Genomic DNA, 71,694 nt, shown 5'->3' on the forward strand with positions numbered 1-71,694 from the left:
ACCTAATGCAAGATAAGCCACCTTTACTATCATGCTACCTTCAAGCTCTCATTTTAAATATGGCTTGTCCTTGATTTTTTATGATGGTATCAAATTCCATCCACGTTACATTCTTATACCTTGTCTACAGTTTATGGTTTCCATTATAAAACTTTATCTAGGAATCACCGTGTACCTTGTCTCCATACCAGACCAAGTGGCTTTAATGAAGCTTTGCTGAGTTGGTGTTAGCTGAAGTCTCTCTCTCTCTCTCTCTCTCTCTCTCTCTCTCTCTCTCTCTCTCTCTCTCTCTCTCTCTCTCCCCCTCTCTCTCTCTCTCACACACACACACAGACACACACACTCTCTCTCTCTCTCTCTCTCTCTCTCTCTCTCTCTCTCTCTTTTAACACAGTCAATGAATTGAATAGCAGTCATTGTAGCAGGGCAAAAAAAATATGTATTTCTAAGACTAAGGGTGCAGCTCATTGGTAGAGCACTAGGAGAGTGTGGCCAGGGCTCTGGTTCAATCCTCACTGCTGTATGTTAGAGAGAGAGAGAGAGAGAGAGAGAGAGAGAGAGAGAGAGAGAGAGAATGAAATTTTATTTTTTGAAGGAGACCCTAAAGCTACAGTTTTCAGATTTCCAAGAAAATCTAAAATAAATTCAATATCTTTGGGTTTCTAAAACTAATTTCAGTTAATTAAGCCTTAAAATATTCTTCAATGTACATGTGATGAAAATCTCATTCTTGAGCTAGCTCATGGTTCCCAGCACTTTAAAAGGCTTTATTGAGGAGTGATTTTTAGAAAAAAAAAAAAAAGTGGGATATGCATGGCTAAAATCAACAACTAAGGTTTTCAGAAGCCAGGAAGAAACAATTTGGAAGAATATAACTTTGCTTAAAGGTAGCACCACTTATATATGTTTAAAAAAAAAAAAAAAGCTATGCTACAGTTTGGAAGTGGTTAATTCTATGTAGTGCAAAAGCTTCTGCTTAGAAACACTATACAAATGTGTTTGTATGCGTAATCAGGAGAACTTACTTTCTTAACATTTGCTGCTTAAAATGGAGATGTTTCAAAGGCAGAGAAAGGCCTGAGTTTGGTGACATAATTGAAGTAAACGTAGGAGACAGTCACTAGGATATTTTTACAAAGGCCCAGAACTGGCGTGATCGTCCCCAGGGCAATGATTAAACTGAGTCTAAGAAAAACAAAGGGCAAATCCTGCAGCAGGACCCCCATGGAATTGAGAAGAGGATTCTTAGGCGTGAAGACCATTCGCAGGAGAGAGATGTAACTGAATATGTAGACCGGGTACAGCCAACCCGAACTGTACACGGCGTGGTGCCCAGCCACACGCAACATCTCTATAGTGTCTGACCACGTGAGGAAGCTTCGCAGGAACAGCTCGGCTCGGACATCTCTGTGAGACATTGTCCTCAGGATTCCAGAGTGAAATGAGGGCTCCTGCGGCCCCACCAGCACTGTCATGTGGTGATGGGGCTGGGACATCACAGCGGGCTTGGCCGCCTGGGCAGGTGCAGGATTTTCATCACCATGTACCACTTGTTCTGTCACAGTTTTTATCTGGTGCAAAGAGGTTATATGGATGTCATTGTCTTCGTGACCTGAAAAACACGGATTAATTTACATTTTAAGCATTTCTTTAATCTAAAAATGTTTACTTTAATTGTTACTAAACTGAGTTTGATGGCGATCCTAATATACCAGTATGGAAGGAGGACCTGGAGGCCGAAGGATGGCAAAATGTAGGCTAATCTAGAGTGCATAGAAAGACCCTGTCTCAAGAACAGACAATGTAGCAGATAGATAGATGATAGATGATTAATAGATAGATGGATGATAGATAGATATTTAGATAAATAGATAGATAGGTAGGTAGATAGATAGATAGATAGATAGATAGATAGATAGATAGATAGATAGATGATAGATGGATGGATGATAGATAGATTGATGATAGATAGATATTTAGGTAGTTAGAGAGACAGATAGATAGATAGATAGATAGATAGATAGATAGATAGATAGATAGATAGATAGATAGATAGAGGTAAGATTGATCAGTTGGTAAAAACTCTTGTTAGGCAAGACTGATGACATGAGTTCATTTCCCAGAACTACCAAAAGTTCTCTGACCTCCAAATGCCCATCTTGGCAAATGCAGGACAGTACAGCAGTGATGATTCAAACTGTTCTGCCAGAAGGTCCAGATACCTGAGTTTAGTTCCCAGCACCTTGTCAGGTGCTTCACTGTATCGGCAACTCCAGCTCAAGGGAAACTCGGTCCTCTGCTCTCAGTGTGCACCTGCACTCACATATGCACATACCTCTCCATAGACACAGACCCGGAACGCAACAAAGCTTTCAAATTGTAATTCTTAAAATGAAAGTCTAAATTTTTGACATGTGAAAAACAATGACTGAGTGACTTATTGATTATTTATTGGATATTTGGAGCAAATGAAGACATGATTACCAGTCCATTTTACAGTTTTAGAAACTGAAGCCCATGAGGTTAAATGATGCTCAAATTCAGACTCAGTGGCAGAGCTGTAGCCCTCTGCCTGGCTTGCTCAACTCCAAGTGACAAACTTTTAACATCATGGCTGCTATTGTCTGCATAGAAGCAAGACAGTATGTGCTAATTATAAAAGACATGGGTATCGAAACCAAGTGAATTGACAAGCTTACCAGTCCAGGACTGTCCCCCTGTAAGAAGAAACGGGACTGATTCTACCTTAGTTCCCTAGCAGGGGAGTTTAGTGCTCAGAAGGAAACTGTTTGACCCACAGAGAATCATGAGAACAGTTCAGCTGTTCTTCCCCAGGGGCTTTAGAAACAGTCAACAAGACTGGTCAGCTGACCTATCATGTTTAGGTCATGGGTCAGGAGGCTGTATGTTAATCAATATATCTGTCAGATGAATGGGAAGATATCTGATCCTTGTTACTCTGTGTGTGTGTGTGTGTGTGTGTGTGTGTGTGTGTGTGTGTGTGTGTGTGTGTGTACATGTTTGTGTGTGTGCAGATGAATGTGTGTGTACAAGATTGCCTGCATGTGGATGATAGCTGCTAACTTTGGATGTTGTTCCTCCAGTGATGTCCACCTTGTTTTTTAATACTGGATCTCTCACTGAGAACAGGGTTGGACTGGGTAGTCAGAAATAGCCAGAAAATCTGTCTCCACCTCCCCAGTGTTAAGCTTACAAGTACCTGCCACAATATCCAATATTTTTACATTTCTCTGAGATTTATTTTATTTTATTTGTATGGGTATTTTGCCTACGTGTGTCTCTCTACACATGTGTATCTGGTGCCTACAGAGGCCAGAAGAGGGCACTGGATCCCTTGGAACTGGAGTTAGAGGTGGTTGTTAGCCACTACGTAGGTGCTAAAATCAAACCCCTGTCCTCTGGAAGAGCAGCTAGTGCTCTTACCTGCTGAGCCATCTCTCCAGCCCCTGTCCAGACTGTATGTGGGTTCAGGGGGTTGACCTCGGATGCTCATGCATGCCTGCAAGCCCTTTACAGACTGGGCTGTCTCCTGGGCCCTAGAGAGTATCATTTGTCCCCCACCTATCCACTTAAACACCTTTTTTTGTGTTGCTAAGATTTTATCAGCCTGGCAAAGTTTACCAATGTTCTGAGAGGTCCTGTTACCTGAGAAGACAGAAGGTAAAGGAGTGTTAGGTGGGAAGGCTTGAAAGGCAACAATGTCAGTAAAAACTTGTTGGACTGAAAGTGAAAACCCTGGGAGAGGAGTGAATTTTGATTCATGACTAAGCTACTTAGTGACTAAGTTAAGAGTATTTATTAAGTATTCAACAAAGCTCGATGATTTTTCGTATAGTTAATTATTTAAAACTTTAAAGGTTGAACTGAGTATTTTTTAAAATACAAAGATTAAGTGTTTTTCTCTTTTGTTTATATATGTATATGCATATACACACTGGGTGTGGTGTGTGTGTGTGTGTGTGTGTGTGTGTGTGTGTGTGTGTGCAAATGTAGAAGCCAGAGGTCAACTTTAGGGGCCTTCCTCAATTGTTGTTCATTTTCTTCCTTTTTTTAAAAATAAAATGTGATTATTCTTTTTTTCTCTTATTGAAAATAGATTTTTTTTTACATAATATATCCTTATTACAATTTCTTTTCCTTCTGTTCTTCCCAGTTCCTCTCCATTTCTCCTCCCATTCAGATCTATTCCCTTTCTGTGTCTCGTTAGAAAAACAAACAGGATTTTTAGGGATAATAATAAAATATAATATAATGAGATAAAACAAAAACTAATGCATTGGAGTTGGACAAGACAAATAAAAAGAAGGCAAAGAGCCCAAGAGAAGACAAAAGAATCAGAGACCCACTCATTCACACACTCAGGAATTCCATAAAAACACTAAACTGGGAGCCGTAACCTATACACAGAGGACCTGGTGCAGACCTGTGCAGGCCCTGTGCTTGCTGTTCAGCCTCTGTGAGTTCACATGAGCTCTGCTCAGTTGATTTAGAGGGCCTTCATCTCCTGGAGTCCTCTATCCTCTCTGACTCTTATACTTTTTCAGCCTTGTCTTCTGTGGGGTTCCCCAATCCCTGAGGGGAGGGGTTTAGTGGAGACGTCCCATTTAGGGCTGAGTGGTCCAAGGTCTCTCACTCTCTGAATAATATCTGGATGTGGGTCTTTGTATTTGTTCTCATCTGCTGCAGGAAGAAACTTCTCTAATTGTGGCTGAGCAACTATTTTAGTGACTAAGACAGATACTAGATAGCCCAGTAACCTAGGGTAAAACCAAATACTACTGTTCGGCGGGGGGAGGGGGGGTAGTAATAAAATGACTCCTAAAGACATTCTGTTATGCTGTGGGATGTCATTCTGTATGCTGTGAATATGTATTGCTCTGATTGGCTGATAAATAAAATACTGATTGGCTAGTAGCTAGGCAGGAAATATAGGTGGGCAAACAGATGAGGAGAATTCTGGGAAGAGGAAAGAAGGAGTGGGGTGTCGCCAGCCAGACACAGAGGAAGCAAGATAACAAAGCAGAATTAAGAAAAGGTGCCAAGCCACATATCTAAACATAAATAAGAATTATGGGTTAATTTAAGTGTAAGAGCTAGTCAGTAGTAAGCCTGAGCTAATGGCCAAGCAGTTATAATTAATATAAGCTTCTGAGTGGTTATTTTAGAAGCAGCTGTGGGACCTCAGGTCTGAGTGGACTGGAGAAACTTTCAGCTACACTGCTACACTCATAGATCAGTGCCTTCCACATTCTTTTATTAAGGAAAAGTCTCTTACTGAATCTGGAACTCACTGGTTTGCTGAGGCTGGCTGATTATGAGCTTCAGATCTGTCCTTCTCCATAACCCTCCCAGCACCTACCTCAGCACCTCAGTTCCTGGCATCCTGCTTGGGTGTTAAGGATCCATAAGAAATATTCTAGGACTTGTAACCCCTAGGTACCTCTTAACCTATGTTAGAAGCCACAATGGCCTTAATGGGTATCATTTCACAAACAATACTAAGAGATAGTGATATTCTATAATGTATTATTTCTGTAACATCCTCTCTTTAAACTCGGGTGCTCTACATTTCTACATTTCACTTAACTTTAAAGAATTCAATAGAGTGCTGGAGAGATATCTCAGTTGGTAAAGTCCTTGCTGTGAAAGCATGCTAACCTGGATTGGTCCCAGAACTCATATTTTTAAAAAATTCTGGATGTGGAGAGGTGGAGACAGGCAGCAAGGATTCACTGGCTATCCAGCCTAGCATAGTTATCAAGTTCGAAACCAGTGGGGCATCTTGTTTCAAAAACAGACTGATGGTCTCTGAAAAATGACGTGCAAGGTTGACCTCTGGCCTCTATATGTACAATGCTGTTGTGTAACAGTTTCCCCCAACATTGAAACAGTCCATCCTGTAGGGGAGCTTTTAAGCAGGAAGGCAAAGAAAATAGCTTCAGGAAGTCCCTGAAGCTGACCAGATTCACTAGGCTCCTCCCTGGCAGAGTAAACAATGAAAGCTGAGAGTCCCACTCATGTTAAGGAAGCTGAGCCACAGTAAAGACTCTGCAGCCAGACCAGGTACCTGGAAGAGGTTTAGACCAACTGAGGCACCCAGAAAAGAGCCTCTCCAACCTGTTGAGCAGCCTGCAGGCTGTGTGGTGTGCTCCCAGTTTCCCAGCTTTTGTGAGCTGTCACCCATGCTGGGTTGGGCTATCGTGATGCAGCTGTCTTTGAGTCATTTCTGCTTCTGTAAGTGACCCCTCATGCATACTCTTGTTAAGTAAACCCAGTTAAATTCATTGGTTCACCAAGTTGGACTTCGGTGGTATCCATACTTTGGTCTCTTGTGGGCTCTCTATCTGGGGTGAATAGACCTGTGTGCTGTGTCTCCCCAGAAAAAAAAAAGTTTTTTTTTCCCACATAACACATGCACGTATATATACACACTTGAAAGAATTCAAGAGAAAATCCATTTCTTTGAGTCGCCATGGCATAGAGAATCCCCTTTGTCCCACTTAACACACAATGTTGTTTGTAAGAAAAACCAAATCTTGAAAGCTGTAAAAAGACAGGGAAGTGCAAAACAAAATAATAATGGGAGATGTAGCACATGAAAGCAGAAGGGGGGTCCCTATTTGAGAGGATGAAGGGGACCAGCAAGAGAGGGGGAGGGAAGACAGAGAAGGCCAAGGGGATGTGTATGCTGTGACTAGAGTGAAGCAGGTCAATACAAAAGAAAAAAAGGAAAAACTAAAATCCCCTTGCCAGCATTAAGAACAGCATGCACAATACCAGCTTGATGACTGATTGCAGACTCAGCTTTGTTTCACGGCCAGGAAGTGGCCCTGCAAGAAGTGCCACATGAACACGCGCTCAGTGCTCACTGAGAGTTGCACTGTCTCAGAGGAGCTGTTGGTCAGAACACTGAGTTCCTAGCGAGTGTTTGGCTTTGAAAGACCCCAGGAGTCTGTGTATATTTGGTGAAGTTGGATCTGGAAACATCACGTGTCATGCCAGCTCAATGGAGACTTGTTTAGATTTGGGGGTGTCATCTTGATTTCCAGGGTAGAACTAAAGCCGAGTTCTCCGCCTCCCAGTGGGGTAAAAGAGAGCTGAAGAGGCCAAGAAACACGTGGGCCATTGGAGTAGACCAGCAGAGGACTACCAAGAACAGAAACACTGCTCGTTCAACAGCTAGCCCCAGGACTAACATCTTCTCCAAGTTAACACTGCTTACATTTCTTCCTACAGCTAGCGTTCGTTTTCTTGCTGTTAGTTATTTGGGCAAAGCTATATGTGTATGAGCAAAATGAACAAAAGATGTAAGCTTAGAGAGTATAATACACTCACTTCCTGAGAGGCTCAAAGTGCCCTGAACAAAATGAAAACCACAGCAAATTTGTGTCAGTGGCTGAAAGAGATTCCTGTCTTTACTGTACTAAATGAACAATTAAAAGGCATTATTTTGATAATGGAGCATTTCAGTAGGTAATCTTTCCCTACTTTACTTCACCATTGGCTTGTATTGATTTATTTCTACTTCTCACTTACTCCCCCAATGTCTGTCCAGAGAAAATTGGTAGTGAGACATTTTTAAGTGATATGTATTCCTCTTGCAAAGAAAGGAGGGCAATAAATTATGTAAATAGAATGAAGAATGGTAATAGGGAGGAATCATGGGGAAGGGGACTTGAAACGCCAGGAATGAAGCTAAATGTCACAATGAGACACCCAACTGCCTCTTCTGATCAAACAAATATCAGAGCACCACATAGCAGCTGGGCATGGTGTGCACACTTACACTCCCAGCACTTTGGAGGCTGAGGCAGGAGGATCACCATGAATTCAAGAGCAGTCTGCAAAGCAAAGGCTACATAGCAAGATATTTGTCTCAAACAGTAAAAAGGTAACCAAATAAAAAAATCACTGCAGCAGGCCTAAGCTAGACTTTAGAAAATTATAAAGCAAACAGCATGAAAATAGACCTCACTGTAATGACTCTGAGTCTCCTGTGATCAAAACAAGAAGGATAAAATAATACACGATAGTGAAAATAAAAAGGAAAGTACAGTCATCCCATTGGATCAGTTCCTAGGATGTTCATGGGATGCTCTAGCTCATGCCAAAAAATGATGCAACATTTACGAATAAGCTGTCTATATCCTCCTGTAGAGTTTGGATCTTCTCTGTACTGCCTTTGAATATGATACAGCAAGAACGTTCTATAGTTGTTATGATCTATATATTTGTAGGGAATGAGGAAAAGGAGTCAGTACATGGTCAGTGCAGATGTAATTTTTCTTATCATTTACTTTTTGATATGTGTTCCTGTGTGTGTGTGTGTGTGTGTGTGTGTGTGTGTGTGTGTGTGCACTAGCATGTCCACATGTGTGAAGGTCACTTGACCTTGGATGTCCTGCTCATGTGCTCTCTATGTTATCTTTTCAGGCAGACTATTTGACTGAACCTAGAGTTAATAGATTCAGCTAGACTGGATGGCCAGCAAATCCTACAGATTCTCTTGTCTCTACTTTCCCAGCTCTGGGATTACAAGGCTTTTTTTTTTTTTAATATTGGGATTCCAGGGGTTTAAACTTGGGTTCCCATGCCTGAATAGCAAACACATTACCCACGGAGCCATCACCCCAGACCTTTCAAACAGTTTTGATGTAATGTTGGTGAATCGGTAGATGCAGAAACCACAGATGGTGGGGGAGACAGGGCAACTGTCAATTCTGTGATGAAATAAAATCATCGGGGCGGGAGCTCCAAATAACCACATGAGTCAAGGGGAGCCCATCTGAGAAGTGACAGAAGAAAAGGGAATTTGACAGGAAGCAGAAATATCCTTCAGTTATCAGAAATGAAAAGAGTTGCTGAGAAACTTGGGAAGCAGAATGGAGATGTGGTGGGGAGCTAATGTTCACTGTTCTATGTACCAAGAACAATTCTAAGCTCTTTCTTTACAAAAAAAATCCCAGCCATATGAACAGCATTATTTTCTCCTTACAAATGATGAGTAAACTGAGGTACAGAGAGATTAAGGACTGTTTCCAGTGCCACAGAATTCACAGGTAGAAAAAGCAGAACTTGAATCCCAATCCTACAAACACTATACAACACTCTCTGTGGTAGAGACAGATGAAATAAAACCTTTGGGCCCAAGATTAATGTTTCAGACTTTATTCTAAGTTCAGTAGTAGAAACTTTAAAAAAAAAAAAAAAAGATATGAGCAAGAGGAAGACTCACGTAAAGGAGAAAAGAAGGCACTGGCCAAAGAGGACCAGTGACATCAGCAAAGGGACAACCGACAATAAGATGTCAATTCTCCGGACACAAAGAGTTACTCAGAAAAAAAAGTAACATTAGCCTCTTAACAGTAATTAAACTATTTTCTCTGAGAGTAACATGTTCTAAAGAAAAGTAGTCTATGATGACTCAGACAGAACATTGTGGGGAAACGCAGAAAATTAATTGTTATTTTAATATTTCTTTTAAAAAAAAACAGGCAGTCACAAAGCGTGTGTGAGCACAGAACTTTTAGAGAAGACAAGGGGGAAAGAAGGCAACACATTGAAGTGCATGCCGAGGAAAATGACAGGCATCGTGACTTTAGCACTATAGACTCCTTGAGGGAGGAAAGACAGACCACACTCCGAACTGACAAGTGATGAGGTGTGCCTCCTACTTCACAAGGCCCCTATAAAGTAGAATGAGTCCATGTCCATGAACACTGACTAGTGTGTAACCCCCACAATAGTCATGGATGTGTTCACAAACAAAAGGCAGAAATGGCTTGACAATGCACTGCTCTCAGTTGATTGGAGAAGAACAGAAAACCAGGAAGGTGAAGCAAACAGTGTGATTGTGGGCAGCCCATGGTGAAAGTCCAAGTTTGAGAAATCAGGTTACACTACTGTCTTAACAAAATCATGAGATGATTCCTCGTATTTGCCCATCCTCACCACCAAGAAGAATGCTACCCCAGATCCCCAGATACAGTACTGGAGTAGAGACAGCTTATACCCTCCAACAAGCGTTCACAGTGTGCACCTCTTCCCAATTCTGTGATCAGTAGTCTGGGATTCATCTTGGCTGTGTTCATTGGTCTTTGTAGGAATGTTTACATCACAGAAACTGGCATGTTCTATGAATCAGGGGCCGGGAGATGGCTCTTAGCTAAAGTGTTTGTCATACAGGCAGAGGGACCTGAGTTTAGATCCTAAGCACCATATGAAAGGTAGACATAGTGATTCTCATCTGTAATCCCAGTGCTGCGGAGGCAGAGACAGGAAAACCTAGAGGGGTCACTGGCCAGTCAGTCTAGCCAAATTGGCAAATTCTACGTTTAGTAAGAGACCCTGTCTCAAAAAAACTAGGTGTATGACCAAGGTAGACATCCTGGCATCGATTTCTGCTCTCCACATATATACTACACATGTGCCTATGTACCATCACACATATGAACATGTACACACACACACACACACACACACACAATTAGAAGTCATCTTCCTTATTCAGAGTTCTACCCTGGAGAGCAGCTGGTTAAACATTGACCAACATAATATTAGCGGTTCCCAAAACCATGTGAAATTTCGCCAAAAATGATGAGGGGAAGGAGGGAGAACAGAAGGAGGACAAAGAGAGAGAGAGAGAGAGGAAGTAGAAGGCATGAGGGGATGCCGGGCGTTGGTGGCGCACGCCTTTAATCCCAGCACTCGGGAGGCAGAGCCAGGCGGATCGCTGTGAGTTCGAGGCCAGCCTGGGCTACCAAGTGAGCTCCAGGAAAGGCGCAAAGCTACACAGAGAAACCCTGTCTCGGAAAAAAAAAAAAAAAAAAAAAAAAAAAAAAAAAAAAAAAAAAAAAAAAGAAGGCATGAGGGGTGATGGCAATAAGGAAAAGGAGTAGTTAACTCAAGACAATCAGCCCACCATCACTTTGGGAAGGACGTCTGAACACACATTCCTAACTGTAAAATAGCTGCACCAATTCCATATAAAAGATGATGCATTGTTATTTGGAAAATGTGGAAATTCCAGTGTCCACTTTCAGTTCCCTGTTAAGCATTGCATGAATCTGCTAATTAAAGCATATGTCATCTCTGGGTTTTAAGCAGTGGAAGCTTTGAAGGAACCCTTATCTAAGGATACAACTGAAAGGCTGGAGCTTTGGAGACTGTTTCCTCCACTGCCATTACTTCCCAGATGGATCTAACACTGACCAAGAATTGTCAAAAAACCTGGCACAATGGCGTTTGGAGTAATTGACTCCATTTTTGAATGTTGAGAATGCTTCCTGATCAGAACTTCCTAGCCCCCAGCTTCTCATGCAGGCTGTTCTGGCCTTCCTCCACAGTTAAAATAAGGTTGGAAAATAGAGTTGCCTTACTGTGTATGTAAATAGAAAAATCACAATATTGTACATTATAGCACATGTATTTCTAATTATATAAAATGTAAACTAACATGCCAAGTTTTTTAAGCTCATACCTAGGCACAATTAATTCTAAACTTTGAAGGTTAAGCACTTTTAGTATTTCCTGTATTGTTGCACATAATTGAGGGATTCAAGCGTCTAGATACAGACTAGAGTGAGAAATGCTGATATAAGCCCAAGCTGCGTGACCAGTGGTGACACACAGGAAAACAAGCAGATTCACTGTCTTCAGGGCACTCATCTCAGCTTTATTTATACACACTCCACGGCACAGCTGGTTGACATCTTCTCAAGTCCCCTAGACCATGAGCTGCACAGACAAAGCCTCCATCTGTTTTACTCTTGTGCTCCAGCAGCTAGTAGAATACCCAGCTGCCTAGCAAGGGAACAACAGGTTTGCTAAGTCAAGGATGGGAGGAATGTCCACCCTGGAGTCTGTTAGCACAGGGGAGCAATGAGCATTCTGGGAAACAACCTACAGTAAGGCACCAAGAAAAGGCATGAAAGCATGGTCCAAAAGCAATGCCCCTGACTCAACAGACAAAAGCACTCTGGAGTCCTGCATAGGCTCCATCACTCGGATTGGACCCTGGCCCTGTCCTTACATAGGCTGTAAGACTGAGTCCCTTCAAAAGCCCTTGAGGACATCAGGAGAAGCTGGCCCTGTGGGCTATGTAGCTCTGTGGTAAGAGAATCTGTGGCATGGCTTTGGACCCAGGGAAGAATGACAGCCTAGTGCAGCGTTTGCACAGCCCACAGGACTCACCCCCAACAGCTGTCATTCACTAGATTTTAGAGGCCTCTCAGATATGAGGGTCATGGAGCTAGGGAATAAAAGCACTGATGTAGTGGGTAGCCATTCCAGCTTGGATCTGGAAGTTCCAACCCCCACTGAGACTCTGGCAACTGTCACGCCTATGAGGCGGGGCTAGGGGAGGCGCCTGGAGACCCGAGATCTGGATGGGTGAGCGCTGTCTCGGTGCTGGGACCCTGAACGATGGAGGTGGACCGGGCAGAGCTCCAGAGAACACTGCTGGATTGCGATACACCTTCCCCGGACCCTGCGACCTATCTTTCCCTTTTTGTAAGTTGCCCACTAAATAAATCTTCCTTTTAACTAAGTGGAGTGGCCTTAATAATCTCACCAATACACTGATGTATTTATTATTCAGAGAAGACTGTAAGCTCATAGAAAGCAGCTTTTACTCACACCCCCAATAACCAACCCATGCACACTCATTGAAAGAGGGGCTTGGTGGAAGCAGAGCATATCAATGCAATGTTCCCAGAGACAGGATCCCACTGTCAATGTGCACACAGTGTGAACAGAGAGTGATGGAGAATGTGCTCATTGTGCAAACAGCCCCCCCCCCCCGCCTTGTCTAAGGTAGGAACATATAGACATGGAGACTCAATAACCCAGGCCAGTAATTTTGATCTTGTCTTGGCTAATATAGCTTGGAAAATGGGGATTGGTATTTATTGTAAAGAAATACATGTTGAATTCTTTATATCTCTTTACTCTTATCAGTCTCTCTGGAAATCTTAATATCTGTTACCAAAATATCATGCAACTTTCAGTTGTCTTCTTTTGCATATTAAAATTGTTCATGGTTCTTTGCCCACTGAAGAAAAAGTCACCATTTTGTAATGCACTATTAAAAGCATCTGTGAAGCCTTAAAGATGGTTCAGGTGGCACAGCACTTGTTTGCAAGCATTAGGACCTCAATTTGACCAACACCAACATATAAATCTGGGAAAGGGTTGGTGTATGCTAATCTTCATAGTGGGGAGGCAGAGGCACACATGCATGTGCACACAGAGAGCTGACCTAATCAAATGGGGCCTGAACTCAAGGCTATTTACCACTGATGCCCTGTGTCTGCTGGTATGAAGCTTATACTCAGAGTGTTTGGGGACCTGTCCATACTGTCTAATCCTGACAGCCGATGCTTCATTAGGAGATAAAATCAGAAATTTCACTCTACTCTCACCCACAGTCTGGGAAATGGTCACTTATTTCTTCAGAAAAGGGGAAAAAAATCCTCGAACTCTAGTGTTCTGAAACTTCCTTCTCTGTAGCAGAGGGCAGTAAGGAAGGAAGCAGGCTCATTCTTGGCATAGGCCTGGACACAGTGTTCCTCAGACTCAGCCTCGAGCACATTGCAAAACCACACATTATGGAAACCCAGCGCACACTGTATGTGCCCATATTGTTTAATAAGCTATTCCTTAAGAAGAAACAAAGAGGAAGTCAAAATGCCATTTTATTCAGAAAAATATATCCTGTGCCCTCTTCCTTTTTGTGGGGGTTTCATACATATATACAATCTACTGCGACTATATTCACCCTGTTGCCCTCTGGTATCCCCACTTCTTTCCCTCTGACACCATTCTTCTCTCCTGGACCCCTCTTGGCTTGACTAGTTCAAAAAAATGGCATCCCTCCTCTCTTTGTTTCTTTCAACCTCGATATAAAACCACTTACTTTATATTCAATTTGGTGAAGGTGGGATGGGCTCCATAATTAAGTCCTTTGGAAATCTGGATCTGGTCTCTCTGAGTTAAACTGGCATTTGCCACAGTTCCTAATGCTTCCTGTCTCAAGGCAGTCTTATCAGTGGTTTAGGGAGCCTTACAAAGGTTACAGGTGGCAGAGTATGTCTTCCTATGCTTGGGTCAGTGAGTACATATGTACTCTCATTTTTTAAATTTACTTTTTCATACATTACATCTTGATTATATTCTTTCTCCTCCCCCAGGTCCTCCGAGTTCCTCTCCACTCGACTTCATGTTCTTTCTTTCTCTCAACCCCCTCCCCCGCAAAAACAAAAATTAAAAGTAAATAAACAACAAAAAAACCAATAAGACAAACTAATATAAAACAAAAAGTGCATTAAAAAAAACCACCATGGAGTCTGTTTTGTGTTAGTCAGCTGCTCCTGGGCACAGGACCTGCCCTCAGGTGTAGGTGACACACCCAATGACATTCCATTAGAGGGAACACTCTGCTTTGGGTAGAGGGTACCGATTGTACATAGCTCCTTGTTTAGGAGTGGGACTTTGTGTCCACTTCCCCTTCTCTGTTCTGGTTTGAACCTGTGCAGGTCTGGAGCATTGCTGTCACGGTCTCTGTGAGTTCCTAGGTGCATCGGCCCGGATGTGTCTGGAAGAGCCCGTCTCCTTGGAGTCATCCACTATCTCTGCCTCTTACAATCTTTCTGCCTCCTCTTTGGCATAGATCCCTGAGCCCTGAGAGAAGAGGGCTGACAAACACCACTTACAGCAGTTGTTTTTTATTATTATTATTATTATTATTATTATTATTATTATTTTCTTGTCTTACTATATGGCCCATGCTGGCTGTCTTCCGGCTGCACTACCCAAGTGGTGGGAGTGTAGCATGCAGCATGCACACCAAGTTTGAAGAGACTCTCTTGGTGGTTTGACTTTTAAGGCCACCCTCATACATGTGAAAAGGTGGTTTCTGGTTCATCAAAAATAACTTAAAAGTCCCACATATATTACCATTGCTATTCCTTTAAGAAATCATGTCTGGGGGCTGGGAATCTGGTTTGATGGTAGAACACATGGTTAGTATATACAAGGACATGGGTTCACACTGAAGCACAGAAAGAGGAAGAGGAGAGTAAGAAGGAGGAGAGTGAGGAGGAAGGGGGAAGAGAATAATTACATTTTGATAAAACACTATCAGGAAGACATGGCCCAGAGGAATGGTTCCTGTTCTTCCTTCCCTCCCTTCTCTACAAGCTGCTGAAGCTAGATCAGTTCTACCGATCCACCTTTTCTACAGCCGATGTGCAGATTTCTCAGTATTGTTGAACAAAGTCACGCACTGTTGATTAGAAGCAGAAGGAATTCTTTCCACGATGTTCTCAACAAGTCGCTCGTGAACCTGTTTACCCTCTCCCTTGCCTGCATCATCCCTGTCGCCCCCAACCTGAGCCCAGGGCTTCCCTAATTGCACACTCTCCCTCTAAGCATCGGTATCATTCTCCACACTGAGGGTGTGTCCTATTTCATGAGGAAGCTGTGACATCACAAGCTGTCAGATACCCCTGTTTTATTTCTCCCACCCCACCCCCTTCTTATTTTCACAATTGAAAGTCACCTAGGAACCTTTGAAAATTACTAGTCCTGTGTAATAACATTGAATAATAGAATAATTCATAACCTCTAAAAAGTTGCTAGGGCTGCCAGGTGGTGGTGGCACACGCCTTTAATCCCAGCACTCGGGAGGCAGAGGCAGACAGATCTCTGTGCATTCGAGGCCAACCTGGTCTACAGAGTGAGTTCCAGGAAAGGCACAAAGCTAGACAGAGAAACCCTGTCTTGAAAAAACAAACAAACAAACAAAACAAAAGTTACTAGTGCCACAGCCTTACTGCTCAAAATACACGTTAACTATCATTGGTTGCAGCCTGGGTTTCAAAAAAAAAAAAAAAAACAAGACCCCTCAACTGATTCTAATATATATCTGAGAATGAGTACCACTACTTTTATTTCAAGACACAAACAGAGGCTCCTCCAGTGAGATTTTCTGTTTAACAGTCTACATGTGTCCAGTCTTGTCCCAGAAGTTCTAGTTCAGTCATCTGGGACTGTACTTGGATCTAATATCTTTAATATACTCTATTAAGGGGCTTATTTTAATTTTATGTGCTCTCTCTCTCTCTCTCTCTCTCTCTCTCTCTCTCTCTCTCTCTGTATGTCATATACACACGTGTGTGAATGCATGTTCTTGAGCACACGCATGCAGAGCACAGAGGAGGATACTAAATATCTATCATATTCTGCCTAAGTCCTAAGTCAGTCTGCCTAGGTCAGAGTTTCTCACTGAATATGGAGCTAGGCTAGCAGCCATTAAGCCTCTAAGATCCTGATGCTTTGTAGGCCACAGTACTGTAGTTACAGACACAAGGAGCCTCCCAGACCCCCAGCACTGGGGTTGCAGACACATGGACAGCTATGACCAGCTTTTTATGGTGCTGAGGATTTGAACTCATATGCTCATGCTTGGGCAACAAACGTTCTTACCTACTGGACTATCTCCCCAACTCCTACAGGTATTTTTTATCTGCTATAGCCATCAGAAAAGTAGAAATACAAGAGAAGCATAAGTTGAAAACCTCTACTGAGTCAAGTAAATTAATATCTTACTTAATTTATTAACTATTTATGGATTAGCAAATTTGCATCCTATACAGAATTCAACTTTTTGCTGGCTTGGTTTGGTGGTTTGCTTTGGTTTGGTTTGGTGGTTTGGTTTGGTTTGGTTTGGTTTGGTTTGGTTTGGTTTGGTTTGGTTTGGTTTGGAGACAGGGTCTTACTATGTAGCCCAGACTGACATGTAACTTAGGATTCTCTTGCCTAAGCCTGTAGGGGGCTAGGATAGCAGGGGTGGCCATTAGGCCCAGGTTTGACTTTTCTTCATCAGACTTCATTTGCAAAACAAATTAATAATAATAATAATTTTCATTTAGAGAAAAAGAAGACTCTTAAGCATAATAACAAAGACCAAACCAATAAGGAGAAATGGGTAGCCTGAAGTATGAAAAAAATGAAAAATTCTTTCTATCAAAGCCACCATGGCAAAATTGAGAGGCAAATGATGGCGCTGATGCTGCAGCCATGGCGGGCGGAGCTTAGGTTCCCCAATATTCATGTCACAACCACCCAGTACAAAGAAAAAGACAGCATTTCATTATTAAAAACTAAAAAATACCAGTGAAATGAAACCGTGTTGAATACCACTATAATTTTTACAATTGTAAATTCTGAAAGTCATAGACATGATGCTATTTCGCCTCTGGGACTGGCAAAAACAGAATGAAAGACAAAGCTGAGAAGGTGAGTGTGTGTGCTGGCGCCACTGCTTGGGAACTGAATTAGAGCATTCGGGGAGGGAGCAGTTTGGTTGCGTATATTAAGAGCCTTACAGTCTTAACATGGACATTGAGTCAGAAATCTGACATGTAACCTAAAGAAATATTCACCTGTGCTACTGAGGTCCCTGCAGTGCCTAGCCCAGGACTGTGAGTCAAAAAAGGGGCACAGAAGGAGTTGGACTAGGGCCCTTGTGAGCAGATTTATTTGAGAACCTTACCCTGCCAACATCATACCTGGCACCGCCTCCACTCTGCAGAGCGCTGAGGTTTTCCACTCAAATAGCCTGCTGACCTCATCTCCAGCAAGGCCTCTCTGAGTATGCAGAAGGCTCTAAGGCAGTCCAACCACTATTGCCACGCACCACCCTGGCTTACCATCCCCTTCTCTAGTTCCCTGGGTGAACTGTCAGCCTCTAGTAGTCACTGTCTTCTGGCAACATGGTTGCCAAGGAGTCTGGGCACGAACAGATGCTCCAGGTCTTCTGAGGACACTCTGCAGTCATCATCCTGACATCTTTAGGCTACAGTCCAGAGGTGCTTAACTCTTCCCATTCCCAGTTCTTGTTTGCCCATTCGCCTCCCTGAGTGGCTTCTAATTCCCACACAGAGTGCAGCGTCACTTTAAAGCAGACCACCTGCACCATGCTATACATGTGTTCTGCCCTTTATGTGGCTCTCCTTCCTGAGTCAAACAGACGTTGCTTGACTAGCCATGCCCCTATCCTTCTGTAACAGCAGCACCTTATAATAGAAAGATTTTAAAAAGAATAAATCACAAATCTAGATGCATAACAATAGGTGACTTAGACACAACGTGAGTCATTAACATAATGGAATATTATTTGACCAATAAAAATAGTGGTATAGTCAATAAAATAACAAGAAAAACAAGCCCACCATACACTCACTATAGGGGGAGAAAATCACAAAATAAGTTCCTTTAACTGAACATGTAACAAGATGCCATCAATTATAAATCTCTAGCTTGCAGAGTTACATTAGTTAATTTTTTCCCCCTTTTAAGACCTCTATCTTATAACCTCTTTAGATGAATATATATTGTATGGGAGAAATACTGCAGTCAAAATGAAAGGGTTCAAAATACTGTAATGAAAAAGTTGCATGGTTTGCAAGAGCACTGTGCCTCGACCCTGTGTGTTTCATTGGAATAGGCCTGCTAGGCCTACAGGCTTAGTAGACATAGGCCCTGAGCAGCAGGAGCCATGATGAGGCTTTGCGTGGGGCTCCCTCTGCCTTTAGATGACACAGAGCCATGCTTTCCCCGGAGCCAGGTGTATAGAGTGACTGAGCTACTACAGACTGCTCTACAGGAGACAGAGTCTAGGCTCTAAATTAGTCGTCTTCAAGCCTTTGGCAGAAAGACCTTTGTTATCTCCAGACAGAACTTTGTATAAAACATCTCCTCAACAAAAGCTCTATTGTCTGGCTGAAGCAGGGACTGAGACCGAGACCTCTTATCTAATTAAACCTCCATCACTTCCTTCTCCAAGTCCTCTCCTCCAACGTTTTCACCGAAACAGCAGGCCTTCAGAGTGACAAATTGACAACCTAGTCATAGGTGGTTTTAAAAAGGCAACCTCTGTTGCAGCAAAAGCTTTGTTGACTGATGGTGTGACGTCAAATCAAGTCACTTTTTTACTTCTCGAGCACGCCCATGGGTTACATGCATTCTCGACCTCCATGAGGTCCAAGCTTACTCTATGGAGAAAGTTTCCTCTCTATGTCCACCTACAAACCCCTACAAAACAGAGGCCTCTCTCTCAGTCTCTGCTGACCTCTAACCCCTTAGATGACCTGAATGCTCCTTCACCTGTAGTTCAACATAATAGTACCTTACACACAGACCCTAGAGCACTTCCACAATATACTCTTAATGTTTTGTAACATGGGGTCCAACCTGGGATACGAACTCTACTTTACTGAGTTCTGCTGATAAGACTAAAAACTCCCCCTCAGCCATGGCTCTTGTTGTGTTTATGCTTGCATCATCCTGTTTCTGTGGGGTTGAGAGATCCTGTTAGAGGCAAGAGGAAGGAATCCAGTGATAGGCATCATTAGGATTCAGGCAATGGAATATCTATTACAAATCCTGAAGTAAGGAGACCTATGAATCCTCTAGAAAAAGTCAAAAGACTGCTGGCAATGGTCGAGAGACAGCCGGGACTGACCTACTCTGGTGATGGGATGGCCAAACACCCTAATAGTTGTGCCATAAACCCCATCCAAGGACTGAGGAATCTAGATGCAGACATCCACGGCTAGGCCCCTGGTGGAGCACTGGGAGTCTAATTAGTGAAAAAGAGGAGGGTTTATATGAGCGAGAATTGTTGAAACCAAGGTTGGATAAAGCACAGGGACAAATAACCAAACGAATGGAAACACATGAACTATGAACCAAAGGCTGAGGGGCCCCCAACTGGATCAGGCCCTCTGAATAGGTGAGACAGTCGATTGGCTTGATCTGTTTGGGAGGCATCTAGGCAGTGGTACCAGGTCCTGGGCTCGTTGCGTGAGTTAGCTTTTTGAAACCTGGGACTTATGCAGGGACGCTTGGCTCAATCTGGGAGGAGGGGACTGGACCTGCCTGGACTGAGTCTATCAGGTCGATCCCAGTCCTCGGGGGAGACCTTGATCTGGAGGAGGTGGGAATGGGGGGTGGGCTGGGGGGAAGGGGAGGGGCTCAGGAAGGGAGAGAACAAGGGAATCTGTGGCTATTATGTAGAATTGAATAGTATTGTAAAATAAATACAAAAAAAAAAAGGAATCTGACTCTACTAGATTCAGCTTCAGGTCTCTGGGTAGGAGAGGACAGTGTGTTGTCCAGTAGAAAGTAATGAACATTATTTGAAATTTCTAAAGCCCAGGCAATATGTTAGCACCTGTACATTCTGGAGCTAAAGGGCTGTGTTTCCAAACAAAACATCCAATCTTTCATTTGCAACTTCTCCAGAAAATTAAAACTCTGTGGAAGAAGTCAGCATTCCAACTGGCTGAAAATGAGACAATCCACCCAAAGTACATAAGGCTCATTCCAGATGCTGAGCACAGGGCTAACTCTTTGGAGCTGAGCATGGTGGGTAGCCACACGTCAAAGACAACTATGCTTAAAGTGGGGATTCTGGGACAGTCACTAGTCTGAACCAAGGAACGGGGACACAGGAGACTCCGAAGGAGTTGGGCTTGGAAATGAGAACAAGAACAAGATGACGGTTGAACGCAAAGTAGAAGTGGTGGATATTCAACTATCTAGACCCACAAGTAAGAGCACAGAAGAATCAGCGTGAGTCTTCTCATAAAGCAGGAGCAAGAACAAGACAATGGAGGATGAGGAGATAGAAGTGTGGTCATTAAGAGATTTATCTAGAAGTGAGAGCCTTGGACTTTTTTTTTTGTAATCTTGTCATTTTTTCTCATTTCTGGACATAGTAGATACTACCTATATCTACAAAGTTATCATGTCACAGAGATCCATGTACCAGCAGACTATCCCCACGAAGGCTCATGTTAGGTGAAACGCTGCCCTCGGAATCCATGCTGTCATATCACTGGACACCTCAACGTTCTCACTGGTGCACACCTGTAACTCAAGCCCTCAGGTGATGAAGGCGAGAGGATTAGGAGCCAAAGATCAACACGGACTACACAGCCAGCCTGTTTTTAAAAAATGATTTTTAAAACCAGTGTGTTTAAGCCGTAACTTCCAGAGGATAAGGGAGAATAAACTATAGACTCAAAAGTCATGTAATTTATTATATTAATATACATACTGAAATGAGGATAGAGTATCTGAGTTTAAATTTTACATAAATATTGAATATATATAACATGAATATTTGCAAAGGTATTTTGAACAAGTTCTAGCTTTTAAAGTGTGATTTTATTATTGAATGGCAGAGTTATTATAGTGTATGCTAGTCAACCCTCTAAAGTTGGGGCAGAAAGGGGCTGGGGGAGGGTCTCATGTAAGAAGCTCAGGGCTTTGCTCTGTTCTAGTCCCCTTCCCAAGACTAGTTTGAAAGCCTTCATTTAGTTTCTCAAAATATCACTGCTGGATACAGAAGAAAGATTACAAGCATCACTACAGACAGTAAAGTGCCATTAACTTGAACTAAAAAGTTCTTTTTTTTCTAAAAAAGAACTTTCATTTGGACAGAAAGTTTACATCGACATGCAAAATACAGAGTACTCAAGAACAAACAATCTGAAAACAGATCTGCAGTTTTAAGGAGCTAGAGATGAAATGAGCAAAAAAAGTTATAGAGTCCCAAATATTTAACACAAAGACACTTGGCTTTAGAGGGAATGTGGAGCTTGGGAGTACTTTTCCTCAGCAGGTGACCCTTGGGCTATTATTGAATTATCACCAGTATGAAGTTGAACATAATGTCATACAATCTCCCACCCAAGGACAAAGTGTAAAATGAAAGACTCCATTTTCCCAGTGGCCCACAGGACAGTCCTCCTTTCAATCTCCAGAGCAAGAGTGACAGCATAATGGTAGTGTGTGGCCCATAAATGATGGACTGTCTCTGGCCGTTATCCTTGTCACTGTGAAGCCTTACTCCATCCACCTGTTGGGGAGTGATCTCCCAGTCTCTGACCATTTCAAGCATACTCCCACAACAAAATTTTATTCTCATAATACAGCATGGCAATAAATGGAACCGGAAAGAATTTATGTCTGAACAAAGATAGTAATCAATTAATGAGGAGCATTTTTAAAGGTCAGCCTAAATTTAATTTCAACTTTTCACTTTGTAGGTATGTGGTTTGTCTCTGTCTTACTAAAGGTGAACTTTGGCTTCCTTATAATCCATAATTTGAAATATGTAATTCTCTAAGATGTAAGTAGGATTTACAGTTATTACACTCATTCTTATAGCAAAGATACTCAAACAAAATCACTTTTTTGTTACTTTCATTGTTTGTTTTTTGAGAAAGGGTCTGGCTTTGCAACTCAGACTCTTTCCAATTCTTTGTCCTCCTTCATCAGCTGAGAACATGGAATGGTCTAAGTGTCACCACCAAACCAGACTCGAATAGTCTTCTAAAGACTTAAGAACATCTCTAAAATGATATATCAATAATGTTTTCTTGCTAGAGTAAACATTAAACTTTATTGGTATTAAATAGTTGATATTTTTATAAAACTATAAGCACTACCAATATACAAATAAGTAATAATGACTGGTATCAAAGTATGTTTTAAAATATTTATGTCTAGATATCTTTATTTTCACTCTTCTCTCGGTGATGTTACCCCGAAGGAACACTGTCATTAAATGTTCCATTAAGTAAAAGAATAGTAGAAAGATCAAAGATAAACAAAAAATTTTAATATTCGTATTTGAAAGGCTACTTACTTTGTTGACTCCCTCTTAGAGGGTAGATCCTGAGTTTCTCAGTAATGTCAACCACAATCAGAGAGAATAGGACCAGGGACACTGGCAGGTCAGGCAAAGAGTCAGGCACTGAGTTTTGTGATCCATTGAAATTCTTTTGAACCTGTTTTCAGAAATCCATGTAAGCATATTTAATTAGTTTGCTTTGTTCATTCTAAATTCTGTCACTAGTCTGCAGACAGTGCTAAGTTTATCATAAATATATTTACTGAAAATTAAAAACTCTGTTTTTAGCTTCTCAGGTTTTTAACTACAAGGCTTTGAACCATTTCTAAATATACAATAAGGATTCTCACAAGTGGGAGAGTTTTTTTATTTAAATACATGCAAAAATACAATAATACAAGGCTGTGTATATAGCGCAGTTGGCAGGGTACTTGCCTAGTATACATGAGGACTTGGATCCCTGGATTTGATCCTCATTCTGTGTGTGTGTGTGTGTGTGTGTGTGTGTGTGTGTGTGTGTGTGTGTGTGTTTCTGAGTGTATGTGTTTCTATGTGTGTATGTAGTGGCTTGAAAGAAAATGGCCCCCAAAGGGAGTGGCACTACTGGAGGTGTGGCTTTGTTGAAGTAGGTATGGTCTTGTTGAAAGAAGTGTGTCGGGTTGGGGATTTAGCTCAGTGGTAGAGCACTTGCCTAGAAGTCCCTGGGTTTGGTCCTCAGCTCTGGAAAAAAAAAAGTGTGTCACTGTGGGGATGGGCTCTGAGGTCTCTTTTGCTTAAGCTTCGATCAATGTGACACTTAGACCATTCCATGTTGCCTACAAGATGTAGAACTCTCAGTTACTTCTCCAGTACTATATCTGCCTACACACTGCCATTCTCCCTGCCATGATGATAATGGACTGAACCTCTGAAACTTTAAGCTAGCCACCTCAATTAAATGTTTCCCTTATAAGAGTTGCTGTGATCATGGTGTCTCTTCGCAACAATAGAAACCCTAAGACAGTGTGTGTTTGTGTGTATGTGTGTCTCTATGTGCATCTGTGTGTTTGTCTGTGTGTCGGTGTATATCTGTGTGTCTGTGTACATGTATGTGTGTTCCCAGTAAAGGTGAAATGGGCCATTCCTTCCACCTCCACTGCTAAACAGAGCCCTGACAGTAGCAGGTAGGCTCAGCTAAGCTTTCTTCTTCATCTGCTTATGGTATATATAAACAACACAACAAAACAAGCTATGGTGCATCATATTCTTGATGAAATATTGGAAGTTTCCTTTCAGAAACAAGACAAAGATGCCTTCATGACCAATTCTATTCAACTTGTCTTGGATATCTTAGCAAATAAATCAAGCAAAAATAAATACAATACAATAAACTGTCTTAAAAACAGAGAAAAATTAAACATCATTTTCATAAACTATATGAGTATATATGGAGAAAATGCTCCCAAATGGGTGTATTCTTTTTAACTACAAATGAGAAAAACATAAAAATAAGATTTTTAAAAAATAAAACCATTAACTGCAATTTAATTAGCATGTCAAATATAAAGCATATTCTAAAATGTGTATGGAAATATAATGGGCAAAAAATTCTAGAAGAAAAGGAAGCTAGAATGATTGCTCTTCTGGTCTGTAGAAAACTTATAAGGCTATAAGAATAAACAATGAGGTGTGAGTTAGCACAGGATAGACAGCTATGAGGTATGAGTTAGCACAAAATAGACAGCAGTGAGGTATGAGTTAGCACAGGATGGACAGCTATGAGGTATGAGTTAGCACAAGATAGACAGCAGTGAGATGTGAGTTAGCACAGGATGGACAGCTGTGAGATGTGAGCACAGGATAGACAACTGGGCAAAGTGATGAAACAAAAAGCTTGGGGACAGCTCAGACATGTGAACAGCTGACTTACAATAAAGAGGACTCTGTTGAAACAAAGAACTGAGTTTTTACAAAATGATACTCTACTCATTGGGAAAAAAATGAATTTGACCCACCCTTACACAACATAACAAAACACGATTAAAGCTGGACTGTGGATCTACAGAAAGAAGGGGGGAAAACACATTTTTCCAACAGGTGAAATAAGTTCATAATGAGATTAGATCTTTAGGACTTTGCAGTTTAGGTTCATCTATCTTCTTAATTCTCTCAGCATTTTACACAAATGAAAGAAGTTGATAAATCAGACTATTTTAAAGCAAAAAATTCTTATCAAAAGACACAGTAAAAGTGTGGAGGTAAGTCCCAGGAGGAACATATTTACAGTGTATACATTTTAAAAGGGTTGTAGCCACATGGTGGTGGCGCACACCTTTAATCCCAGCACTCAGGAGGCAGAGCCAGGCGGATCTCTGTGAGTTTGAGGCCAGCCTGGTCTACAGAGTGAGATCCAGGACAGGCATCAAAACTACACAGAGAAACCCTGTCTCGAAAAACCCAAAGAAAAAATAATAATAAAAATAAAAATAAATAAATAAATAATAAAATGGGTTGTAATTTGAACATGTAAACAGCACTTTCAAATCACTTTTTTCAAATAGTTCCTTTATTTTTGAGATTATAATATAATTACATCATTTCCCCTCCCCTCTCCTCTCTCCAGACTCTTGCTACTCATGTTACCCTCCACCTGGCTCTCTTTCAAATCTATGGCCTCTTTCTCTTTAATTGGTTTTTTTTTTTTTGGTGTGTGTGTGTGTGTGTGTGTGTGACTGTGTCTGTGTTCCTAAATACATAAATACAACCTGTTCACTCTGTAAATCAAATCAAACTTAAAAGATAAGCAAAGATGAAAAGATGCTCAACCTCACTAATTTGGGTAAAATAAATTTTCAAGTACAATGAGTTTCAAAAACCTATCCCTCGGATTAGCTAAAAACAAGAGCAAGTTCTGGTAAAGAACGTGAAGCTGAGAGCACGTTCATTCTCTGCTGCTGAAGTGTGCAGACAGACGGCAGCACGGTCTCCCTTGAAACGTGCTTGACATAATCCATGCTTTGGATGGTTGGATATTGTATAGCCCATCCATTCTGCTCCTATGTGTTAAATCAACTGATACAATCACATCTATAAACATGTTTAGGCAAGTTCCTGGCAACATTAGCTCAGAATGGAAACAATTGGTATTATCATCAAGAACAGAACTGTCATACAAGTCTTTCACTTGCTTGGCTAGAGTGACACTGAGATATTTTATATTATTTGTGGCTATTGTGAAGGGTGTTGTTTCCCTGATCTCTTTCTCAGCCCATTTATTGTTTGTATATAGGAGGACTACTGATTTTTTTTTTTAGTTAATCTTATATCCCACCACTTCACAGAAGATGTTTCTCAGCTGTACACGTTCCCTGGTGGAAATTCTGGGGTCACTTATGTATGCTATCCTATCATCTGCAAATAGCAGTACTTTGACTTCTTCCTTTCCAATTTGTATCTCCTGATCTCCTTTAGTTGTCTCATCGCTCTAGCTAGAACTTCAAGTACTATATTGAATAGAGAGAGAGAGAGAGAGAGAGGAGACAGCCTTGTCTTGTTCCTGATTTTAGTAGAACTGCTTGGGTGACCCCAGCTAAGGCTCCTAGCAATAGAGGATACTTAGCCCGAACTGGCCATCTCCTGTAACCAGGAAAGATTTTCAGTAGCGGGACTGGAACACCATCCCAGCTGCATAACCTTCGACCTACAATTTGTTCTGCCTACAAGATGAGCTGGGGTAAAGAGCACAGACATTGTGTGAGTGGCCCGCCAATGGCTGGTCCAGCCTGAGACCCATGCCACTAGAGGGAGCCCACCCCTGACACTGCCTGGAGGGCCAGGACCCAGAGGCTGGACAGCCCAGACACCTGCAAGAGAACCAAACATGACTTGGGGGCGGGGGAATCAGTGTAATGATTCCTAATGACATTCTGCTATACTCATAGATTGGTGCCTCGCCCAATTGTCACCAAAGAGGCTTCACCCAGCAACTGATGGAAACAAATGCCGAGACCCACAGTCAAACATTAGGCAGAGTTTGAGGAATCCTAAGGAAAAGGGTGGGGGGGGGGGGTGAAGGATTGTAGGAACCAGAGCAGTCAAGGATACCACATGAAAATCCACAGAATCAACTTACCTGGGCTCATAGGGGCTCACAGAGACTGAACCAACAACCAGGGAGCCTGCATGGGACTGACCTAGGCCCTTTGCATGTATATTACAATTGTGCAACTTGGTCTTCTTACGGGATTCCTAACAGTGGGAGCAGGGGCTGTCTCTGACTCTTTTGCCAGCTTTTGAATCCCTATTCCTCATACTGGCTTGTCTTGGCCAGTTCATATGAGAGGAGGTGCTTATGCCATGCTTGGTTAATATCCATGGTAGGCTGCCCTTTTCAGAAGAAAAATGAAGGAGGGGTGGATGAAGGGACAGAGCAGAGGTAGGAGTTATGGACTGGGAGGAGAGGATGGAGGGGAAACTGTGGTCAGGATGTAAAATAATAATAATATAAACCTTTTTTTAAAAGAACAGCACTGATGGGACTGAGAACGTAGCCCAGGGGTAGAGTGCTTGCCTCCTAAGTTCAGTCCTCACTACAGCAGCAGCAACAAAAACAGAATAGAACTGTACAACTGAAATGTAAATTGCAGCCTTGGGCTGGGCTGGCATACCTCAGATGCGAAGTATGTGCTTCACACCCACAGAAGTCCAATCTCAACACCACAGAATAAATAAAGAAATTATAATGGGTTTTAAGATGAAATACTTGAGTCTATAGCAATGAAAATAAGTGAACTATAACTAGACATAAAAACATGAATGACCCTTACATTATACTTTTGAGTAAAATGGAAGATATATTATGTAATCAATAAGTGTAGTTGTAATTTGACTTCCCCAATAGAACATCCAAAAAATAGATAAATGTCTCTGTTACAGAAGTCATGGTCAAATTAATCTTGCAAGGGAGGCAGAGCCCGTGGGGATGCAGCTGCTCAGGCTGCATTTCTTCACCTGAGTGATGGTATAGGGATATGTTTTGTGACATTGCAGTGATATTATACAATTATGCTTCAAGCATTTTTCTGTTAATGTGTGACTATTCAAAGGCAATTTAATAAAAAAAAAAAAGGACATCTTAGGAAATAATGAAAAAAAAGCCATCATTTTATGAACTGAAATTAGAACTTCTGGGAATGCCTCCCCACCCCCTTCCCCAAAGATGATGATGTCCTCTTTCCTAATACCTTGCAAGTTAATGATGTCATTCATTGATGAGGCCTTCCCTGACTTCTGTGGAAAGTGAAGTTCTTACAGCCTGTGAATTTTGCCTATAATAGTCCTGCCCTGTGGTCTGGCTGTCGGCTGGAAAACTTTTAAAGCCACATTTCATTGAAACAAAAGGCTATCAACATAATTAACATGTACAAAATATTTATCAATGGGTAACTTATCAAAGATAATTGTGTCGAACTGTGTAGATAATTGTGAAGAATGTAGATTGACTGAGATTTTTTTGACTCTTTATGACTTTGAAATACTCTTGTGTCATATATACAAGTACAGAAAAAATATGTATTTTAAAATGCCGGGCTATCCCTCAAATCATAGAAGTAATAATTATTTTATAATAATGATTATATATATGCATATATATGTACATATATATCAATTTGGAAGAAGATTGGAGTAAAATCAACTTTAGAAAATGTTTTGGGCATACTACACTCTTGAAAATCAAAACCATGACATTTTAAGACCACAAAATCCTGCAACAGAAGAAATGAAAATTGCATACCTCGGTGACTGCTATAGAGAAGCTGAAGCTGGGGAGAGTGGTGAGTACCACACACATCATCAGAACAGGTCTCCTAGCAAGGGAGAAAAAAATAAGCAACAGCAGTAACACAGCACATCGACAGTTCCTGTTACATGTCGCTAATTTCATAGTTCCCCTTTCATTCATCTACAGTTTTTCTAAGAAGCTCACTGCTTCCCTATTTCCATTTCCCAAATGTTTGAGTATGGCAAAAAAGTAACATGTGCAAAAAAAAAAAAAAAAAAAAAAAAACAGAATGCTTTTCTCCAACAAAAGGGTGAGAGATTTCCAAGTAGCCCAATAATTAGTAAACTAGTGATTGAGATATGAAATAAATATCATACTGTATTTTCTAACAGGGAAAACTCAAACAAATGCTTAGCTTCTTGAATTAACAAACAAAACAAAAGACAGTCAGAGCTATTGGGTGGAGGCATGTGTGAGCGCAGACACCTGTACAGTGCAGCATGTGTGTGGGGGTCAAAGGGTAACTCGGTATTATCCTCACCTTCACCCTGGTTGAGGTAGGGCTTCTCTGTTCTAACACTGGGTGTGGTGGACTAGCCCATGAGTTTCTGGAGAGTCTCCTGTGCCTGCCTTCTAACTCCCAATAAAAGCAGGGTCTGGCCCTTTATGAGGGAGGGTTCTAGAGAACTAAACTCAGTCCTTAGGCTTGTGGGATAAGCATTTACCCACTCAGCCATGTTGCCAGTCTATCAAAGCATTTTTTGTCACAGTAAAATATTGATCTCCTCTTTCCCTGAACACCTTATATTAGTTACATCCGTGTAAAGTGCTCCACACTATAAGAAGTATTGAATAGTTCAATTGTTAACAATTTCTCCTTACTTCTGCCATGCCTCTCTTACTTCAGCTCCATCTTAGACACAGCCATAATTATCAAGGGAGACAGCATCCCCTCTGTAAGCCACACCCAGTGCAAATGGCTAATGCTAGGTACAATAGGATTTGGAATTGATATATCAGAAACTGATCATTTTGTTCTTTTTAATGAAATAAAGTATAAATAAGAAAGCTGGTTGCTTTGCTTCCTGTCTAAGACCAGAACTACATATTTGCATCATGAGGCTACCTAAGGGACTGTGGCTAAAAGACCACGGCTAAACGTGCATGGGGCTCTCATCCTTGTAATCTGACTTCTGAAAAAGAATGTCCAGAGGATTATTCCTGGGCTCCTCTCTAAATAATCTCCCTCAGTTACTACACTCATTCCCATGTTTTTAATTGCTAACTTACTTCCTCAGGACACTCATTACATACTGTACCAGCTGACATTTCTGCCTGAATGTTAAAGAGGCAGTTCAGACTAGTTGTGTCTACAAGACAACGGAAGTCCTCCCCCACAGTCACTCTGATACATCACCCCATCCTCTCTGACTTCCTGCGGAAATCTAAGTCCAACCCATCCTCTACTCACACCAAAGTCCATTCACCATTGTCTCCCATCTCTAACTTCTCTAACAGTGTTTCCTGTTCGAGTTTACATTCTGGAAACCATCTAGTGTCTTCCTCTATTGCTCTCTACCTTATACCTTGAGACAGGGTCTCTCACTGAATCTGAACCTCATCATTTCAGCTAGACTCTGTGCCCAGTGATTTCTGTGTCCACCCGTCTCTGCCCCCATGATGCTGGAGTTAACAGTACACACAGTCATCCATGCCAAGCTTTTTACATGAGTGCTGGGGATTCAGACTCAGTTTCTCATGCTGGCACCCTTATCCAGCTCATCATCTCCCCTGGAATCACGTTTAAAATGTAAAATGCATTTTGGGGGTGGGGAATTTGTGTTTAATGGGCACAAAGATTTGGTCTTGAAAGATGAGAAGGGTTTATGGGAAGAAGGTCGACAGTGATGGTAGCCCAGCAACACAAATGCATGTAATACCTCTGAGCTGTACACAAAATGCTTAGGGTCATAAAGTTTATGTTGTGTGTGTTTTACTGCAATCACAGATAGCTCTCAGGGATGTGCAATGCAATTGGAATACAATGGAGTCCTCTCATGGGAGCCCACACTTGCTTCAAGAATCCTTTCTCCTATTTTCCTCCTTTAAAATGATCTGCCTCCCCACTACTTGACGCCAGCTATTCCAGCTTTCTGGTTGTCTCATGATCTCTCCATGCCGGCTTCTCCTCGGTCTCACTCTATCTGTTCCTCCTGCTAGGAGCTCTCTGTCATATCTGCTGTGGCAGAGTCTAGTTCCACTGTCACCTCTGTCTCCCGCTTTGGTCATTTTCCCACATTCTTTCTATACACGTTTAGAGCACTTGACCCTCTAACAACTGGAAATCATGCTGGTTTTCTTCTACTTTTTTCTTTCTTTTTTTGTTTTTTGGGTGTTTTTGTTTTTTGTTTGTTTGGTTGGTTGGTTGGTTGGTTGGCTGGTTTTTTTGAGACAGGGTTTCTCTGTGTAGTTTTGGTGCCTGTCCTGGATCTTACTCTGTAGACCAGGCTGGCTTCGAACGCACAGAGATCCACCTGCCTCTGCCCCCTGGGTGCTGGGATTAAACACCACTGCCTGGCTTTTCTTCTGTTTCTGTTGCTTATCCTCTTCCTCTTTCTTCATCTCACAAAACTGAACTTCAGTGGCTTATTCTTTGTTTCCAGAGTCTGGAATACTATTTCTGAACATTTTATGTATAAAAACCTGCTGGGAATCTAGTAAATCCTGAGGTATCCTCTCAGGATAAAATTTAGATGAGTAAAATGAAATACAGACTTTCATAACATATTAAATTGAAATTATCTATATAACTCACTTAAAAAAATAATCCCATTGCCCTCCAACCTTCTTGCAGAATTACATGCAATTATTCAAGTTCTTTCAGATTTGTAAACATAGTAATGCACGTACCTGTCTATGATGTATTTCCCCAGTTGTGGAGTACTTAAAACATGATGGAAATTGTAATCACTTAGAATATCAATGTAGCTACTATTGTGTACCACATTCTAAAGTATCTGCTACATCTGCTGTGTGACATGAATAGATCATGTGATAAGTTATAGTTCCTGATCATGGTGCTATAGATTGTTGCCAACATTTATATTGTGTAAAATGCTAGCTTTCAATTACAAGATATGTATTTATTATCTATTCCATTAGTTTGGTATGGGGCTGTAAAATACCTGCTACCTACTAAACTAATGGAATAGTTAAAAAGTAAACACCAATCCCTACTTATGTTTTCTTTAATGAGTGCTTGAAATCCTCACACATTGCTAGGTCCTGCTTATAATTTATTAACAAGATACATGAATTAAATGATGTACTTACCTAAAAAGCATGCTGAAATCCCTACTCCCAAGTACTGTGGAACACAACCTCATTCGTAAATCAACTTTTATACAGATTTAACCAATTAACATAAGATCATTAGAGTGGGCCCTAACTCAATATAACCAATATTCTTATAATACAGACTAGCCTATAAAAAAGACCTGGAAACATTGGCAGAATGTCGTCTGGCAATAAAAGCATATGGCAGTAAAATCTTGGTGATTCCCATATTAGCCAAGGAGTGCCACAGACTACCTAAACCCAGCAGCACTTAGGACAAAGTCAGGAGTAAAGTCCCTCACATCCCCCAGCTGATACCTTGTCTCAGGCTTCTCGATTCTAGTCTGGTGGATAATAAACCTACGCTGCATGTATCATGTGGCTGGGGGCACTTTGTTCCAGCATGTATGGAAGTAAATAGAGATTTGCCCCTGGGAGAGAGATGCAGCTGAAAGATCTGAAAAAGTAGGCATGGCTTTGGAAGTGAGTAACAGGGAACTTTGGAGATGTGCAGCAGAAATGCCTAGAACACCTTGAGAGGTTGTGGGTGGAAATGTAAGAAATTCTGGACAGGGCTCAGAAAAATAAAACAGAGGAAGGCTCAGAGAAAATGTCTATCATCTCAGAAAGCAGGCGTGCTACAGCTCATGGCAGTAGGGTGTGGTAGACGTTCCTCACATGGCAGAGGGTGAGAAGCAGAGCGCACTAGAGTAGAACCAGGGGCCGGCCTGCTCTCAATCTCCACCTTTAGTTACCTACTAACAGTAGCCAGATCCCTGTCTCCTAAGATCTTCACAGCTAAGAACCAAGTGCTGGAAACAGGAGCCTGTGGAAACCTTCCCGTTCAAACCACAACAACTAGCAAGCAATGAATCAGACGCAGTGCTGAGGACATCACTAAGCAAAGAGCTAAAGGTATGATGTTAGGATCCTGCCCTCACGCCTGCACATGTACATCATTGGGGGGAGGGAGGCGCTGGCGACTACATATGCACAGCGTAGTCATGCAATCTGTGCCTTAAAAGCCAGAGGCAGACACCACGCTCCCTCTGCTCTCTGCTCCCTGCTCTGCTCTGCTCCCCTCTTCCCCCACCCCACCATCTTTCTTTCTCACCAGGCCTGGTCCCTTCTCTTCCCCCCTTTTCCTCCAAATAAAGCTCTGAATACTGATACTGGGCTCTACCGTGACCATGACTGTGACCTTTCCCCGCGGTAACCAGCACCGCCACCAGCGCTGACTATTGTCTTTTCATATGGTCTGTTTTCTCCCAGTTTCTGGTAAAAATGTAACTAAAGAACAATAAAGTGAAAAAAAAATACGTGTGACAAAAAGAAAACTAGAACTTTGCTATTTAGAAAATTCCTACCCCATCCATATGGGGGGAGTGACAAAAATATGCTCAGAAGAGAAAAATCAAGATTATGGCTTGTGAATTCAATCCACTACATCGGCAGAAACCCTTGGGTGGAAGGTGATGGGGACACAGGACAAGAGGAAGGGAGGCTGTTGGGCGTCTGAGACTCTGAGGAAATGAGCTGATAGAGCTATTTGGCTACAAACAAGTTGTCCCAAAAGAGGGAAGAGTGCCTCTGATGAGTTCGGAGGCCAAACAAGCTGAGGTTTTGCTATGAATTCAGAGAGCAGAGGCCACCAACCAGGAGCCAGCATAGTTGGGCCTGGACGATGGGTCCACAGAACAGAGCATCCAGCAACAGGAGATCATCCCCAAGACTTAAAACTGAATGGAATTTTCCTTCCTAAGCTGGATCTTTCTTGGACCCCATTGCTTTCCCCTTTCTTATTTGTCTCTCAAAGGATAATAATGTCGCCGTGCGGTGGTGGCACACGCCTTTAATCCCAGCACTCGGGAGGCAGAGCCAGGCGGATCTCTGTGAGTTCGAGGCCAGCCTGGGCTACCAAGTGAGCTCCAGGAAAGGCGCAAAGCTATGCAGAGAAACCCTGTCTCGAAAAACCAAAAAAAAAAAAAAAAAAAAAAAAAAAGGAGACAAAGGATAATAATGTCTATTCTGTCCCACTATTGTGTTTTAGAAGCAATCTACTTTTTAAAAGATTCATATTTTTTTTTATTTATGAGCCTGTGTGTGTGTGTGTGTGTTTGCAGGTGCCTGAAAAAGCCAGAAGAGGCCATCAGATCTCCTGCAGTTGGATGCTTGAACCTGGGCTTTCTGCAAAAGAAACAAGCATTCTTTTTCTTTTTTTTTTTTTAAGCGGCTTCTTCATGATGTATTTTTTTTTAAGTAAATTTATTTTACAACATCATTTAGTTCAACATAATAGCCACAGATTCCCCTGTTCTCCCACTCTCGCCCCCCTCCCCCTCCTCCCACCCCACCCCCCATTCCCACCTCCTCCAGATCAAGGTCTCCCCCGAGGACCGGGATAGACCTGGTAGACTCAGTCCAGCCAGGTCCAGTCCCCCACTCCCAGACCGAGCCAAGCGTCCCTGCATAGATCCCAGGATTCAAACAGCCAACTCATGCAACTAGCCCAACAAGCATTCTTAATCCATCTCTCCAGGCTCTGCAACCTACCTTTTGTCTGGTTTCACATGGGTCACTGATAGAGAGGAATTGTGACCCAAGATAGTCATTCCCTAAGCCTTGCTCATAAGATGGTGATTTGGGGCCCTTTGGGATGATGTTTACATGAGCTTTTGAACACAGAATTGATACTGGAGTGTATCAGACGTTTTTAGATGCTAAGATGGATGACTTTCTGCAAGGAAACAACATGAAGTTTGTGGGTCCAGAGGTTGGGATGCTGTGGGGTTAAGTTTGCACCCCAGTTATGGTTGAGTCCCTATTTCTAGTCCCTTGGAATATAAGCTATTTGAAAATAGTGTTTTTACTAAAGTAATTAAGTTAAAATAGGGTATCAGGATAGATTTTAAGTCAATATTATAGGAACATTTTTGAAATCAGACATGCACAAAGGGACTTCTAGGAAAGGAAAGGGAGAAAATGCCATGTGAACATGGAAATCAAGATCAGTGAATGGAAAGATGGCTGGCCACCACTATATACTTTCTGATGAGTGTAGAACATACTCTCCCTTATGTCTCTTCAGAAGGAACAAGCCTTGCTAACGCTTTGACTCCAGACTCCTAAGTCTCTAAAACTTTGAGACAGCAAATTCTGTCTGATATCACCAAGCTTAGACACTTCGTTCTAGCAGTTCTAGAAGATTGCAGAATAAGAGAATTTCAGCTAGACGTATCAGCGAATCTTTCACTGTCTACTTACGTTTAAACTAACAGAATACCACTATTCTGCATACAACTTGGAGGGAAAGAGAATTTGTGGGCATGGCAGCAGGTGCATATTGAAAAAGGACAAGCTCATGACTTCAGCAGCCATTGTCGCTGAATGGGCAATGAGAAGACTCTCCCAGGAATTGAGCCCATGACTAAAGACCACACTCACCCACTATGGGTTAAAACTTCCTGTTTGTGCAGTAAGTTCTTGCCCTGAGATTACTCATGGAGGAAGTTTGGTGGAGGAGAGGTCAGATAATTACTTGGGAAATGACTCTCTGCTCAAAAATATGTAAGATTCTCTTTTCCCTAAGTCATTAAATCAAAGGTTCCTGCCAGAAGGCTCCTTTGAATCTGCTCTTGACTCCAGAACACTCCTCTACCATCTTCTAAGTTGCTACTGACTGAACACTGAGTACTGTGGTGAAACATGGTTCTTCCATCACTCAAACACCACAAAAAGCTTCTCACTGATGACGAAGCTGATGCTGAAGGTTTAATTAATTAACTCCAGGTCATGCCCTAGGATGTAAAAGCTGATTTCTAATCCAGAATATTCTGACTGCAAATCTCCTGTTCCCAATGACTGTGATGCTACCTGGCTCCTTTCTTTCTGCTAGCTCCTTTCAAAACACATTGATCTCCTCCCACTCCTTAAAACATGTATGCTTCTTCCCCTGTCCATACATTATCCATCCTCACCTGTGGGCATATCTTCTGCCCTCATCTCTCCAACTTCAGCTCAAAGTCTATACTGTGAGCTTTTTTTCTACTCTGAAACCTGTGGCCACACACGCCCAAACCTGAAAACCTGCTGCATGCAGGGCACCGCGATGGAGGGAGACGGGGTGGGGCAGAAGGAATCATTTGAAAGGGGGTGGGGAGGGAACTAGTAAAGTGCTTGCTGTGCAAGTGTGAGGAGTCAAGTCAAAAGCCAGGCACTGCAGTGTGCTCCTGCAGCCTCGGCACCGGAGAGGCAGGAACAGACGAAGGTGGGTCAGGGCCGTTCTAGCCAAAATAGCAAGATCCTGATTCAGTGAGAAAGTCTATCTAAAAAGAAAACAATTGGACAGCAATGGAGGAAGACACCTGGCATCAACCTTTGGGCTTCACACATGCACACACACATACACACACATACACACACACACACACACACACACACACACACACACACACACATACACACACACACACACACACACGCGCGCGCGCGCGCGCACACACTCACATATGAACCATATACCACATACACAAACATACAATAACAAAACCCTCCCTTACTCTGTCTTGTGTCAGTCTTTTCCCTGCCTAATTGTGTGATTTCTACAGTAGAGCACAAATCTTTGAAGAAGGATGCAGCACCTAGTGTGGGGAGAGACTTAGTTGCTTGGGATTAGCATCAACAAATGAAGCATTTGTACAATGAGATAGTTTGGGGAGGTATGTCAAGGTTAGAGGGTAGACAGTCATGAATGCTAGGCTAAGTCCTGGGATATGGGAGTTAGAATCCTGGATACCAGTTTGGGAACAAGCCTGCCAGGCAGTGAATGGCTAATTTGTAAATGATTATTTAGAAGAGGATTGCATTAATGAAAAATGGGAATTGCAAAGAAGTTCATATAGCTGAATTTATAGTTACGTATGCAAACCTTTCATTCGCTTAAACCAGTAGAGGAGACTGGTAGATTATTACGAACCTGAGAACTGGTAGATTCTTGTGAACCTTATTTAGGCTAAGACATTTTATGTGACTTGACAGGAGGTAAAGAAGTCACTTCAGCTCACTTGAAGACAACACAAAATCAAGCTAGGCTATCAACTTTGAGTGACACTGTCAATATTTTAAAGGTTTCAACCAAATAAAAAAGTGATTAAAACTGCTATAATTATATTTAATAGAGATAAGAGTAAACTACTGGCAGGTAGGCCAGCCGCCTGCTGACATCCCCTACTCTCTCAGTTCCTTTGGGCAGACACCCCCTATTCAACCACAGGCCATGCCTGCCAGAAGACCAGATAGGCTTCCCATAGACCTCTTCTATTCTCTCGGTGCCCCCCCACACACTATCCCCAACCCCCTCACCTCCTTGTCACCATATCCCAGCCCTCAACTCAGCTGGAAACTCCCTGCTGCGCCATAGGCCACACTAACCACCAGAACTCCAGGTAGGATGCCTACCTGCAGACCTCCTCCACACTTTCAGTACCCCCTTCCCCAAATCCTCCCTCCCCTTCTCATCAATGTGTACCAGTCTACAACTCAGGCAGAGACCCCCTGCTTAACCACAGGCCACACAGGCCAGAAAACCAGAGAAGAAACAGAAACCAGGGAACAACAAAGACAAACTAGAAATCAGCACCTAGATGCATCATCACCCCAGATGCATAGATGCCAGCCTACGAACACAATAAACAACAGACAGAGCAATATGTTACCATCCAAACCCAGGGATCCTACTACAGCAAGCCCTGGGTATTCCAACACAGCTGAAGCACAAGAAAAAGACATTAAAACCAACTTTATGAAGATGATAGAGGTCCTTAAAGAAGAAATGGATAAATTGGAAGAAATGAATATATTCCTTAAAGAAAGCCAAGAAAACAAACAAACAAACAGTTGAAGAAAACTAACAAAACTGTTCAAGACCTGAAAATAGAAATAGAAGCTATAAAGTAAACACAAACTTAGGGAATTCTAGAAATGGAAAATCTAGGTAAGTGAACAGGAACTATAGATGCAAGTACCACCAACAGAATACAAGAGATGGAAGAGAGAATCCCAGGCATCGAAGATACGATAGAAGAAATAGATTCATCAGTCAAAGAAAATGTTAAATCAAAAAATTCCTGACACAAAGCATGCAGGAAATCTGGGATACTATGAAAAGACCAAGCCTAAGAATAATGGGAATAGAAGAAGGGGAAGAATCCCAGCTCAAAGGCACAGAAAATATTTTCAACAAAATCATAGAAGAAAGTTTTCCAACCCTAAAGGAGATGCCTATAAAGGTAAAAGAAGCATAATATGGTGATTTGAATAAGTATGGACCCCATAAAGTCATGCGCATGAATGTCTGACCATAGAACATGGCACAACTAGGAGGTGTGGCCTTGTTGGAGTAGGTGTGGCCTTGTTAGAAGAAGTGTCACTGTGGGGGAGGGTTTGAGGTCTTATATATGCTCAAGCCATGCCCAGTGTGGCAGTCTCTCCTTCTGTGGCCTGAAGATCAAATTGTAGAACTCTCAGCTCCTCCAGCACCATGTCTGACTGCACACTGCCATGTCTTGTCATGATGATAATGGACTAAACCTCTGAAACTGTAAGTCACCCCAATTAAATATTTTCCTTCATAAGAGTTGCTGTGAGCCTGGCAGTGGTGGCGCACGCCTTTAATTCCAGCACTCGGGAGGCAGAGCCAGGCGGATCTTTGTGAGTTCGAGGCCAGCCTGGTCTACAGAGCAAGATCCAAGAAAGGCGCAAAGCTACACAGAGAAACCCTGTCTTGAAAAACCAAAAAAAAAAAAAAAGAGTTGCTGTGGTCATGATTGTTGCTGGAGGGCTTCTCTCCAGGTTCCCCAAGCCCTGCAGTCCCACAATCCACTTATAAAATAATCACTCAGATGCTTATATTACTTATAAACTGTATGGCCGTGGCAGGCTTCTTGCTAACTGTTCTTTTATCTTAAATTAACCCATTTTTATAAATCTATACCTTGCCACGTGGCTGGTGGCTTACCAGCGTCTTTACATGCTGCTTGTCCTGGCGGTGGCTGCAGTGTCTCTCCCCCCTTCTTCCTGTTTCCCCAATTCTCCTCTCTCTTTGTCCCACCTATACTTCCTGTCTGGTCACTGGCCATCAGTGTTTTATTTATTTATTTATTTATTTTGGTTTTTTCGAGACAGGGTTTCTCTGTGTAGCTTTGCGCCTTTCCTGGAACTCACTTGGTAGCCCAAGCTGGCCTCGAACTCACAGAGATCCGCCTGCCTCTGCCTCCCGAGTGCTGGGATTAAAGGTGTGCGCCACCACCACCTGGCTATCAGTGTTTTATTTATATAGAGTGATATCCACAGCACTTCCCCTTTTCTTCTTTTTTAAAAAAGGAAGGTTTTAACTTTAACATGGTAAAATTACATATAGCAAAACAATTATCGAGCACTGCAGCCACCACCAGGACAAGCAGCATGTGAAGATGCCGGTAAGCCACCAGCCACGTGGCAAGGTATAGATTTATAGAAATGGGTTAATTTAAGATATAAGAACAGTTAGCAAGAAGCCTGCCACGGCCATATAGTTTATAAGTAATATATGTGTCTGAGTGATTATTTTATAAGTGGATTGTGGGACTTCGGAGCTTGGTGGAACCTGGAGAGAAGCCCTCCAGCAACACACGATGTCTCTTTAGGGCAATAAGTCTCTAAGACAATACAGAACACCAAATAGACTGGACAAAAAGAAAGTCCCCTCACCACATAATAATCAAAACACTAAACATACAGAACAAAGAAAGAATATTAAAAGCTGCAAGGGACAAAGACCAAGTAACATAAAGGCAGACCTATTAGAATTATACCTGACCTGGCAATGGAGACTCTAAAAGCCAGCAGGATCTGGACAGATATCCTTCAGGCTGAAAGATACCCAGATGCCAGCCCAGACTACTGTACCCAGAGAAACTTTCAATCACCATAGAAAACAAGATATTCCATGACAAAATCAAATTTAGACAATATCTACCTACAAATCTAGCCCTGCAGAAAATACTAGGAAAAAAAACTCCAACCCAAGGAGGTTAAATACAACCATGAAAACACCAGCAAAACCCATAAGAGGGAAATACACATACACACACACACCAACACCAACACCAACACCAACACCAACACCAACAACACCAACAACAAAATAACAGAAATTATTACTTTCCGATTAAAATCTCTCACTATCAATGGTCTCAATTCCCCAATAAAAAGACACAGGCTAACAGAGTGGATGTGAAAACAGAATCCATCCTTCTGCTGCATACAGGAAACACACTTCAACATCAAAGATAGATAATACCTCAGAGTAAAGGGTTGGAAAAAGATTTTCCAAGCAAATGGACCTAAGAAGCAAGCTGGTGGTATAGCCTTCTAATATCTATCAAAATATACTTCAAACCAAAATTAATCAAAAGAGATGAGGAAGGACTCTTCATATTCATCAAAGGAAAAATCCACCAAGATGATATTTCAATTCTTTTTTTTTTTCTGAGACAGGGTTTCTCTGTGTAGCTTTGCACCTTTCCTGGATCTCACTCTGTAGACCAGGCTGGCCTCAAACTCATAAAGATCTGCCTGGCTCTGCCTCCCAAGTGCTGGGATTAAAGGCGTGCGCCACCACCGCCCAGCGATATTTCAATTCTTAATAACTATGCCCCAAACTCAAGGGCACTTAAGTTTGTAAAAGAAATATTACTAAAGCTTAAATCATACATCAACCTTCATACATTGATAGTGGGAGAGTTCAATATCCAACTCTCACCAACAGACAGGTCATCCAGACAAACAATAAACAGAGAAATACTGTAGCTAACAGACATTATAAGCCAAATAGACCTAACAGATACATACAGAACATTTCACCCAAACACTTAAGAATACACCCTCTTTTCAGCACCTCATGGAACTTTCTCCAAAATTGAACACACACTCAGGCACAAAACAAGTCTCACCAGATACAAGAAAATTGAAATAAGCTCCACATCCTATCAGACCACCACAGATTAAAGCTGGACTTTAACAATAACAGAAACAATAGAAAGCTTACACACTCATGGAAAGTGAACAACTCTACTGAATGACTGAAAGAAAATGAGTATTTCCAGTGCAGAGCTGAAGACATCTAAATACATATACGTATATATACTAGTTACCCTAACCTGATCTTTATAATCATATACATGTATTGAAATGCCTCAGTGTGCCTCCAAATGGGTATAATTACTATGTGACAATTTAAAAGAAAATATACTTAAATATTTCAATTAAAAAAAAACTCTCTTTATCCAGACACAGCGGTACATATCTCTAATTCTAGCACTTTGGAGACAGATGTAGGAATATAATGAATTCCAGGCCAGTGTGGTCCATATAGCAAGACTCTGTCTCAAGAATAAAAAACAAACAAGCAAAAAACTTGGGTGTATTTCAGTGATAGAGGACTAACCAGTATGGCATGCAGAAGGCCTTGAGTTTGATCCTCAGTACTGCAACCAAATAAAAATATCCTTAACAGTACACAATATGTGTAGAGGATTCAGGCACATATTTCTTGAAGCATCAAGAAACTTATTTCTCAGAAGGTATTTCAGCTTTAAACACACATGACTGCACTATCCTATTAAAAAGGACCAGGCAAGAATGAGGGATGAACAGACATCTCAGAACCCCTACCATAATTAACAAAATGTTCTTTGTTTCCTTAAACCAACTCAGGACAATGGCTTGACACTACATCTGAATACATAAGACCATGAGGAACCATGCCAGAAAAATCAAATCCATGTTAGGACTGGAAATGAAGGCCCAACTTGGGTGAGATAAGCAGTCACAGGGAAAAGGGAGCTGGTCCACAAGAGAAGAAATGATAGACTATGGTGACTTATTGCATATGGTGGGTAGAGACCAAAAGGGTGGCTCTTACTGACTTATGGAATAGAGTAGGGTAAAGAAGGAAAGCCTACAGTCCAGAATGATAGCGACACTGATTCTGAACAAAGAGGAAGATGACAGCCACATGGGAACACTGGTAAAGTAAATAACTATAAGGCACCAATATATAGATACTGGGATCAAGGTGCAGATGCAGCTGAGTTGACAGGCTGCTTCTCTAGCTTGCAAAAGGTCCTGGTTTTGATCCCCAGCCCTGCATAAAATTGGGAGTTGGGGGTGCATTCCTGTGATCCAAGCACACGGGAGGTGGAGGCAAGAGGCTCAAGAATTCGAGATCATCATCAACTACACAAAGTTTGAGGTGCTTCTGTGAGAAATGAGGTCCTACCTCAAAAACACCCATCATAATCATAAATAATAATAACAACAACAACAATAATAAAATGGTTATGGATATCCTACTAAAAACAGTGGTCTACATTCCCTGCAGGTTAGCCAGTCTGTGCAGTATAGCACAGATGTCACAGGTGCTGTGTGTCCTACCAGAGGACCCTGGAGACAGACATCCAAGGGATGTTCTTACATCTCTTATTTGTGTGATCTGTTAGCGTCTGTGACTCAGTTCCCTCATTTATAAAAGGGGAGCTGAGCTTCTTGAGTATCAAGTTTAGGGAGTTGACTGAACTGATGCAGCTAGCATGATGTGTAGGAAGTGATCAACAAATACTTGTTCTTATTTTACTATGAGGACACCTACCACCACTGCCACTTCCATTGCCTAACACCACAAAGCAACAGCAAAATCTCAACAAACTCAAATGTCACTCAAAACATGGCCTTTCAAACTTCACGATCCTGAGGATTCCTGACACATCATAGTTTGTAAGAGTTGTATCGTGAAAAAAAGTAGGAAGAATCCGGGTCCTGAGGCAATCTGGGAATTTCCACAAATCCTCCAGAGCTGTCCTGTCCCCAGTGAGACTTCTGGTCCTCCAGGAAAGGATCTCTCTTATGGATTGTCACATACACTTGGGTATTTACTTAAGGAGCTTTTCTTTATTCCACCTAGCCTCTCCCTAGCCCACATGAATGATAACAGGCAATGAAGAGAGGAACAATGATTCCGAAAGAATGAGGAAGTGTTAAGCACAAGTGAAAGTTCAAACTCTACTGTTGACTTGGTGTATGTCTTCAGCTCTGTGACTTGCTTCCTCTTCATAAAAGATTTATAGCCACCTGGTCAAGTCACAGCCCTGGCCAGTAGGTCACAGAGAAAGGGAAACTCAAAGCACTTGCGTAAATGCAAAGATTACTTTTGAGATTATAATGGTATCACTATAAGGGTTCTCATGTTCAAATGGCAAAAGAGAGCCTACAAAATTCTTCAGATTCTAGGAGTACCACTGACAGCATCTACTTCTCTTCAGTTTCATCATGACATCTTTCATGATCTTTCTCAAGATTACTCTATGGATTAAACAAAGTTCACAGTTTAAATGGAAATAATCAGTTCGGCTGGCGGGCACTAACACTGATAGCCATATAGTGCTTTGAGGCACTATATTAGCAATTTTAGATGCACAATCTTATGCTGTTTTTTTTTTGTTGTTGTTGTTGTTGTTGTTGTTTGTTGGTTGGTTGGTTGGTTGGTTGGTTGGTTGGTTGGTTGGTTGGTTGGTTTTTCTAGATAGGGTTTCTCTGTGTAGCTTTGTGCCTTTCCTGGATCTCGCTCTGTAGACCAGGCTGGCCTCAATCTCACAAAGATCTGCCTGCCTCTGCCGCCTGAGTGCTGGGATTAAAAGCGTGCACCACCGCTGCCCGGCCTTATGCTGTTTTTTGTTTTGTTTTGTTTTGTTTTTCGTTTTTTGTTTTTAATGGAAATGGAAACTAGATTGTTCCTGTTTGGTTCTTGAGAAAACTAAAGCTTAGAAAATATAAATAACTCATATAAGACAATGTCAAAGCTGAGATTTGAGTCCATGTCTGCTCTTTCTTATTTTTGTTCTTTGGGCAGATTCTTTATCAGTGCTCTAGTCCCTCTCTCTGAAGACCAGTTTCATAGGGTTCATGTGGCGTTTTGGGGATGTGCTCAAATAGTCTCATCAATATCAAACCTATGAATTTAAGGATTTATTAAACTTTATATGAAAAACTATCTACCTAGTTACTCAACAATAAATAATTAAAATAATGTTTGTGATCTCCACTATGTATATTGTTTTGAAAAGCAATCTTCATGTAGCAATTAAGGTTTAATACCCTGTACATGATTGCATTTGTGTAAATACAAAAATAACTTTGGGGTTGTAATGGTATCACTATATTGCCTCTCATATGGTCAAATGACAAAATATCATTGGAAATCATGTTATGAGTACTACTGAAATGTACATTTGTGGGAGAAATATATTCTATGCCAGTAAAGCAAACCATGTTTGGCCTTCAAAAATCAGAAAGAAGAAAGAAAAAATTTCCTAAAATAGAAGAACTTGCACAGAATCGGACAACTCTGGGCTTACAAATCTCAGACCCACCTCAAGGCAGCCATATCTTTTAGCAAAGTTATCACTTTAAGTTTCTGTTTCACCACATATAACATGAGGACAGCAACACCTAACTCCACTGAGTTGCCATAAAGTCTAAATTTAGCTTTGCTGAGCATGTAATATGCTTACAAGTTGTTTTCATGAGCTGTTTCTTCTCTTTAATGACTCTAAAAGGTCACTACTAGATAGTGTTCATGAATGAGCCCATGAGGAAATAAATAGCTGCAGAGTTCGCTGAAATTACAGATAAACTGATATCTATGTAAAAGCATTCACAGCACCTGTGGCCAGCCTCACCCACAAGCAGAAACTAAAGACAGGGAGAGGATTCCCCAGAGGAATCACTGAGAGATGAAGTTGGGGCAGCAAACCCAGACCCTTTGATGCAGATGTGTAACTTGGGACAGGTGTGGAAAATGAAGTTTGAGCAGACAGCAGAAGGGTGAGAATGCACCATGAATTGAAGACTGGGAACAAAAGACTTCTCCTCCATCTCAATTGCCCTGAAGGCCCGAGACCTGGTTCATCAGAGATAGTCTAGAATCATGGTTGGAGTATCAGGCATGGACTGAGACAGGCCAAAGTCCAATGTTCAGTTCTATCACTTACTAGACTGGCTTTGGGAAAGTTGCTAAGTTTTTCTGAGTATCAGTTTCCCTTTTGGAATACTAATGAGACATTCATTAAAAATATTTACTTTTAGCCAGGCGGTGGTGGCGCACGCCTTTAATCCCAGCACTTGGGAGGCAGAGCCAGGCGGATCGCTGTGAGTTCGAGGCCAGCCTGGGCTACCAAGTGAGCTCCAGGAAAAGCGCAAAACTACGCAGAGAAACCCTGTCTCGAAAAACCAAAAAAAAAAAAAAAAAAAATCTACTTTTAAAGGCAAAATAGTTGTATGAGGTGGTACAGAATTAAGAACTAAAACTCCATGTATAACATCCTGAACATACAGGATCTATGAAAAAGCAATTATAGCCTAATAGTCGTCATATTGATAATAATTATAAGGAAAAGTTGGCCATCTGAATAACATTAAGGGCATAAGGTGCTAGAGAAATGAGCCAATGTCAAAACAAGCGATCAAAGCCAAGAGTCTTGGGGGGGGGGGGGGTACTGCAGTGGGCTATTGTCCAACTGCTTTATTCTCACTGTCATTTGGAATTGCCATTATCTCTTCAAAATCCGTTGTTCATCTAACTGTCTTGGACAGTCAAAGCAATTTGGGGTGTGTGGCCCATCTCTAAGACACCCCATTTGTGAACCTGAGGCTCATGCCAGGAGTGGAAAGTCTCTGCTTCCCATGACAAAGGCAGTGCCAACCACAAAATTATTTACTTCTGAGAAGTCTTGCCCTTAGGGAACAGAAAGTGCCCTGGCAAGGTTCAGGGAGCCACATCCAGGTTCAGTACCTAAGGAACCCTTGGTAAACACCACTCATACTTCAGCTCTCTGTGTCAACCTTCTTTCAAAGATTACTCTATTGCTGTAGGTATGGCTTTTACATTTCTGCCCTAAGTTATATCACAACACTCAGCTTTTCCTTTCTCAAATTCCCTCTATGTTGCTCACCTGTAAAGTAAAGGATCAGTAACAAAGTGACAAAGAGAATTGAACTCATCAGAGAAGAGAAAGAAACCCCAGATAAGTGAGAACCAGATCGGAAGATCTAAAAAGGAAAAACACAATAGAACAGGGATTGTTCTCCAGCTCACCAGTCAGAACTGACAGGAAATGCCAAAGTAAGGCAATTTTGCTGCTGCTGTGTTCACTTTTTTTTTCTCTTGAGAGTCGGTGTCTTGCTATGTAGCTCATGCTGATCTAGAACCCCTGGATCCTGATACCTCAGCCTCCTGACTGCTGCATGTGCCGGCATATGCCACTGAACCTGGCAACATCAAATCTTTGTTTAAGGCACTTCTGTATTACCATAGACATATTTTCTCCCTGCAAGGGTTAACAACATGACTTACCATCACCTTAAGCATTCTTTTTGTTTTTAATCTTAATAATCAGGTTACCTAAAACACCCCAGTTAATAAACGGCCAAATCGTGCCTTAGACCCATGAAGTGCAATGTAAACACTTAAAAAGATATGTTACTTTCAGTTTGGTGCAAAAGTGAAATTCTGTGTGCTAATGATCATGATGTGTGTAGGGTAACTCTGGAGACTTTGTACAATTCAGTGCAGAAAGTATTGGCAACATTCAAACCAACATACCTTATTAACATATGTAATTTGTTATTCAGAAAACAAAGTGACCATAGAAAAAATGTAGCAATAGCATAACATCAACATGTTTACATAGAAGACATAAAAGATACCACAACATCAATATATTTACAGATAGTGAATGCAATGTCGCCATTATCTTATACACACTTGTGCTAAGTTCATATGCTTGGCACACATGTATACATCACATCCATGGATTAAAAATATGGCAGGGACTCCCTGCTAATGAGCTCTTTTACTTACCATCCTACAATTTTTTTGTAAAGATGCCATCTCTTGAATAAGACAACTTTTATCGGAACCCAGATCAAGAGACTCATTGCAGCCACATAGGCAATGGAGCAGGAGACAATGAGCCAATAGTGCGTCCTGTCAGAGCCGTCCCTTGTCTTCTGATAGGCAGTAGCAAACTGTTCCATTATCACAAGGGTAGGGACGGAGAAGGCAGCGAACTCAAGAAGCTCAAAAACCACCAGCTTAATTATTCTGCCAGAAAACATCCTGAAGAGCAGCAAACAGCCAAGGATCTGGCACTCCTCTGTTGACTGTGAGCAGCATACACTGGGATCAAGTTCCTTGTACTCAAATCGCTAACCAGTGATTTTATTCTTTTATTGACCCTCATATGGTTCAATGATCTTCTGACTTAACAATCATATTCTCTTAAAGAAACAGAACCCCTGTGGAAATGACCACTAAATGCATTCACACATCTCCTCCTAGAAGTCAGAACAGCTCTCAAGCATGAACACTGGTAAAAACAGAGGTTTTTATTGTTTGTTTGTTTGTTTGTTTAATGTAATGTTTATGAGTAATTTTGATCTAAGTCATTTATGTAATAGTTAACCCTTATTAGGTAGAACCATTAGAATAATGTAATTCTAAAGTTAAAAAGAATGGATTTCATTTACTAGATTGTATTTATACTTTTAGTCCCCTGTTTTTATATATAAGTAAACTCATTCAGAGAGGTACTCAAAGTCTTTATCTTCAAAACTACTCTTTATAATTCTTCCAAGTTCAGAGAATGGGGGGGTTTGGATTCAGTTTATCAACTTCCTAACCAGGATCCCTCCTGATATAGTCTTCACTCATTATTCCATGCTGACGGATATGGAACACAAATTTACACTGTTCTTCATTCACTGGTTAGGAAACTGTCATAGTATTATTAGAAACCTGTTATCAGGATTTTCACATTCAGAGCTCCATATCTTATCTAGAAATTACATGAAATATGTAAAATACATACCCATCTGTGAAGGGTACTTCCTTGATAAAACTTACTGGAGGCCCCACAATGATCTTTTTACTTGGTATTATGGTGTGAGGATGACGGACAGGGCTGCCTGCTCTGAAAGTGTTCATAGTCCAATAGAGAAAACAAACCTATAAACAACAACAGAGCGCAAAGGCCAACGGTATAAAACTACATGATACAGTAAAGCTAAGGCATGGGACAATTTCGTCTTTGGGTCATGAGAAAGGGAAGGAAAGATAAAGGATGACTAAGATGAATGAGGGATGTTGGTGACACTTCAGATAGAAAACTACACAGGGAGCTGCAATGGTCAGCAAGAGCTAGCAGGACATAGCAGGAGCTAGGAGAAGGTGACATTAGAATACCACTGAGTCCTCCCACAAATAAATGTCCCTCCCATAAGTGTAGAGCAATGACATGGAAAGAATTTATTACAAAAAAAAATGTTTTTCTCTCTCTCTCTCTCTCTCTCTCTCTCTCTCTCTCTCTCTCTCTCTCTCTGGTGTGTGTGTGTGTGTGTGTGTGTGTGTGTGTGTGTGTGCGCGCGCGCGCATGCGCCCGCGCGTGCATGTGCAGGGACACAGGCAATTGTAGGCCACCTGATATGGATTCTGGAAACTGAACTTGGGTTCTCTGTAAAAGCAGTATTCTTTTGTGTGTGTGGGGGGCAGTCCAAGACAGAGTTTCTCTGTGTAGTTTTGGAGCCTGTCCTGGAACTTGCTCTGTAGACCAGGCTGGCCTCAAACTCACAGAGATCTGCCTGGTTATACCTCCTGAGCGCTGGGATTAAAGGAGTGTACCACTACCTCCCGGCCAAGAGTGGTATTCTTAACCATTGAGCTGTATCTCCAGCGGTGACTCTTGCTCTCTGCCCACAGGAAGCCCAATACCATGGGAATAAATGTTGACTATATAGATATTCACTGAATATTTAATGTATGCAGATCACTGCAGTCTCTGTGGGAGATGATACAAATGCATAGTAAGACCTAGAAATCCTTATAGAAGATGCTGAGTAGATCAGAGTTAGGAGAAGCCATGGTGTCCAACTCCCCCACTCTTCTCCAGCCACATCTGCCTGAACAAAGGGCACTGGATCATGGAACACCCAGCAATCTACCTAAGAACTGAAGTCCTCTTGGCCTATCAGATTCTTTCCTCAGCAAAGTGAGCTAAGAAACATGAGGAGTATCCTAGTTTGTTTCCGTTGCTATGATAAAACACCAACAAAACCAACTTGGGTAAAGGGGTCTCTCATCTTACAGTTTACAGTCCGGCAGGAAGTGAAGTCAGGGAAGGGACTCCAGGCAAGGAACATGGAGGAAGGAACTGAAGCAGGAGGCTGTGGAGGAACACTGTGTATTAGCTTGGGCTCCAGGCCCCCATTCAGCTACTCTTATACTTTTCAAGACCACTTGTCCAGGGGTACAGTGAGCCAGACCTTCCCTTATCAATCATTAATCAAGAAAATGCCCCAATGGACTTGCCTACCTGTGAGGAGTAGAGGAAACCCTGAGTGTGTAAAGGCCCAAGTGAACATGTTATTGCCATGGTCATGGTCATGCCAAGGACCATAGCCTCCGATCCATGGGCAAATACAAAGCTGTCCCTGCAGGGTGAGACTCAGAAGGATGGCTAAGCACATCTGGTCCACGTGTGGAGGCTGATAGTGTGTGCTGAGAATGTCCACCACAGCTTTCTCCCCACAACCCACCCTGGATGTTTACAGCCTGAAGACTGCTTGTCTACAGAGACTGCTCCTACCTTTATTCAGCTGTATACAATAGCCCTGACTTCCTGTTCTACTGGATATGTTAAACATGCTGTGGTTTCACCTTTAGAGATCCCAGCCCATCTGATTCCAGCTCTTCTCTATCCTGGAGTCCATGTGTCTATCATTGTCTCATCCCCTTGCTGCCCCAGACAGGTCAATCCCTGGAAGCCACGTGATGACTCAGCCCCTAGAGGCAAATCTAATGAAAACATTTTCAGAGTTGAGGTTCCCCTCTTCCCAGATGACCCAGTTTGTCTCAAGTTGGGGGGAAAAAAAAACTTTTTTTGTTGGAGTAGGTATGGCCTTGTGGGAGGAAATCTGTCATTGAGGGTGGACTTTGGAGTTTCAAATGCCCAAGCCAGGCCCAGTGGCTCTCTCTTCTCTTCCTGCTGCCTCCAATCCAGATGTAAAACTCTTGGCTCTCTCTCCAGCATCACCTGTGTGCCACAATGCTTCCAGCCATAATGATAATGGACTAAACTGTAAGCCAGCCTTAATTAAATGCCTTCCTTTATAAGAGTTGCTGTGGTTGATGCAGAGACCCACAGCCAAGCACCTGGCCGAGCTCCTGGAATTCAGTTGAAGAGAGAGAGGAGGGACTATAGGAGCAAAGGGGGTCTAGATCATAACAGGAAAAACCACAGAGACAGCTGACCTGAGCTAGTGGGAGCTCACAGACTCTGGACTGACAGCTGGGCAGCCTGCATGAAAGCAAACTAGGCCCTCTGAATGTGGGTGACAGTTGTGTGGCTTGATCTGTTTGTGGGGCCCCTGGCAATGGGACCAGGACCTATCCCAGGTACATGAACTGACTTTTTAGAGCCCATTCCCTATGGTGGGATGCCTTACTCAGCCTTGATGCAGGGTGGAGAGGCGTAGTCCTGCCCCAGGTTGATATGCTAGCCAGTGTTGACTACCCAAGAGAGATCTTACCCCTATGAGAAGTGAATGGGGGTGGGACGCAAGGGAAGGAGGAGAATAGGAGAAGGGGAGGGAGGGGGAACACTGGTTGGTATGTAAAATAAAAAAAAATAAATTTAATTAAAAAAAAGAGTTGCTGTGGTCATGGTGTCTCTTCACAGCAATAGAAACCCTAACTAAGACAAATGGACTATCTCAATTAGGCTAAATGAGGTGGAAGACTTGCCCATTGTGTGCAGTGCTGTCCAGGGTGTCAGACTGAACACAAAGGAGAAAGCCAGCTGACCACAAACCATCATCTCTCTCTGCTTACTGATCATGAATGGAATGTGACAGCTGTCCCAAGCTCCTGCTGCTGTGACTTCCCCTCCATGAGGGACCAGATCCTCAACTTGTGAGCCAGAATAAACCCTTTCTCCCTTAAATCACTTTGGTCGATGTATTTTCTCACAGCAACAGAAAAATTAACTAAGACAGTAACTATGTGATGGATGAATAAATAAGCAGAAGCCAGATGCAGAGGGAATGGAAGACTCAGTAGAAGGATGAAGTTGATCCACAGAGTGCAATGACTGTGATAGACTGATAAGAAGTAAACACACCAAGAAACATCCACTCTAGCAATGCCTCAACTGTTCATGGGAACCATTACAAAAGGGAGCCACTGCTCCTTGCATATATGTTCACATGTACATGTATGCACACACACACACACACACACAAACACACTAAGTTTACTGTTAACGTTAAGAAAAAGATTATAAGGTTTAGGTGCAAGGGATAAATAACATTCAGAACTGACGTGCAAAAGCTGATGATTCCAAAAACATGACCCTGGGGGGAAAAATGTAGAAAGCAGAGGAACATTCTCAGAGCTGAGTCCGGACCTCTATCACTCTTCCTCTTGACTCAAAGCAGTATCTACTTATGGCTGCAGCCTTTTCTTTGCATGGGGGATGGGAGAGGCCTCCCCTCTGGAAACTGTTGTTAAGAGTGGTCATGCTCTACAGACAGAGCTGAAGAGGACAAGGAAGAAGCAAGTTGCAGAGACTACAATTAACAAAGACTCTAAGTGACACAACTTCATCTTTGCTTTAAAATATTTTAATTCTAGTCATGTGAATTTAAAATTCAGAAAGATGCCCATCAAATTAATAGTGTTGTGCCTAGGAAATGGGGGAGAGCAATATGTGAAGTTTTTTCTTTAATCATTTTATTAATATTGCCACCATCTAAATATTTCATAAAACCAAGAAGTTAGAAGATAATTTTAGACTATGAAAAATGTATTTTAAAATCATTGCCATTGGCCTGGAAAGATGGGCCAACAGTTATGAGCACTTGCTCTGGCAGAGAACTCAGGTTTGATTCTCAGCACTCACATGATGACTCATAGTTAACTCCAGTTTCAGGGGATCTGACACCCTCTTCTGGCCCCCAAGGACACAAGATATACATGTGGTACACAAGCATACATGCAACCAAACACTCATACACATAAAACAAAAAATAACTTTAAAACAATCATTGCAATTGAATAAAAAGTTTGCACTATATTTTGTTTCTTTAATTTGCCAGCTTACTTCCTTCACTTTTCCTTGGGCAGAAGCCAGATAAACAACTTTCACTTCCACTTAACCTCTGAATGGAAGAACTAAACAGAAGCCAACAGCCACAGAGCTAGCATCAAGCAGGAGAAAGGCATGGAAAACCATCTCCTGAGTAGAACTGGGTTGCTGTCTCCTGCTCTTGCAGACTAGTTGAGAAATATGGCCTCCATCCTTCATGCTCACCTTAAGAACTTTCTCCTGTCCAGCCCCTCTCTAGCCACTTTCTCCGAGTAGAATGAGACATTTCCTCCTTTGTGCCAAATGCTTTGGGAGACCCTCTCGCTCAGTTATGTCTATCTACATCCTGGTTTGCGGGCTGGATCTCCAGAAAGCACAAACACTCCTTGAAAGCAGGAAACATCTGCTCCCGTCTGTGTGTCATCATTTCTCAGCACAGAACCCAGCACAGAACAGCACATATTCGTGGAAGGAAGGAATGAAGACAGAAAGGGAAGCACAGAGCAGCTACAGAAGGCACAGCCTTCAGTCATGGCAACTGCTCTTTTATCCCAAGGGAACGGTGGTGTTTCCCACACTGCATTTCAGGAGAAATCAAGAGAAATCCATCTGTCCCTTTGTCATCGACTCATTCCACACACATGCTCGATTCATTTGGAGGAGACCTACTATGTCTCCTTCCTCCATCACGTGGGTCTTTGGGTTCCTAAGGTCAGAGAGGGAAGACAAAGCCTAATTTCATAACTGAAACCAGTTTCATAACTGATGTTAGACAATGATTCTGGCCCTTTCCAGACAAAGGCACTACAATATCTTTCCCAAATTTTTCAAACCTGTCTACCTTCAAAACCATACTGCATGACAGATCTGAGTACTAACAAAGGCAACCAGGAGAGAACTGCCTGGTGTTTGTCTCGTCCAAGGGACAACTGTTATTTATTAACAGCAGCGCTGTTTACCATATGAGAGAAGCCACGAGGCACACCAAAACCCACTATAAGAATTTATTAAGGGAAGGGAACAGAAGGGGTGTGCATAGGCCTATGGGATGATCTTGCAGGAAGAGAGGGGAGGAACAGGTAGAACCTGCTTTTATAGGTCCCCTCCACCCCTGCCCCGCACATGCGCATATGGACTTATGTAGCTACGCCACACATGCACATAGATTGCGTGACCACGCTGCAAGCAAATTACATGATCACACAGCGCACAGATTACATAGGATGTAAGGCCCTGAAATGACTAAGCATCTTGCCTGATACTGGACAGCGCATGTGCAGTCATGTAGCTGGGGGAGTGGCTAGGAATTCTAACAACAACCTTCAGTGATATCAGTCTTCACATCTCATTGTCTCATTTTCCTGAGTTGTAACTAATAGACTGGCAGGCAGGGAAAATATCTGAACGAGTGATAGAACAACTAGCTCACTTGGCAAAGGAAAAGAAAACCATTAGGCTAACACTAAGCCATGAGGAAGAAATAATGCCATGGCCAGACTTGGGGGACAAAGACAAAGGGAGATGCAAGGGGACTTCAAAAGTCACCTACCCTCCAGGGGAGAGCTGGGTACTCCAGTCCTGACGCCTTCCCTCCTAAGTTCCCTGATGAATCTGTCATGCAACTGCACTTCAACAACCAGAAGGTATGCAGGGACCATTTCCAAACACCCCAAATGCTGTACTCGAAAGAGTCCAACAGTGATTTGAGAGGCCTGTGCCTTAGCCTGCCCTTGCCTGGCTGGGTGTCAGAACTTCCTGATAGAAAACACATTTGGTTTCGGAAGCTGGATCTGTGGTAGAAAGACCAACTCGTGTGGTTTGAATTCACTTCCATGTAGGAGTGTTGATGCGGTGCTTTTTATTTTAGTAAGCAGAAGATACCATTCCGTTCAGAGGAACACCTGTTGTCCACACTGCCAACTGTCATTTCCTTCCTGAAGGCAGGAAGTCAAAAACTGAAAGTCTCTAAAATTGTTAGCGAGAGCATTTGTAATCTCAAGGCTCATTCATTGTTTGCGGCGGGTCTGTGAAACAAAATGTACAAACTGCCAAGAATGTCCTGGCATGTCCGCGGTTTTATTTCCTGTGCTCCCATGGTGTTGAAGTGCACAAAGTCAGGAGCTGCTAACAGCGACACTGCTCTCGGGATCAAGCTGGATCTGCAGAGAGACCGGGGAGGAGGTGGAAACATGTTCCTGGGTCTGATTTACAATTACTAAAGCTTGCTGAGCCTCCTAAGCAGGTGCGACCAAATGAATCACTGGAAGTCATCTTAATCAGCTTATGACTCCATGTGTTCCCTAACCCTCCACCGCTGTTACAATCTCATAGTTTAACTATACTAAATTTAGTATGTGATCACGCATAACTTCATCTGTCCAAGTAGTAAACAATTGAAGCCATTGTGTAAGAACCAGAGCAATACCATATTCGTTTAGGAAGCCCTTTCAGACCTGACTCTTCCTGAAGTCAATAAAATGCAAAGAAGGCCCTTACTTTATAAATGCTCTCCTTTCATACTGCCTAGATCTCAAGGCAAAAACTAAAACAATGCCTTCCCATCCCACTGTACAACCCCACACCACTGCAGAGAAGGGTAGCTAGAAGTCATGAAATAAAGCAGCAAAGAAAAAAGAAATCACTCTCTACCGTGATTCTTAAATTTTGATTTTTAAGAGAGGACAAGGACCTGAGTTTGCCTTTTAGTACTTCAGAGTAATGAATTTATACAATCAAAATGTATCGAAATGAACATATATCCCTAATCAATTAACATGAATTCACTCCCAAACACATAAAATAAACACATAAATTTGGGCTTAAATTTTCCAAATTCCCACTATTGAGGACTGAATTGATCCAATTTTCAAGTTAAAAATCTTGAAAGCACTCAGTCGGACTGCCCACAGACTCAAAAGACATGCAGTTAATCTGACCAATGTAGTTGAAACAACTTCCCAGCAGTTTGCCTATAAAGCAGTTCTCCTTAACACCACTGGGTGGCGCATGTTTGGTTTTGCTTAAGTCAGGTTTTAGAGTTGATTCTCTAAAAGTCAGCCTTTTTTAAGGCTCTAGAAAATTATCTAACTCAGGTTTTCAACACATGTTAAGCATGTACAAGGCCCTGGATACTTCAGGACTGAAAAAAATCTTTTAAAAAATCCTAAAAATATATAATAAATAAAATTTAGCCTAAAGGCTTGAGTCTTGTAGAGATAATATAGATTCATCTTTCTATGTAAATCTGGTCCACTGATATCAGTGGACATTGAACCAGGTAAGTCAGAGACACTCCCCAAAGATCACTTCCTCTTCACTTTATTCAAACAAGCCCTCTGTCTTTCCCCACCCCCAACCCCATTCTCTGCAACTCAATATTCTACTGCTCCCCTTCACTGCTCTCTTTAGCATGCTCCAAACACTTCAGGGAAAGGCTTCAGACCTAGCAATTCTCTTGAACAGCTTGAAAAGCTGTCCCGCAAACATCCGAGTCAGCCACCTCACCTTCTTAACAGACTCCACCTCAAAGACACCTACTTCTCTAAAGGTCAACATCCCTCTGAAATGTCCTATCACTTTCTCTGCCACAATTTTTTTTTTCTTTAAAACTTAACAATAACATTATGCTAATTCTACTTATTTGTTATGTTAGTTGTCCTCCTAACTAGAATATGTTTCTTGGAGGAAAGTGGGTTTTTTGTTTGTTTGTTTTTTACCAGTTTTTAATCTCTGTTTTATAATCAAACCGATGTTGGTGCTGCAGATGGTAAGATCTCAGTAAGTCTTTGCTGAAGGAGTTAACTGATTTCCCAAATAAACTGAGTTGAGTTCTCTCTCTACTTTCTACTGTACTGGTCATCCCAGGCTTCACCTCCAGTGGGAGAGATAGGTATATCTGCAGACAATTCCATAGGAGCACAGTAAGAAAGGCCCAAGGCATTGTAGGAGAAAAGAAGAGAAGGCATTGAGCAACCTGGAGGTTGACCTAAGTTTCCCAAAAGATCCAGGTGTGGTTGTGCATGCCTTTAATCCCAGCAATCAAAAAAACAAAAGGAGGAGCTCTGAGTTTGACACCAATCTACAGAGTAAGTTCCAGTCTAGCCAGGGCTACAAAGTGAGACCCTGCCTCCAAAAAAAAAGTTTCCGAAATGAAAAAGAAACCCTTGTAGAGGGAATGTGGTTTGGCAACTGTGCAAATCAGTGTGCAGGCTGCTCAGAGCACTGAAAATACAACTACCATCATGATGAATCATTCCTGGTTAGCATCCTACTGAGACACCTGCAAACTACTACTTACCATAATACTATTCACAATAGCCATATGGATCAGACTAGGTACCCATTAGTAAGTGAACAGATAGGAAAATGGGGTATATACAGACACAATGAGGGTTTACTCTGCCATAAAGAATGAGAGCTGGGTGAGATGGCTCACATCTGGAATCCATGCACTTGGGAGGCTGAGGTTAGAAGATTGTCATGAGCTGGAGGCCTGTGTGTGCCATATAGTGAGGCACTCTGGGCTCCAGAGTCAGACCTGTCTCAGAAACAAACAGGCATACAAAATGAAATTATGTCATCTGCAGGAAAAATGTATGGAACTGGAGATCATTATACTAACTGAAATAAACCAGATGCCTAAACAAATATTGTCATGTCTTCTTTCATATGCAGATTAAAGATTTAAAGTGTGTGTGTGTGTGTGTGTGTGTGTGTGTGTGTGTGTGTTCAATGTACATGTGTAACTATATGAAGGGAGAAGGAACCAACAGGAAGGGAGTTGAGTATGGACAAAGTACACCAAATGCATGTCTGAAAATGCCATAATGGTTCTTATTAAATGGTATGTTAAGAAATTTTTTAAAGCTTTTTTAAAAATTCACAAAAGAAAATAGGTATGTTTTCTTCACTTACAAAAAGAAATTTACAACAGAGCCAATGATGTGATCAGCTTTGTTAGTGATTGATGATTCAGGACCGCATCGCACTCAACAGAATAAAATAAGAGCCCCACTGAGCCAAGCAGAGGAGATGGGCATTATAGACAGATGGATCATGTTAACTCACTTCCCTTAGAGGGCTAAGGCAGAGAAGGCCGACTCATCACCAACCTGACTCCGTTTGGCTGTGAGTCCTTCCTTGGTCTTCTGATGCTCTTTTTGTTGTTGCTTTAGACTGGCCCATTACTATGGTTACAATTAGATTATAAGATGCTACCACAGAGGATTCCATTCTGGTTTGATCTGGTCTGCTAGAGCCTAATATGCAAGCCTCTTCCAAAATGACACCCATAAATTTCATTTAATCTTCTCTATGTGTATTCTTTCAAAAGTCCTAGAAGAAAATGCCATTGAATTTGTTGATATAAAATGACCAAAGCCTCTATCTAAACCAGTGGTTCTCAACCTTCCTAATGCTGTGACCCTTTAATATAGTTCCTCACACTGTGGTGACCCCAACCATAAAATTATTATTATTATTATTACTATTTTGGTTTTTCAAGACAAGGTTTCTCTATGTGGCCCTGGCCATCCTGGAATTCACTCTGTAGATGAAGCTGGCCTTGAACTCACAAAGATCCTTGAACTCACAGAGTACTAGGAATAAAGGCATATGTCACTATCACCTGGCCATAAAATTATTTTTGTTGCTACTTCATAATTGTAATTTTGCTACTATTATGAATCACGATGTACACATTTTTGGAGATAGAGGTTTGCCAAAGGGGTCAAGACCCACAGGTTGAAAACCACTGATCTAAGCCAGGTTAGTCTCAATTCCTTTTTATTGCATTTTTATTACTAATTTCTAATCTTGTGATTTCAAATTGGCATTGAGTGACTGAACAAATCCAATTTCTTGTAGGATCCAGACCTGCTGATGCTAAAGAATGTTTTAGCAACTTTTGAGGTGAGTACATGTATGTAAGTCATCACTGAGTTAGAAGAATGCTACTTGCTAGTTCCAAATTTTGCTCTCAAACCTGGAGGCCATATCTCAGGGATGAAAGAGGACCTTGACAGGCTACCAGCCTCTTTTATTATCTCTTGTTCCTGGGAATTTCTAGTGGCTGTACCACATGAACTCCTGGTTTGAATATTTACTTAAAAGATTCAACTACCTATTCTGAGGAACATACACACTCTCATGGTTTAGGAATATAATCTGTAAAAGCTGTCTATCTCCATAGCCCCTGTCAAGAATGAAAATAATGAAACCCAAGGCTCCATTGGCAGATTGGAAGAAAGCTCAAAATCTAGGCTGGAGTTTTTAGTTGATTTATAATATAAGTTACATAGGCAGAATCTAAGGGATTTCTTGGGGATCCATGGCTTTCTTTACTCAAAGGGGATTGTTAAGCCTTAGATAGAGTGGATAAGGAGACATAACTCAAAGAGAAGAGGCTGAAACAGTCCAGAATTTTCCAGAATAGTCTCCTCTACATACTACTGGTATACCTGTTAATACAGTTTTCCAGCCCCATTCCAGGTTGATCAAATCAGATTCTTCTACATGGACAATTTTATCAAACATCTCTATGATTCAGTTTTAAAAATCAGAATTCCAGCATCCTGAAAATCTCTACCAGGTTCAATATTTTGTAAAACTGTAATTTTTATGGGCATACTTTTATTCATGATGGTGTGGAGTATTTTCTCTGCCTTGAAATTCGACGAGGAAATGGTACTTCAGAGGGTCACTTGTGATGCTGCCAGAAGGCAAAGCTCTTAAGTTCCACGCATGTAATTCTCTTCTCCAGGAGACTCAAAGCAAAGTTTAAAAGAAAAATCTTCGGGGCTGGAGAGATGGCTCAGCGGTTAAGAGCCCTGGCTGCTCTTCCAGAGGTCCTGAGTTCAATTCACAGCAACCACATGGTGGCTCACAACCATCTGTAATGAGATCTGGCATACAGACAGAACACTGTATACATAACAAATAAATAAATCTTTAAAAAAAAAAGAAAAAGAAAAGAAAAATCTTCATATACATTATGCTTCATTGATTGGATGTCTCCAAGTAAGACATAAAACAAGAGATACCCACATTGCAGCATGTCAGAAAACTACCAATGTTCAATAACATGACCCTTCTGATTCTGCAGAGACATATCTAAGTCACTATTCTTCTGATTGTTGGATGAATCTAGAATATTCTATGGATTAAGTAAATCACAATTTCGAAAGCCAATGCTTTTGAAATGTCACACCTTGCAACAGTGGATCTGAAATGACCTGTGAATGAAGTTCTTTACTGCAGCCTGTCTAGGTAGTTCTCAGCTTAATGCCTATTTTACATTCTTTCCATTTAAATCTCAGCAGCACCACCTACTGATAGTTTAAAGTCAGCATTTTAATAAATTCTAGCAATGCACATATTATGCAATCCACTGGAAAATACCTGCAAACATGCTTTGGCTTTTCACAATATACGCATGATAATATACATACCAGAGGGAAAGCTTAAAATGTTTGCAGGTGTCAGGTCAAATTGCATTCAATGGCATTGCATGCTCCCATCAATCCACGGTTCTTACATGCTCCTTCATTACCAGCTGCTTCCTTCCTCCTGGAATGCTCTATCATTCTGTGTGGCAGCTGGGCTCAGCCAATGAGAAGGGTGGCAGGAGGTCAGAGGGCAGAAAGATGTATTGAGGTGTTTATTCTCCTTATATGTCTGTCCTGCCTGAAGCACCTGGTACAATTCTGTCTGTCTGTCTTTCTTCAAGTCCAGCTCTCCTGGAGTTCTACATACCTGCCGATATCAGTCGGCCTAGGTGTGGTGAGTTGAGGGTGCCTCCCTGTCCTTCCTCTATGTGCTCCTTCAGCCTGCATGTGTCTGCATGGTATGCAGATGTGTTCACTCTTGTGTATGCCTTTGGAGGTCCAAGGGAGGCACCAGGTGTCTATCTCTATGTCTATCCACCTTATTTTTGAGACAGGAGTCACTCATTGAATGTGGAGCTCAGGCTGGGCTTGCTGCAAGTCCCCAAGATCCACTTGTCTCTGCCTGCCCAGTAATGGGGTTACAAGTGCGTGCAGCCATGCCCAGCTTTTACACGGGTGCTAGGAATCCAGACTCTAGGCCTCATGCTTGCACAGCAGTCTGTCTGCTGAGCCATCTCCCCAGCCTGTTCCCTTTGTCCTAATTAGTTCTTTCCTGAAAGTGTTCATACGGACACCCTGAGTACATTTCTGTTTCTTCCACAGCATTGACTGCAAGAGAGCGTTCTGGAAATTCAGCCTTGCTGGCACATTGAGAAGTGTAATTGTCATTCACTCAACATCTTAATAGATACATTCTGTAAAAAAAAATTAATCTGTTCTATAGGTGAATTCTATAAGAGAAAGAAAGGAAGGAAGGAAGGAAGGAAGGAAGGAAGGAAGGAAGGAAGGAAGGAAGGAAGGAAGGAAGGAAGGAAGGAAGGAAGGAAGGAAAAAATTGTTCTTGGTATAGTAGAGGAAGAAGATTCCATTAGTATTCTTGAAAGCTCAAATTAAAAGAGAAGGGACTGGGTTGAATAAAAAATGTTTGTCTCTGTGTGTGATGCATTCATGTGTGCAGATGTGCTCACCTGTGTATAGACATATGGTGACTGGAGATCAGCACTGTGTGTCTTCCCTGTCACTTGGAGGTAATGTACCTGGACATTAAGGGATAAATCCTATTATTTTGCAGGTGCTCAAATGGAGGCCCAGAAAGCGTAAGTACATAAAGCACTGTGAAGAACAAAGGTGGACACAGGAAAACACAGTGGAAGCCGCAATCATCCAGGAAAGCCTCACTCCTGGGAGGATCTGCTCACTGACACAGCACAGTTAGAAATAGATAAAGCAATATCAGGCAACAAAACAGAAATCTTCCTCCCAATAATGCAAAGTCCACAGGCATTCAAATCTATTCTGGAAAAAGCCTAGTCGTGAGCGTGTTAACTTTTGTTGAGTAATGAACAATTTCTTGACTTTATTATAATTACCCAGCACACTGCTAAGACCTTCAAAAGGTCTGAGACTTTACTTGCAAATGAAAGCTTAGTTCTTCAAACAGGGATGGACGATGAAGATGCAGCTTGAAGACACAAGACCATTTACTCACAGCATTGGCAGTAGCCAGAATGTTGGCATCTTCTGGGCACAGAGAAGTAGGATGGCCAGGCAGCACATGTGCATGCAATGGGCTGCAGAACAAGAGAGGGACCCAAACTTAGAGATCCCAGTCTTTGTGTGTAGGTAAACCTGCCTGCCTCTGGCTCTTTGCGGAAACACAACCACATCTACCAAGGCTGCATTAGAGTTTGCTCTTTGTTCCTAAAGTCAGTGCCTCTGCCTGTAAGATGTTCAGACATACAAAAGAACTATGGAGGACCTCCTATGGAGGACTACCTCCTATGGAGGACCACTTCCCGTGGAGGACCACCTATGGGGGACCACCTCCTGTGGAGGACCACCTCCTGTGGAGAACCACCTCCTGTGGAGAACCACCTCCTATGGAGGACCACCTCCTGTGGAGGACCACCTCCTGTGGAGGACCACCTCCTGTGGAGAACCACCTCCTATGGAGGAGCACCTATGGAGGACCACCTCCTGTGGAGGACCACCTCCTATGGAGGACCACCTCCTGTGGAGAACCACCTCCTATGGAGGACCACCTCCTGTGGAGGACCACCTCCTGTGGAGAACCACCTCCTATGGAGGACCACCTCCTGTGGAGGACCACCTCCTGTGGAGGACCACCTCCTATGGAGGACCACCTCCTGTGGAGGACCACCTCCTGTGGAGGATCACCTCCTGTGGAGGATCACCTCCTGTGGAGGACCACCTCCTATAGAGGAGCACCTATGGAGGACCACCTCCTATGGAAGACCACCTTCTATGGAGGACCACCTCCTGTGGAGGACCACCTCCTGTGGAGGACCACCTCCTGTGGAGGACCACCTCCTGTGGAGGACCACCTCCTGTGGAGGACCACCTCCTGTGGAGGACCACCTCCTGTGGAGAACCACCTCCTGTGGAGGACCACCTCCTGTGGAGGAGCACCTATGGAGGACCACCTCCTGTGGAGGACCACCTCCTGTGGAGGAGCACCTATGGAGAACCACCTCCTGTGGAGGACCACCTCCTGTGGAGGAGCACCTATGGAGGACCACCTCCTATGGAAGACCACCTTCTATGGAGGACCACCTCCTATAGAGGAGCACCTATGGAGGACCACCTCCTGTGGAGGACCACCTATGGAGGACCACCTCCTGTGGAGAACTACCTCCCATGGAGAACTACCTCCTATGGAGGACCACCTCCTATGGAGGACTACTTATGGAGGGCCACCTCCTGTGGAGGACCACCTCCTAACAAATTCTATCTTTCCTTTTAGGTTTTGTCAACTTTTCCCATGAGTACACCAATCCATGCAAAGCCCTTATAAAAGGCCCTTCCCTACAAAAGGCTCAGAGTTCCTTCCCCAGCATGAAAATAACAAAAAAGCAAATAAAACCCCCAAACCAGAACATGAGTCACATGACTCAATTTTCTAGTAGCCATGTCAGAAAATATAAAGAGCACACACCACCCCAATACTAGTTTCTGTGACATAGTGACAACAGTGAAATAAAGTCCCACCAAAACAGCAAATGACCTATATTAATTTTTCAATTAGAAATTCAAGTTAAACCCATTAGTCTATATTTTTTCTTTCTTTCTTTTTTTTTTTTTTGGTTTTTCGAGACAGGGTTTCTCTGCATAGCTTTGCGCCTTTCCTGGAGCTCACTTGGTAGACCAGGCTGGCCTCGAACTCACAGAGATCCGCCTGCCTCTGCCTCCCGAGTGCTGGGATTAAAGGCGTGTGCCACCACCACCTTGCACTTCGTATCTTTAATATTAGTCTCCTCTAGGTGATTTCTCATCCACTCACTACTTCCCCTCCCTTCCCACCCATCTGCTATATCCCACAGACCAGGTCTGCATCGAGTGTAGTGATTCTTTCTTTTTCTTTCTTTCTTTCTTTCTTTCTTTCTTTCTTTCTTTCTTTCTTTCTTTCTTTCTTTCTTTCTTTCTTTCTTTCTTTTTCTTTCTTTCTAAGATTTATTTATTTATTATGTATACAGAAGAGGGTGCCAGATTTCATTATAGATGGTTGTGAGCCACTATGTGGGTGCTAGGAATCGAACTCAGGACCTCTGGAGGAGCAGTCGGTGCTCTTAACCTCTGAGCCATCTCTCCAGCCCCTACTGTAGTAATTTCTAAATAAAATCTATCTTCCCACTTTAGATAATGTTGGTGCTGATTGTCCCTAGCCATTGAGTAGGTAGAGTTCCCAGAGGGCTCAATGGCTAGATGTAGGAAATGTAGACAATGGTGTTAGGTGTGAGTTTTCAAGAAACCAAACACCAGAGGCTGGAGAGATGCCTCTACAGGTAGAGGACCTGATTTAATTCCCACTGCCCAGGTCAAGATGCTTGCACTCGCTTTAAACTCCAGATTCAGGGATATTCAAAGCTTCTGGTTTCCATGGGTTTCTCTACTCATGTGTGTATATATATCCACACACTTAATAAATCTTAAAAAAACACCAAACCTCAGAAAAAAAAATCACCTAGTCATAAAATTAATTTTCTCCAGGCCAAATATGTCAGGCTGGATCTAACTCAACTTTCAACATGTTTCAAGTTGCCTGTCTTCTGTGGTGGCAATACTAGAGATGGAACGCAGGGCCTCAAATGTGCCAGGCACATGTTCTATCATTGGGTCCCAAAGTGCCTATCTTTTTACTACAGTTCATCTGTCCTTGATACAGTTTGAGCAACAAAGGGAAATTTTATGTCCTTTAAAGTTGAGAGGGGTGACATCACTTCAAATCTATGGACTAGCCATACCCAGGGATAAGCTCTAAGGACAAGAACTTGTCTTGAGCTGTGAGGTTTTTTTTCTAGTATTCTTTTGTAAGACAGCTCTATTTTCTCTCTTAAAGGCAGGCAGTGTAAGAAGGAAGCAGAAAAGGAGATTTATTTTATCATCTTATTTTCTTTTTAAACTCTTCATGCCAAAAAAAACAGGCACGTTTTTCTGGCAAATTTTTCATTTGTTTTGTGTATCTGTATTTTTCCCAATTCTGAGTTAAAATAAAAGCAGAGGTTGGAGCAGGCTTGCCATGGTGCTTCCAGGCCACAGACTGATTGCAAAAACTATCCTGAGCAGCTCTATTATAAACATGGATGCACAGATATATCAATTGCGTGCTGACTTGGTTCTTCTGGGCATATACCCAGTAGTGGAAGAGTTGGATCAAATGGTATTACAATTTTTAATTTATTGAGGAATCTCCATACTGATTTCCATAGTGACTAGATCAATTTACACCCCAACGAGAAATGTATAAAGGCTCCTTCTGTCCCACCACACCATTAACACTTAATATTGTTTTGTTTTGATAGTCATTCTGACTGGGGTGAAATGGATCAAACCACTGTTCACAATAGCAAAGTAAGCTAACAGAGGTCCATCACATGAATGTATAAACATTATATAGAGAGGTCTTTCAGCTACATTTAAAAATGTAAGTATGGAGCCGGGCGGTGGTGGCGCACGCCTTTAATCCCAGCACTCGGGAGGCAGAGCCAGGTGGATCTCTGTGAGTTCGAGGCCAGCCTGGGCTACCAAGTGAGTTCCAGGAAAGGCGCAAAGCTACACAGAGAAACCCTGTCTCGAAAAACCAAAAAAAAAAAAAATAAAAAAAATAAAAAATAAAAATGTAAGTATGTTGTTTACAGGAAATCAAGCTTCTGGAGAGCATGATAAAGCAGAACAAGATATACTCAGACAAACATCAAATTTCAGCTCATGTGTGCAGGGACTCAAACCTAGATATTAGCTGTGTAGGCTTCTTTGGTTCAACCTTGGTACTCCCAGGAAGTCACCTAAGACTGGTGGCTCTGAGAAAAGAAGCTGAGAGATCATTCACAATCATCAAATGGGTCAAGTAATGAGAAAGTGTGATCTGAAGCTGCAAAAAGAACAGAGGTAGATTGATCTCTGGGATGCAAAGGAGACAGTAGGCTAGCCTAGATCACACCTACTATTCAATAGTGGAGACAGGGGCATCATCGAACTGTTGATCAGCACTGGGAGATGGGCTGTTTGCATGCCAGTTTGCACTAGAAATGTGTCTTTTCATAAAACATTTATGGCGTACACATTCCCAACACCATTGAAACAATGCTACACTCCACTTAAAGCCTGGATTAAGCAGTACAGACTGCAGCCTGCAGCCTGGTGTCCTCATCTGTAAATTCAGTACTTCTATTTGGTAATTTGCCTTCCTACTGTGAATAAATTCCTGACAAGAAACAACTTAAGTGGGAAAGATTTTCACAGTGTGAGAGGACACTGTCCCTCGTGGTGGGGAAGAACTGCTGGTAGGTGGCACGGTGGCCCAGGAGCACTGGGAAGCTGCTTGTTACATGACACCAATCAAGGAGTAGAGGAGAGAAGCAAGCAGAACTAAGGGCAGGGCTGTAGCCCTGAGTGCCAATCCCCAGAACCCCAATCCTCCAACTGACTTGACCTCTGAAAGTACTCCAAATTCCCAAAACAGCCACTAGAGAGGACCATTTATGCAAACGTATGAGCTTGTGTGTTAACTGTTTCACACTCAAACCACAGCAGCATCATTCTTAAACATCCTAAATGCACTTAAAATGAACTTGAGGAACACCTGCCTGATTCAGGGACTTTTGTAAGACTTGAGAGTATATTATGTAACAGATCTTGGGTAGAATTCACTCAGTACTAAAGTTCTACTAATACCAAAATGAGCTTGTAATTACATGGATTCAAACTGCCTGGTCTACAGGCAGATACGCAACTATGAAATAAAAATTCTTAAAGCAGTTAATGAAATCATGAAAACCCTGTGCTCGTTCTAGTCAACCAAATGAAGAACAGTTACAAAATTAAAATAACAGCTTAAGGGCCTTAAGTAAGCAAAATAAATTCTAATTTTTCAATTTTCTTCTGTTCCACCCTTTTTTGAATGAGAGAGTAGTTAGTATTGGAAGTTACTATCTCTTCAAGATTATATAAAGACATATGCCGCTGCCGCCACCACCACCACCCAGCTGCAGATGTTTTAACTGAAGCATTTCTTATCTGCTAAGAGGAAAGAACATTTTGGATCCTAGATGTTATCTGTAACTCTTACCCATTACTTAAACAGATAAAAGATATTTTCTTAAAATAGAAAAAAAGTGGTAATGAGCCACTCCTTCTGGCCCTACATGACCTTTAGAGTCTTGATATTGTAATTGCTTAAAAATGCAAGTTTGCTCCAGGAAAAAGACCTATGGAGGGATAGTATGAACAAAATGCAAATTTGCATTTGCTTATGCATGACTTCATCCAGGAAAACAAGGTGAAATGTGGGAAACTGCAGTCATCATTGGAATAAACAAAACACACATGCAAACCACGTTAAACTCTCAGGAGCAACCGCAGTTCCAGGAGTGCTCAGTCACACTCACCCAGAGCTGGGTCACTTCTCTTATTTCAGCTGACTTCTCCCACAGCTTCACGTAAGCCAGAGCTGTAAGCCTTGCTATGCCCACGTCCACAGCACACTTCTGCTCCTCCCCGAGGTAAAGTGCTGTATTTATTGTTGTGTTCACATATTTCCAAGTGAGCCATTTAACATGTGTGACACTGTGCTGGCTTTATCAAGCTCCCATATTTATTCATTGCTGAAGTTTTGAATGTTGTGTTTCTAGTCTAATTTCCCCATAAACCTGAAGGTATTTTTTTATTGCGTAATTTTCCCCAGAACAGCAATTTTTAGGACACAATATATGAATTATAGCAGAACTTATGTATCATCGCAGCTCAACACAACAGGAAGAGTCAAAAGACAATCTACAAAATCTTGCTGCTGGAAATGACTACCACCGTGAGTTCTCTTCGGTTGGTTGTGAACATTCTGGAGAGCACTGTACATTTCTCAAAAGACAGCTCTAGAAATTAAGAGGAAGAAACTAAGGAGTCATAAATGGCATTTGATTTGTAAGTCAAAAATTAGTAAATAGAGGGAATATTTAGAAATAGCATCTTAAGAAGACAGCAAATATAGCAATTAGATCAAGCTATGCTCTTCAGCCTTACTTGAGTACTGTTTGACTTAGTCAAGACTGGGCATTAGCACTTGTCATCAGTTCAAACCTCAGGATGCTTACTTCTGACAAAACTATTCACACACATCTCCTGAACACAGCTTCTTTCACTCCTCACCATCTCCTCATCTTTTGAGGAGTTTGGTTTTTCAAACAATTTTCTCAGCCATTTACGTAAAACAAACATCTAGCATGAACTGAATAATCAATTTAAAATTTCCCACAGACAAGAAAGATTGATTCAAGTTTCAATATTCCTCACAAAGTTTTTTAAGATGGTATTTTTGTGTGTCACAAATGTACAAATCAGTATAGATCACTATAAACTCTAGATGAACATCAGAAGCAAAATTTTCTATCATACTAATAATTTTGATAAAATAATTAACATATGAAAGGCATGCATAAAAGTAAAACTTTGTACTCTTCCATTTTCTCTGCCCTCAGCAAACAGTAAAACTTGGAACTACTGCCTAGAAAGGTCTGTCTTCCACTTCAAAAGCATATCAAGCTAACTTGAAGAGAAGCCACAGGACTTCTCTCTCCATTTGAACTAATATTTGGCAACAACACAAATAAAAGATGGCCCTGACATTCATTTGATGTTAAAATATCTCACCCCGTTCTATTCGAGTATGAGTTGTTGTTGAAGGAAAGAAAAAGAAGCAAATGTGAAGTCAGTATTTTGTCACTGGAGGAATAAACCCCATGAGTATTTCCTTCACTCTGGGACCCACTTCTGAAAGACTTTGTGATGTGACAGGAAAAAGGAAAGTAAACAAGCAAAGAAAGAGAAAAGGCAAAGGGGTGACCAGGCATGGTGGCCACCAGGGGTGAGGAGGCACGAGGAGCTCAAGGCCAGCCTGGGTTACAAGACTCAAAAACAAAACAAACAAACAAAAAAAAAACAAAAGGACTTCTCCAAATCATCTACTTACCAAGAGAAAATGTATGTTTGGTCTGTACTTGAAGTAAGCCATTATATCTTTATTGGACTCCATTAAAACAGAAAATAATTGAAAAAAAATTTAAATACCAACAAGGTATCTAATCTCCTAAAGTCAAGCAGAAAAATAAAATATAAGTACACTTTATCCTTGGAATTATTTTTATGTAGCTGTAAAAAATTTTTAAAAATGACATGAACACAGAAGGGGAAGTACCAGGGACGGGGGGTGGTAACAGAGAATGAGTGTGACCAAAGTACAGATGTGCAAGGATGAAAGTATTACGACAAAACCCCAGTATTTTATAGGATTACTGTGTGAGACATAAATAATACAATAAAAAGGTTCATTAAAATAATCAACATAATAGCTAACAATAAATTTTGTATCGGTAACTTGGAACTAAAAGGTATATAGTGGCATTTTTCTTGACTAGTTATTTAGGATGCTGACCTTGTGCCTCATCTGAAATATTTTCAACATGTTCTTAACTAGCACCAAGGATAGAAACTGCAATATCACAGTATTAAGAGTATCTGAGCTTGCTTGCCAACCAGAAGACTTGAAGGAGGAAATGAGGAGTTGCACTATCTCCATTTTGTTTGAGGACCAAGAATAACACATCGTACAGTAGAACATCAAGAACAATAAAATCTCAGCCTTACGCTACCTAATGGCTCTTCTTTCTCTGACCCCAGATAAGTTTATTAGGGTGCACAATATTTTGGGGAACACAATACCACCACACTTTCTTCTTTGGTTTAAGTATACAAATATTCTCTATGTCCCAGCACTGCAATGATGATGGTGATAATTACAGCCAGTCCAGAACCAATGAAACAAGGGCTACTATGAAAAGAAAGCACTTCTGCCAGACAGCATTTGTCCTGGCAGGGAATCTCATGGAAAAAGGCTCGACAGCTTGCTGAGAGAATCAGTATCATCAAAAGATGATCAGAAAGTAAGTTTCCACAGCTATGCTAGAGATATGCAATTCCAGGGCCATCATACCCAGCACCAGCCCACACTCTCTCCTCATCTAAGTACACACAGGTACTTATGTCATGAGTAAGTTACTCAGGCCAAATGGCTGATATTTCAGACAGACACAGAAGACGGGAGCAGAGACTAGCATCGATTCGGTAGGTATACAAGCACTGTAAATTCCAAGTAAGTAAAAGGCAGGTCTTGGAGGAATCACAAAGCTGCCCAAGATCATGTACTGACCAAGAACACTCTTGTGAGAAAAGTTTTATCTCTGTGGAAGTATAGTCCTCTGAATTTCTAGGGCAAAAATTTAAATTTTCACTTAATAGAAGTATGTGAGGTGGGCGATGGTGGCAGACACCTTTAATCCCAGCACTTGGGAGGCAGAGGCCACCTGGTCTACAGAGAGTGAGTTCCAGGACAGGCTCCAAAGCTACACAGAGAAACCCTGTCTCAAAAAACAAACAAAAACGTGTGTGCATATATGTGATATACACATATCTATATATGATATATAAATATAGACAACATATATATCAACTTCAGCTTCTGTATCTCCAATGCAAAATACTATCACCACCATCAAGCACTCCCAAGAGATCTTTATGACAGCAAACTATGACACATTTACAAGTTAATGTCACTATTTTACCTTGTGCTATCTATCCAATTGCATGAGTGAACTTATTATGAAGCCTCTTGAAAGTGAATTTATCTAGCCGGGCGGTGGTGGCGCACGCCTTTAATCCCAGCACTCGGGAGGCAGAGCCAGGCGGATCTCTGTGAGTTCGAGGCCAGCCTGGGCTACCAAGTGAGTTCCAGGAAAGGTGCAAAGCTACACAGAGAGACCCTGTCTCGAAAAACCAAAAAAAAAAAAAGAAAGTGAATTTATCTGTATCCTTGTTTACTTCCTCAGTCAGTTTCAACAACCCCTTTGATTACGCATTCATTAATTTTTCAGTAATTTTGGTTTGGATAAAAAGTAACCTATCATGTATGTTTTATATAAATTTTCCATCTAGGATCTGTCTTACCTAGCAGATACTCTATTCTATGAATTTAACCAAAACTCTTCTCAACTATGTTTGTCTTTAAGAAACAATCATCTATAATGAACACACACATCCTTCCAAACAACAATTAGATGTATTTTTTAATCCCTTAATCAGATGAAGTAGGACTTAATCCTGAATCCTAGCAATCTAATGGAGTTCATTACTGCATCTTGTGTTTATAACTTAATTATGCTTTGCTCAACCTGATTCCAATTTGGTAATCAACTGGAGGAAATGAACAATTCTGATTTTCTTGCCCTTTCAGCACCAAGGAGAAATCTTTTACAAGCAAACCAAATATACATATCTGAAAATACAGTCTGTATAGAATACAGTACTTATGAAATTACCTCAAAGCTCTCCAGCCTGCATCTAATGGGTGTGTGAACCACTGAGAAAAGTTCACTTTGGTGAGAACAGGGAAACGAGCTATTGTTTGCAGCACGATTGTCTTCAGTTCTCTGAAACTACTGAAAATGAAAACAAACTTGCAGCACCCTCTTCTGGCCTCAGTAACCTAAGCTTAGTCGGTTATACACAGCACACAGAAACTGTCAGGTTAACCACGTTCACTTAAATGTGCAGCTCCTGAAATGAGCACGAAAAATTTGTTTCAATACTTTCTTGTGCTGTTATGTGTGGTCTATGTGTAGTTTATGCATGCTCTTGTATGTAGATTACCTATGCACTCAGGGAAGCCAGAGGACATCAGGTAAAGTGTTCTAGCACTCACTGCCTTATTCCCTTAAGACCAGGTCTCACACTGAAACTGGAACTAAGCTGGCAACCAGGAAGCCCTAGCAACACCACTGGGGATCTGAACTCAGGTCCTCAAGCTTGTATGGAAAATGCTCTTACCTGATGAGACAGCTCCCAGTCTGAAGTTTCATTACCTTTTTTCTTTTTCTGTTTTTTGAGACAGGGTTTCTTGTGTAGTTTTGGTGTCTGTCCTGGATCTCGCTCTGTAGACCAGGCTGGCCTCGAACTCACAGAGATCCGCCTAGCTCTGCCTCCCGAGTGCTGGGATTAAAGGCGTGCACCACCACTGTACGGTGTTTCATTACTTCTATGTACAAGTCATGTGGGTTGTGACTGTGTATCTTTTAGGAATAACTTTAGGGCTGGAGAGATGGCTCAGAGGTTAAGAGCGCTGACTGCTCTTCCAGAGGTCCTGAGTTCAATTCACAGCAACCACATGGTGGTTCACAACCATCTGTAATGATATCTGGTGCCCTCTTCTGGCCTGTAGTCATACATGCTGTATACATAATAAATAAATAAATCTTAAAAAAAAAAAAAAAAAGAATAACTTTAATGAAAATGGATTTTCAGATTTGGGTGGTAGATAAGTGCATAAAAATGTATTTGAGAAAAAGTGTAAAACCCAATATGAAGCTCTACAGTTTCCCTAATGAATGCTTATTTTTTTAACTGTATAGAAGTTAATTTGGTTGTTTGGCCTTTTGATATGGGTAGCCTTGTTGCATGTTTTTATTTATA

General features: G+C 41.8%; 1 protein-coding gene across 1 annotated transcript; it reads right to left on the reverse strand.

Moving 5' to 3' along the window:
• Positions 1-407: 407 nt before the first annotated feature.
• Positions 408-47,033, reverse strand: Tmem236 (transmembrane protein 236). Its single transcript, XM_006989944.4, has 4 exons — positions 46,777-47,033; positions 28,500-28,572; positions 22,742-22,883; positions 408-1,612 (listed from the first exon to the last, which is right to left on the reverse strand). The coding sequence occupies exons 1-4, from the start codon at positions 47,031-47,033 to the stop codon at positions 1,044-1,046; spliced, it is 1,041 nt and encodes a 346-aa protein (XP_006990006.2). The 3' UTR covers positions 408-1,043.
• Between the last annotated feature and the right edge of the window lie 24,661 nt (positions 47,034-71,694).

Source organism: Peromyscus maniculatus, chromosome 5 (assembly GCF_049852395.1).
Source record: "Peromyscus maniculatus bairdii isolate BWxNUB_F1_BW_parent chromosome 5, HU_Pman_BW_mat_3.1, whole genome shotgun sequence".
Classification (NCBI taxonomy): domain Eukaryota; kingdom Metazoa; phylum Chordata; class Mammalia; order Rodentia; family Cricetidae; genus Peromyscus; species Peromyscus maniculatus.

Bases quoted from the DNA above. Each gene is read 5' to 3' on its own strand.
- Tmem236 (XM_006989944.4), bottom strand. From the start codon at position 47,033: ATGTTTTCTGGCAGAATAATTAAGCTGGTGGTTTTTGAGCTTCTTGAG. The intron at 28,573-46,776 runs GTAAGTAAAAGA...CTCCCTTGCTAG, and splicing joins TACAAAAAAATTGTAGGATG to GAGACCTGTTCTGATGATGT. The intron at 1,613-22,741 runs GTAAGTAGCCTT...CGTGTTTTTCAG, and splicing joins TCTAAGAGGGAGTCAACAAA to GTCACGAAGACAATGACATC.